The sequence below is a fragment of the Nanorana parkeri genome, unplaced genomic scaffold (genome assembly GCF_000935625.1).
Source record: "Nanorana parkeri isolate BGI_ZX_2015 unplaced genomic scaffold, ASM93562v1 scaffold1477, whole genome shotgun sequence".
In the NCBI taxonomy this organism is placed as follows: domain Eukaryota; kingdom Metazoa; phylum Chordata; class Amphibia; order Anura; family Dicroglossidae; genus Nanorana; species Nanorana parkeri.
The window spans coordinates 208,927-281,015 of NW_017307745.1; the positions used below are offsets into that span (position 1 = coordinate 208,927).

Genomic DNA, 72,089 nt, shown 5'->3' on the forward strand with positions numbered 1-72,089 from the left:
GGATCCACCCCACTGCATGATTGACAGCTGTGCCTGCCCCCTCCCCGTCCATTCCTCCAGTCAGCGCTGGTGAAACTGAGAGGAGAGGGGGGAATCCTAGGGGAATGGAGAGGGGAGGAGGGAACCACCGCTCTCTGCAGGGAGAAGATCAGGAACTGAGTGATCAGCTGTATGTTTTTGCTCACTTTGTGATCAATAGAGTTGACGTGTGACAGCTTCAGTGTCACACGTCGGCTCTAACTATGGGGATGAGTTTATTTCACTCTGCTCATAATTCTGCTTTAAGGAGAACCACTTACCCTATCAGCAATGGTCCTCAGATGGGATGGAAATTGCCCTTTTCACTCGTTTGCCAGACAATCTGTCATGAAGGTGTTGAAATAAAACATCATGTTCAAAATTTAGGACTTTGTGATATTTCTGATTTTTATGTAAAATGGACCCAGCATAGCAGATATATATTTTTATGTTAAGTGCACCCACACTAAGTAAAGTAAGTGTAGTGTTCACAGGTATATATCCCCCCACAGCATAATGCTTTCTTATGCTGTTGTCTGCAAAAGAATGGAGTCTTTGTTTAGGAATTATCCAGAGTCAGCATCTACTTACTGGACTGGGGTGCTGGCATAGACATGACAGTTATGTAAATTCTGATACAAGTGCCATTCATGGCATTAATGTCAGATACAGATCAGCCCCCTGCTGCAGCCTCTCACCTTTTGAATAGCAACAAAGTTACAGAGCTGCCATCTGATCACAGAGGGACGGGAGACTGAGGAAATGTTTGCGCCTCGCAGCAGCAGACTGATGACATTACCTCAGCCTAGGGAAAAGTCACTTGGGCAGAGCTCAAGAACTTCTTTCTAATGATAAAAGGCACAGCACTTTTGAAAAGTTATAGTTTCTGTACAATGTTACATATCAAGAATGCATTAATGAAGGCTTGTAAAGTTAGAGTTAGAGGAAGGCTTGAGAGGTGAACTTTAAATCTGATATAAATCGGTAGGAAAGTACAATCTAGTCCTTCAGTTTAGCTGCCATTAAAACAATGCCAAGCCCAGTTAAAGAATGGCTGTTGAAGGTACAGTAGAATGATATGTTTTATAAATGTTGTCGTATGACTATAATGTATTACATGCAGTATTGTCACAGCTCTTACTAACTGATCTTCATTTAATGCAGGTAATGACTATGAAGGATATCAGCCGCTGTGGTTTGAACGCAAGGTCGACTCTAACACTGGGGATCTAATGTGTGTTTACAAAGGAGGATATTGGGAGTGCAAAGATAAACAAGACTGGTCTAACTGTCCTGATATTTTCTGACTAGGGTTAAAAGAAAGTTACAAATCTCACCACCTCAAGCTGGGCACGCAGAGTGCCTCACAGACCAGGCCATGGCAGCGCTCAAAGGCCGACTTCTTCCAATGACAAAGCGTTGAGGTGAAAACCAAAACACATGCCAAAACACAAAGCATCTGAGCGGGAGGGTACAAAATGGTGGTAGGGCAATCAGGAATCTGAGACATATTTTCTAACAATAAAGAATTTTGTTTTATTACATCAGAATTTCTTTTTATAGCAACTAATAATGGTTGGGAGACGAGATTATTTATTTTATTGCTGTTTAATTTAACATTTGCTATATACACATACATACATGTATATACCTATATATAGTTCTAAGCTTTTCAGTAGAGTTCCCTGAAGTCACTACTTCAAGTACAGATTTTCTAGATTTCGAGGAGAATTTGAAATGAAGGTACTTTTAGGAATTTAATTTATTTATGTACATTATATTCATATGTATATTCTTGTTAACAGTTAATGAATTGTGTTCTATTTATGGGCAGCAGCGAATATCAAATTCCTTTTATGTGGGTGGCCATTTGTACAGTTTCTAGAAACTTTGTACAAGAAAAACAATGGCTCGCTGAATTCAGAAATACATGGAAAAAGATCACTGTGTAATAACATCACTTTGTTTTTGAATTGACTAGTGCACTTTTATTAATTATTTTCCAAAGATTTATGTCCATTTTTTATTAGCCAGTCCTCTGTGAAACTGTATGTAGCGCAGTAGGTGGCCATATCATGGGACAGCAGTGCTCTGTAAACCTGGGCCATTAATAAGTTGGTGTTGAAGGGATCTGTCAGGACAGCTGAGGTTCCCACTCTGCACTGGATGCTGCTGTTACCCACCCTTGGAAGTCATTTTAGTTCTGGGGCAGAGCACACTGGTTCAGCATCACACAGAGTACCATACCTGCCCTGTACCTAGGAGTACTTCTGTTTGCATTCTGCATTAGCGGGTAATAGCCATCCACATTGTTCCCCTTAAAAAAGCAATTCATTAAACGGCATGCTTTCTGTAAGGGAATTATTGCAATCCATAATGTATTTTGTCTCATGAAAAGATGCGGAAATTATATTGTTTAGCAAGTTCAGCTCTAGTTCCATATCTTGCTCCATCCCTCAGACACATTTAGCCTGCATCAGTTACCATGAAGACCCCAGAACAAGTGTGAGACAGTCAGTTTGAAAGACCGAAATGGGCAGAAGGCACTGCAGATATAGAGAGAAAGCTACTGTGCAATGTACATGTACTGTGTGTAAATATATATTACTGTAGCATCTTCCAATCTCAGCAGCAATTCTCTTCCAGGGAATGTGGGGCTGCTGCTGGCAAGCCTGGGGTGAGGAGCACATGGTAACTGGGTAACTATGCTCGCCCATGGTCTATTGGAAGCAAGATATAGCATACAGTGTAAGGTTTCATATTCATTTCCATTATATACAATAAAATATAACTCTGCTTGAACAAATATTATATCAATTTTATAGCTATACTATTTACACATTAAACTTGTAATTTTAAAGGCAGAATCCCCTCCATAAACATATCCCCAACAATGCATTTCTTTTGTCTGCTCCCATAACAATTTATCATGAGGTTGGAAAGTAGAATGGGGTAAGGGCCTGCAGTTTAGTGTTGGGTATAACTGTTGTTACTGTCCTAAATGGCATTACCAGTTTAAGGGTGAAAAGCTTGTTATGAACCTTAATTGCAATGATGGCATGTTATTTCATATACTGTATGTAATGTGTTTCAGGATGTTAAGCTAGAACTTGTTGGTTACTAGTATGGCACCCCAAAAAATTGAGCAGTACACACAATAATGTAGTGAGGCAGCTTTAAGGAGGACCTAAATCCTTTAAAAGAGGTGCTCCCAAGTCCCCACCCCTTCATTACTTTATGTAGCCTGGACATTAGTTATGTTGCCCTATCCCTATACCTTGCTCCATTTACTATAAACCCACTGATGCCTCACAATGGCATGACACATTAAATTACTGGTATTTTCAAAGTGTTAGTGACCGCTTAAGGTCGCATTAACCATTTACAATTTTTTATTGAATTCTGGGGACAGGCATAGTGCATTTCCTGCTTTCTAAGGCCCCTTTCATGCTGCCCGATCAGGAGGGGTTCCGTGCATGGATTCCCTCCTGATTGGAATGGTACGGATTTGATGTCACTGCTGTGACATTAGTGTTTCTCCAGTTTGTTTCCTCCATCTTGCAATAGAGGAAAAATTAAAATGACCGGACCCCATGTCGGTCTATGGGGAATCAGAGGTAAACAGACTTGTGTCCGTTTACATCAGATTACCCCTGATCCGGCATGATCAGGCGGTGAAACGGAAGATGCCATTAAACTTGCATTGGGCCGCCCATCTGAAAGGGGCCTAAGGGTTCCGATCTATTTCTAAAGAAACATCTAGATTTTTATTGTCCCACATCTGCACAGAATGCTTTTCTCAGCAGTTTAAATAGCTTCAATACTGTTTTTTTAAACTTTTCCAAAATATTTTTGGTATCAAAAATGTATGCAATAATTTAGTACCCATACATGCCAGGTTTGTTGAAGAGTACACTATAATGTCTATTGTACTTGCTATAAGCATCCTTCAGTCTTTGGCGAAAGGTTGATGAGAAAAAGCATCACTATGACATAACAAATTATTCAATACATCACTGCAAGGAGAGATGTACAAACTGGAGCCAATCAGATACAAATTTACTGAGGTCTGTTGTAAACTAATTCTGATTGGTTGCTGTGAGGTATTATGCTTTGCATACTGATCTTTAATTGGTTGCTGTGAGTTACTGATTTTTACCATATTGAATAAGCCAGCCAGTATTCACAGCAGAGAATGGGCTACTATTTTCCCCTTACGGTTTAGTAATGGTCAAGTGGTTTTAGCAGCACCTTGTAGAAACAAACTGTGTGCATTGTTAGACATGAGTTTTTAAAATCTACATTTATATATCTAAATAAGAAAATATGCCTTTTTATACAGCACTGGTTATGATTTGATTTTAATGGAATTACTTTTAATTATATCATGTTGGAAAAGCATAGGACTAAAAGCTACCTAGTGTAGTGTAATAAACCTAAGTAGTTTTAGATAAGTAACTAGAAATATCCTTCCTTATATTATTGCAGCTGTATTTTTATATATCAATATATATATCTATCTATATTACAATTTAAAGGACAACTAAACCTGTACATATATGTTGAAATCAGCCAGGGGCTACCCACTGTATATACAACTTGTGCCACATTCTACAGTTGTGTTAAGTGCCTGGGGCTCCTGCAACCTAGCACAGTTTCACACATTGCAGGGCATCCCAGCACTTAATGAAGAAGCAGGATTAACTACTGGATGACAAATGGTATACAATGCCACTGTTCCAATCCAAAGGAAGTGCCTGCTTGATATGGTGTCTCCTACTGCAATGTCTGTTATCTTTAACATCTAAGGCTCCCATCCACTGCTGGGGGCTGCCATTGCCTGATCCTTGGAGATCGGGTTCTAGTTTTAGGGCAGAGCACAGGTTTGAAGCATCATGATCAATGATATTCCTGCCCCACAACTAATAATGATTAGAGAATTCAGGCAACGACAGCTTCTGGCACTGGAGAGAATGCATTGGCTGAACAGGTAACATGATCCCTTTAAAAGAGGTTTCCACTTCCATAATAAAAAGTGAAAAGCTCCATTGGCTGGGGATTAAGATCCATGGCAGTACTATGTGCCCTTTGGTTTTCTACATACTGCTCTCGGAGAACTGTTCTGACTGCCCAGAAAGATTCCCACTTGCCTTATTTTTATGGCGAGCCAGAAACACTGAGCCGTTTTAAGATACACCCCAAGGAAATGACAGTAGCTGAGTGTTACAGCACTGCACTTGTGAATTGGTCCATCTTATTGTGGGATAATGACGGTTTTCCAGTGAATATTGTTCCAGTTTTTGCAGAAGCAGAAAATGTCTTTGGAAAGAGAAAGGCTTGTGGATGTTTATTAATATGTGAGAAACACTATGAACTTCCTTACCCTATTAATAAACTCATTTCACTCATCAGCTCCAGTAAACGTATCTATTCTACATATGTATACAGACCAATATGCAATGTTATCTCTAAATCTTGTAGGTAATTCTTTGTATTTGTTGGTTTATATAAAAGATGTGATAAAATATCACGTATGGCCTATAGTAAACAAGAATGTCACTGATTTTTTTAGTTCCATTTAGGAAACTGAAGCAAACATCTAATTGGTTGTTGTGGTTAGCTCCTCCTTTACTCCACTTCCACCTGTAAAACCCACCAGGTTTGCATAAAGTGCTTTGTTCTTGCCTGCGTTCCATTTGATCTGAGTGCCGTTCACCACAGCTTGAACAAGACACAGATAGCCTTGCAGGCATGTTAATATCCAATTTCAGGGGGAAATGGGGATTTTAGCATATGTAATGCATTTACATTATGTGATGGTGACCTTAGTCTGACTGCTCATTCAATCTGACCAGCAGTGAAGCTGACATGCAGTGTCTGCAGAGCTCAGTCCGAGCCGTGGAAAAAGATCTCTACTTGTGTGGAACAAAGGCATAAACGGAGTGCTTACACTATTCTCAATGCCTCTCATTAGCATTCAATTATTCCTGTCATAAGAGATGTGCCTGTACAGAGGGATGAGTTGGTTTTGGAGCCTCTCTCATGCTGTATGTGCTCTCTGCAATCTCATTGTATTCTTTAAGATGTTGCCGGGATGATTTTCTAGTGCCTGAATCAGCTGCCTTCAAACAACATGCAAGGCCTTTTAATGTATAACTCACAGATGTAAACTCTTAAGACTTTTAAAGGTACTGCAGGTAGTTTAAACCATAATATGTCATGCTGCAAAATCTTACACAGTAAGCCCCCTTTCACACGAGCGTCATCAGTTCAGTCAAGGTTCACGGATACAAACAAATTGATGAAAACTGAATCCGTTTACGCATCCGTTGTCAGTTCAGTTTACATCAGTTTTAGACTTTTTTTTTATCATGGTAAATTCCCATGATTCTTTGCTTTCCCCCCCAACATGCATCGAGCTCGCCATGCTGTATTACGACAGCCCCAAAAAACGGATGTAACCTGAACTGATGTAAACTGAAAATCAGGTTACATCAGTCCCGGTCAGTCAAAACAGGGAGCTGATCCGTCTCAAATTTCTGACCTCAACTGACACTGATGTTTCCTGATGTAAACGAACGGTCATCATTTTTCATCCGCACTGCCATAGAGATGCATTGTTGTCCGTTTTTCATTTGCAAATGGACGGTTGAAAACCTGACAACCTGAACGCTCGTATGAAAGAGGCCTAATACTGCTGTCCATTATTACATTACAAACAATGAAGCTGATGTATAAATTCTAAAGCAAAGGAAGAGGTCTTGTCCATAGCAACCAAGTCAGATACTTGTTCTCATTTTCTAACACACACTAGAAAAAAGATTTGAAGGGTATTTGCGCACAGAAGCTTCAAACAACAAGGTCATATTTACAATGTTTTGGATATACTGTAATCACCACGAGCTAGTAAACTATTTGTCATTATATCCTGAAAAATCATGTGTAGATCTCAGGGTGTAGCAGTTAATAATTATATGAGAGAACTAAATGATGTGAAACGTCTGGTCCCATCACTGTGAAGTCTCAGTAAAAAAAAAATGGGATGGAGAACTTGGGGTCAGAACAAGAATTAACCAAAGGATTAATGTATATGACATTATGAACAGGTCTTAGAGAATTGTACTGGGATTTGTGGATGATGGCAACTGTAAATGACAAGGTTGTATTGTCAGAAATATGGTGGCTATACTGAAATGTGAATAAAAGAGTAAAGCTGTGAAGTTTATCTGCTGTGTTTTTTTATTTCGCTGCTTCATAGTCTCTTAACCACTTCAAGACCAGGTGTTTAGACCCCCTTCCTGGCCAGGCCATTTTTCAGTATTCAGCGCTGCGATACTTAGACTGACGTTTATTCCGTCATGCAACGCTGTACTGAAATGCATTTTACACCATTTTTTGGGGACAGATAGAGCTTTATTTTGGTGGTATTTAATCACCACTGGAAGGTGGGGACTTACAACATTTATTTATTTATTTTTAAATTCTTTTTTATGTGTTACTTAAAAAAAATTTTTGGGGGGGCTTTAATTTTTTTTTTCTTTCACTAAACTTTATTGCTATCACATACGGGGGCTAATAAAACCCCCCTATGTGATAGCAAAATATGTGACAGGTCCTCTTTATGGAGACATCAGGGGTCTCCAAGACCCCTAATGTCACCTAGGACCCCCCAAAAGAAGCTGATGAAGCAGAGATCTGCTCCATCAGCTTCTTTCCAGCTTCTGAAGCTGGAGAGTGACACAAGAATGCGGAAGTGATGTATTATACAACACTTCCGCATTCTTTCAGAGGAGAGGGGACCGGAGGGAGCTCGTGTACCGAGCTCTCTCTGATCCCCTGTGTCACAGGCGACATGCTGATCCCGGGCTCGCACCGGGCACATCGGAGCCCGGGATCAGCGGGACAATGGCGGGGGGGACAGCAGAGGGAGGGGGGGGGCGCACCGATCGTCGCTAAATACAGCCGGCGGATCGCATGTATGTTAACAGGCATCGCTGCCCGTTTTTAAATTGCGGCCATTTCCCGCTCGCGCGCGCCCGGCGGTGCGCGCAAAGGGGCGTGTCTGAGCGGACGTCTAGAGACGCCCGCTCAGATCTAGAGAGCTCCTGGCTGGCCGTTTTTTTACTATGGCCGGCCCGGAGGCAGTTAAGAGGATGATGTTTTAATATTCTGTACCCTTCACCTATGCAGACTGTGATGCACAGAAAAGCTGACGATGGTATAAAAGAACAAAGTCAATTCGGATTCAGACGAAATTCGGTAGCGGTAGTTCGTTAGAACGTTCGTTTTAGTTTCTTATTCGTTTCGTTCATTCGTTTGCAGCAAAGTGACATTTGAGGAGGAAAAATGTTTTTCTCCAACGAACGGAACGAATAAGAAACGAAACGAACGTTCGAACGAACTACCGCTACCGAATTTCGGAAACGGAAATTCGGATTCGTTTGCATTCGTTATATCTGTAATTCGGAAACATCCGAATTTCCGAAAATTCGTCCGAATTTCGATTCGGAACGAAACGAATCGCACATGTCTATAAAAGACCTTTAAGGACGGGTTCTTCTACAGTGAGGGATTCAAAGGTGAGACCCCAACCTACAGGCCCCTGGCATGTTTTGGTACCCAGGGCGCTTGTGCCAAATTGCACCCTAACATGTTTTTTTGCAGGCAGACCTATATGTTTGTGTTTTACATGCTAATTAAAAATCATGGTCGGGGGACCTCTTTGTTAGAGGATGAGATACCCGGAAAACCTAGATCTCCTTCATCTTTAGGCCTAGTCAGAATCTTGAAGCATAACCTGGGCTGTATCCAGTGCCAGATATAGGCACTAATGGTGTGTCTGATCTCAAAGAAGGTTTTGGGCAGAGAGATGTGTATCATCTGCTGCAGAAATAGGACTATATGCAAAACATTCGTTGTATTGATTTTATTCCACCCAACCAGTTAAATGAGACCGCATTTCAGTCATATAAGAACGGGACATAGTCCCCTGAGAAGAATAAATGTTAAGAGTCAGCAAAGGCAATATCCTAGATGTATTAGTGGTAATTGTAAAATCTGAGAGGGCCCCAAAGTCCTGTAAGCCTGAGAAAGTAGGTGATTGGTTTGGTGATATAAAGCAAATTATAATTTGCATAAGCAGAAGAGTCTGTGTTCAATGAAACCTAAATGAACTCCACAAATGTTCTGGTTAAGTCTAATTACTTTATCGTACATCATAGGAATTTTTAACCCCTGGGTTAACCTTTAGGTGATTTGACACTGGCAAACCAATCAAAGATTCAAAACCCTTACCACTCCCAGCCTGCCTCAAATTGTTGTTTTTTTGTCCCTACTTGATGGATGCCTTCTCTCAGCTTTGACACACACTCTTCAAGGAAGTTTACCTAATTCTACTCTAAATCACTGTGACACCTCCAGAAACTGTCTGGATTGTTTTTTCTCTTTAAAAGGGTCTTGGCAGTCCATACCTGGACCTCACTGGAAAGAAAATGCAGGGCTGTCCTGTAATGTTCTTTAGTACTGGACCCTGCATTGGACCCCCTCCTTGGCATGTCTGAAGCCCTCTTTAAGGCCCTTTTTGCACTTGCAGGCCCAGTTATGCAACCTGCTGTTGTCTCTATAGCGGTATGTCAGACTTTATATGTATGGTTCAAGGCTATGGTTAGGGACCCTGGGTTTATCTCAACAAAGCCTGAAGTTCTCAAACACCTGAAACTCTACCTGCTGGCCTTACCTTATTGCGTGGATGGCCCTGGGGGATACTCGCCACCAAACGGGCTTCCGGTTCATTCACGTGGTGAATCCTTTGGCTCAAATGCAGCTCCCTTACAAGAAATGCCTATTTATTAAAATATTTACTTAGTTACAATCAAAATTGTTCAACCCCCATTGCAAATCAGGTTTATTGGCAAAATTTACAGACTTCAGCTATTTCCAGTAAACAAATCAAACAAACGCAATTGAAATAGGTCAACACAATGGATGTTTCAAGTGGTTTCCCCAAATTCTACTTGAAATGCAACTTTTAATGACTTCTGCAGCTTTTGCTGGTATGATCTGCTGCAAATGAGATGCATAGTCAGACACCAGCTTCTGGGAGTGTTCCTTATGGTGCCCACACACCTTACGATAATCGTATGCGATCGTGTTTTCGTCCGATAATCGCAAGGTTGATGGGCAGTGTACAACTGTACAATCGTACGACTTTTGTCTTTCCTGCATGTTCGAAAACTCAGTCGATCGTACGATTTTCGTAAGGTTGGTGGCGTTTCCGTACGTCAAAAGTCGTACGATTAACACTGCTCATGCGCAAACGAAAATACGTGCGGTCGATTAGCGCAATTCGTCCAGGTGCTTTTTTTTTTAACTACCGCTGAGTGAACCTTGTGATAATCGGGGCAGGATGGGGCCGTCTTACGACGGTTCGATCATCGGACGAAAAGTTTCGTTCGATAATCGTATGGTGTATGGGCACCTTTTAGAAATCTTAGCTCATTCCTCATGAGCAATGGCCTCTAATTAAGTAACTCGCCGAGAATCGTATGATTCCCGGCGGGTTTTCCAGCCTGCTTGTTCGACGGAAGACATGCGACCGTACAGTAGAGACGGTCGCACGCCTTCCATACACTTTTCGATTATCGTACGATCGCGGGATTTCCCACGATTCTCGTACAGTGTATGGGCACCTTTAGGGGGCAAGGCATAGGAGGAATCTTTTAGTTTGCCACAGTGTAGCCATCTCCACCAGTATATGCTTCCTGTTCCCACTTTAATTGTGTGTTCAAAGGGAGTAATTGATTGCACTAAGTCAGGAATAGAGTTTGGGGGAGGTTTAGTGTATTTTGCCTTTTGCAAGTAACCTTTAATATTGATTCTTTGTTGCCCATCAGTGTCTCATGTTTAAGAGGATCTAAGACTATAAGGCATTGTTCACACCAAATGCCGAGCAGATCTGCATGAGTTTCTGCACACGCAGTGCAGTGGGTTGTGCAGCGTTTTTGATGCGTTCCGGGCTGTTTTTGGTTTTAAAAAAAACACATTTATTTTTTAGCTTAAAATGGGCTTTCAGTGCGTTCCAGGGCGTTTGCATGCGTTCCAGAGCAGGTAAAATAGGGCCTGCTGCAGTTTTTTTTAACTGCTCTGGAACGGAAAGATGCGATGTGAACTGGAGCTAAAAATACCATTGGAATACATTTGGACGCAGTTTTGCTCTGCACCTGGAGCGCGCTTGGTGTGAACAAGGCCTAAAGATCTTGGTATAGATTTCAAAACCAGCTTTACCCTACAAACAAGCGTGGGGGCAGGGGTTTAGTGTGCCATTGCTGTGCGTTCCAGCAGCTACCGCTCTGGAACGCACCGCAATTGTTGTGAACAAGCCCTTACACACAGGCCCGGATTTCCCACAATGCCACTGAGGCCCAGCCTCGGGGCGGCAGAGCGCGGCAGCGGTGACCTTGTGGGAAGTTGCTGGCGCCGGTGTAAGGTGTCCGGCGGCCGCAAACTACGGAGCCGGTGGGCGGAGCCTCGGGCCGCCCCGTCGTGATTGAAGTCTCCCTGACGTTACTTGTCCTATTCTTGTGTGTGATCAAAGACCCGACAAGCAGTCAGGCCGCTATTCTTCTCATAGGGAGGAGCTCCTCACTGACACCTTCCTCTAATGCCATGCTTGTGGAGTGCCCACCCCTCGCCCCAGTCCCCCTTTATCCCACACGGCCCGCCCTGTTATCTGCATCATGTGTCCCCCCCTCTCCTTCCTCACTCTCAATTTTTCAGTCCGCATCCCTTACGTCATTCCTCCACACGCGCTCAACAATCACAATCTGGCGCTGCTGTACCCTCCTTCTCAAGCGTTTCTAAGCAACCGCAGGAAATCCCAGCCTATCAGCGAAAAAAGGACGGCTTCCAGCATTCTACGGTTTCCACGACAACGGCAGCCGGGACATCCGGCGTTCGCTGGTTGCTAGGAGACCCATATTCGAGTTTCCAGAGCGGCCACTGTACTATTAACTGTAACAATTTTCACTCTACGTTGAAGTGTATGCAGCCCGAACTCCGGAACGGTGAGTGAATGCCATCATTTCATGTGTATTCCAGGGCAGAGCGAGCATAGGATCGGGTGTACTGCTAGGCTTTGCAGGGCTGAAATCTTCCATGGCAGCCTGTACCAGGGCTGATAGGCAGCAGCTGGAACACAATGGGTTAAATCGTTCTCCATTCTGCCCTGTCCATTCTATCTACAATTGTCTGATTAAAGCCGAACTCCAGGAATATACAACAACAACAATGGGGATCAGATATAAAGAGTATAAATAAACAGTGACTCAAACAAATGTCAGTGAAAAAAATCAACTGACATTTTTTTCACTGACATTTGTTTGAGTCACTGTTTATTTATACTCTTTATATCTGATCATTGTTGGAGCTCGGCACATTTACTTATTCATTTTTCACGTATACACACTCACAGTGGGTGTACATTCTAGTGCCTTGTAGCTGTTAGCTTGCTTATTGGCGCAGTTCATTTTCTATATTTAACAATGGGGATCCTCTGCACTGAAAGGGTTAAATTCTCATTTTTGTCCAGAGTACTGTGAAAGCAGAACTCCAGCCAAAACTGTTCTTAACCCGTCTACCCCAGCACTGCAAGGGTTAAGTGCTTTTTTTGGTGCTAAATGATAAGGCCCGTTGCAGACCTCCGTGAACCGGGATCGTGATCGCGTGGTCCTGCACAATGCAGGCTGCGATTGCCACGCGGCCCCATTTATTTCAATGGGGTGACATCCGCGCGGCAATTGCAGAAAAAAGGTACAAGTACCTTTTTTTGTGATACACAACGCACGGCTGTTGTAACCGCAATCGTATTCGGAAGCGCGGGCAGAATCGCCGCGGCAAACCACACGATCCGCCCAGCGCGACTGGGTTGCCATTAGAAAATAATGCCACCCACAGCGTGATCAGTTCACACCTTGGCGACTCCTGACCGCGCGGCAATCGTGCATGATTGCCGCGCAGTGAGGTGTCGCCTAGGTGTGCACCAGCCCTCAAAGTTATACTCACCTGAACTGCAATCCTGGGTTGCTCTTCCACCGCTCCCTCCTGCCCATCCCCTCCTCCGCTCCAGCGATGCGATGTCCCTATTTTTTGTGATATTTGTGATGTGATATTTACATATGAATGGGCGGCGCTATTTACATATGAATAAGCCACGACTCATTCTCCCAAAAAAATGTCCGCGCGTCGCTAGAGTGTTCAGGTTTCGCCTGAAGAAAAGGTGGCAACCCTACCTCTGCCTCTGGGAGTCATGCCTGTGACTGTCAGTCATGCAATGCCTCATGGGACCTGTAGTTCCACAACAGCTGGAGGCCCGGAGTTGCCCACCCCTGCTGTGCTGAGAGAAAGCAGTAAACTGAGGTCCTGGCACTTTACACTCTTGAACCTGGTATTGGCTAAGTGAGGTCTTGTGTACATAAGTGTATTGATACGTGCCTCTGTTATAGTGCATTGTATTGTCCTTGGACAGGGAAGCATATCGGAGATGACAGATATCTGTGCGTTACCTGTAACTGCCGTGCATGTTTCCTTTATAATATGGATATCCTACATGTAGACACAAACTGACTGTCCTCCGGCATTTCTCTCTGCCAGCTCTTCCACATTCACATGTACAGCCAAGCTTGGCTCTTTCCCATCTTGGCTCCTGAGCCTTCCTGTGTGCAGTGTCTTGCCAACCAATAGGACATCTATATTTTGGGGGACAGAGCCAACTGATCTTTTTGACATACAATTTTCACTGAAAATAACATCTGTTTTTGTTTTCTTCTTGTGCAAACCTTCATGTATTCAGGTTTCTGTTGACTTGAAGAAGAACTTTGGCTAAAATTATTATTAACCCTTGCAGTGGGTTAAGTGCTTGTTTTTGTCTAGGGAGGAAAATAACAAAGTTTTGCTCACCCTATCCTTTGAGCTGGCTGGCTGTGACAGAGCTCCCTCCAGCCTGTCTCCTCCTATGCTGCAGTGATGGTATATCCCTTGGTATCCTCGGGGTCCTATACACCATGTATAGAACATGATGACTCTGGTTTCTTCAACCGCTGGAGCAGAGGGGGAGAGAAGCTCCAGGGACTGGTCTATCATCAAGCCGACTCGGAGGGTGAGTTTTACTTTATTTCTTTACCTACCAAAAACAAGCACTTAACCCTTGCAGTGTGGGGGTAGCGCCACTGCAAGGGTTAATAATAATTTTACCCAGAGTTCTGCTTTAAGAAACTCAGCGGTGGACATTCGCTTAAAGGGTTATTAAACCCTTGCATGTTTTTGCATAGATCTATTGCTAGCAAGCAGTAGATATATGCAAAATGATAAAAAAAAACCTTCAAAAGGGTTAATACTTAACTGTGTGTCCGCCGCACGCTTCCGTCCGAACATCTGAACATTTCTCGGGCGGCCGCAAAGGATCTTGGGGCGGGCGCATGCGCAGTTCAGATGTTCGGCCGGGAGACGAGGAGAGACACAAGGTAAGTCTATGGAGCAGCGTGCACCCGCACAGACTCTGTGGGACATGCGAGAAGAGGAGGAAAGAGGAGTCAGCGCTGAAGGGACAGCTAACAACTACAGGAAAAAAGAAGATCGGATTAAGAAACATGATTTAAAGTCCTTAATTTAGCACTGTGTATAGTGTAGGGAAAAGTGTTTTTGATTTTTTTTGACCCGGTTCTGGAGATTTCCTGGTACTTCCTGTCCTGAAGACACAACAGGAACACAAGTATAAGGAAATCTCTCTTAGATGGTCATCACCAGAACAGATATCCCCATTGGGAGGTTTTCCTCACGTCCTGTTCTGTATATTTTTCCATCACTTCCTCTCCTGGTGAGAATGGGCATCTTGATAAATAGAGGTAAATCGGCCCACCGGGACCCAGACAACAATTAAAGCCTGACAGGGCTGCTAACACTTCCCAAACCTAAATCACCTAAACCTAAAAAAAAAAAATCTTGCTATAGGCTATGGATACACTGAAAAGGCCTGATATGCAAAAAGGTTCCCTGATCCCAAAAACACTCATAATCTATTGTAGCGTGACAGTAATATTGGGCCAATTTAAGATGGAGGCCTACCAAGGAGATGATGCAAACTCCATGCAGATAGTATCCTCAGTGGTTACTGAATCTAGGACCACTGTGCTAAAAAGCAAGAGTATATACAGGATTATTCACAAAAGGGTGAAGGGTTTGGAGAAGGCAGGAGAGGGGAACAACCAGTGGCGGAACTACCGCCGGTGCAGGCGGTGCGGGCGCCCGGGGCCTCAGGCTCTCGGGGGGCCCAGCAAGTTGCCGGCCGCCGGATCGTTATCCAGCGCGCGGCGGGCCCCTGGTCTCTCCGCCGGGAGTGTCGGATCATCCGTTCATCCGAAAAGGGAAGTGCTGACATTAACATTGGGGGGAGAGATAACATTTTTTTACTTTAATGTCACTTTAACCGGTGGCCCGCAGAAGTGGTTAAAACAAGAACACGGCTGCTCTTGGTATCGCTTTTAACAGCAGGCGATTGCTGTATGACTTACAACCAATCGCCTGCTGAGGACTACAAATCTCAGCAGTACTTTATACAGAAATGCTATTGTTATATAAAGTATTGCTGGGATGTGTAGTCCTCTATAGCCTGTGCCATTCTGCATTGCTGTAAATATTAGGGCTGCACCATATATTGGCCGAAAATGGCACTTTTGGCATAATGCCGAAAGTGGCATTTTTCTGCTGATACAGCGGTGCATCCGTGCTTTCTTTTCTCCCCGCTGGACGCTGCTCCGTCTCCCAGCGGGGAGGAGAGAAAGTGACAGCCGGCCAAGCGCTGCGGAAGGAGAGCGCTGTGTTTGGGGGGTTTTTTGGGAGGGAGGGGGGGCCCAAAAAAAAAATCTTGCACCAGGGCCCTTTGTTCCTTAGCTCCGCCACTGGGAACAACATAGCTGATTGGGAAACATTCTCCAATTCAGCTCACTTTCCAGGTCAGCTATGTTGTCCTGGATTGTTCAGGTCTCCTGCCTTCTCCAAACCCTTCACCCTTTTGTGAATAACCCCATTAGTGTGCAATCCTGCTATAAAATTGTGTCTTGTAGACACACTTTAGACACAATTGTGTCTTGTAGACAAACACTTTACACACACACTGTGCCTAATCCATAGGCTGTCCAACATTTATTGTTACACACTGCGGTATACACTGCTCGCCTGTCACGTACAGATGTCTCGCATACGTGGCAATGAATATCGGCCTGATTAGTCACACAGGACCTGCCAGCAGTGCTAAGTGATTAATTAGTGTGCGCATTTCAAATCTTTGATGGAAAGCTAATTCATTCTACTAAATTGAAATGTCATATTCTATAAAAGTGTGGCAGGAGTTTCTTGTTTAATTAGATGAGTTTCCTTTTATGATAGAATTTCAGATTTACAGGATTATTCACAAAAGGGTGAAGAGTTTGGAGAAGGCCGGATAAGGGAACAATCTAGGACAACATAGCTGAACTGGAAAGTGAGATGAATTGGAGAATGTTTCCAAATCAGCTATTTTGGCCTAGATTGTTCACTTCTTCTGCCTTCTCCAAACTCTTCACCCTTTCGTGAATAGACCTGTAAGTGTTTTTTTTACTCATTTAGGACTCACTGCAAGAGAGAATTATACTGTACATGCCAAATGACATATATTTATTCTGAACTGATCTTGACCATAGTTATACAGTATAAACCACATGGTTCATCTTTGGTACTGATTTACATACAGTGCTTTGTATAAGAATGCTTGGACGCGTTCTTTGTAGACCATAACATACAGGGGTACAGGTACGCCTAGGAGCAAAATCGCACAGGGACTAAAACACACGCACACACCTGCTCAAACATAAATGCACACACTTTAAAAAAGGATTAACTTTCAAATGAACAACACTTGGAGGATCATTTACTCCATAGATAAAACTACACATTTGTTCTCCAATACACACCCAATCTACCGGACATGGGCTACTTCTTTCCTAGAGACTGTGCCTTAGCAGTTGACATAAGATCTTTCATCTAGTCTGATTACACCGCTGATTTCTGTCACTTAAGATGCCCTAGAGCTAGAATGGTGGTGGCAATCAGATGATTCTCTTCTTAATGATACAACTTGCCAACAAGCTTTTTCTAAAGTGATATCTAATTTCGTAACAAGTGTCTCCTTTTATGAACTTCATGTTATACAATAGGAAGCTATAACAGCCATCCTACAGCACAGCATGAGACTCAAAAAAGAGTATGTCAATGCTGTTAACAGAATTCTCAATAATTTGCAGGCTATAGAAATTGCAGGTACAACCGTCTCTAGAGGCTACAGTACAATGGTCTGCCATCAGAACCAATATCTTTGAAGTTATGTGAACATTTAAGTCCATGCTTCAGAGACGGTCTATTAAGTTGCTATGAGTACAAAATAAAGTACGAAATTCAACAGAGCTTTGTTCTGCTCTAAACAGAGGCTGTGACCTTCATCCCTTCTAATAAAAGCCTGATTGGGAAAATGTTCTCTAGCCCTCAATTTATTTCTGATGCGTTGGAAAACTACAATTGGCTCCTTCCAATATTACAGTCAGCAAGAGATCTATAGACCAGGGTATACTATACTACATTATTACCAAAATGTAACTTTTGGCCCGTCTCTCTAGTCATTGTTAACCCGGCGTTGTATGCTAACCTCATAGCCACTAAACTACAAGGATCATTTGGAATTCATCTACAAAAGATGGACTAAAGATAACTCCAATAAAACTCATTAATTATGCCAAAGGGGCAACAAATCCCAAATTGCCTTTTATTTGTCACTGCAGATAAGGGCTTGTATTGGGTTAATTTGTCTTTTCTAATCGGCACTCTCACTTGCCAGTAAAGTCATGGGTTAGGGTTATAGTCTAAGGCTGTGTTCGGTGGAAGCTGGTGAAGGGAGCAGTTGTACTTAGGCACGTATCTGCTAGCATGTGGCTAGAATTCATACCAAAACACAGCATGGGTGCCCCTGTCCTCCCTTCTTTACATTCTGGCAATTGATTGTTTAGCAACGGCTTTGCACAAAACTTTAATATCTGTGTCATTTTTGTAGGCTCCCAAAAATACAAACTTACTGTTTTCGCATACAGAATTTTGTATTACATTGCCTCAAACTATTTATCTATGCTCTCAATTATCCAAACATGTACATGTGCTATCATATAGCAACATTAAAGCTTAGGAGCTTACAGTAAGCTCCTGAGTCCCCCCCACCGGTTGTTGGGAGAATGTTTTGTTCTGTATATGTCAGGTTCTTGCATATTTTGCAGTTTTCATACCTGCTATCCAATCCCCCAATCCTTATTAACAATATTTTTATAGCAAGGGATGAAAATAATAAAAACATTTTAAATCTCTACCGACCATGGCAATGTGACTTCCTCTTTGATCATTTCAGCTGTAGGTATACCTGGGTTCCTAATTTGGAGCAGTTCTTCTGCCCTATGCAACTTATCAAACCAAATAGACCCCTGCCATTTCTACAACTGGCCTCCCTCCATATTGCTTAAGACACTTCTTGATTCTGTGCCATAAGTAATCTTTCTAGGCCACTCTCCTCCTTCCAGAGAGTTCTGCTGTAGGCTAGTTTGCTCTCGAACAATCCGCACAAGCATTCAGTTTCTCCGTTTTTTAGCTTCTTCCCTTAAGGAGAAAAAAAAGGAACACATTCAGCCTTATAAACGAGGACCTGAGTAGACCTCTGTCTCCTAAAAGGTGAGGAAAGACATTGGTTTGACTTACACAATGTTTATTACATGTAAAGCCCAGGAGAACAATTTCAGTAAGTGCTGTAGGTGTGCTAACAGCCTACAATGATTTATACATTCCCTGTCTGACAATCTTTCAAAGATAGGGGCAGTTTTCCATATGTTGTGGGCTTGGGTGCCGATAAAAATTTGTGGGTACAGTTATGCACCTATATCAGTTGGTTTTAAGGAAATATCCACCAAAACCCCTCTGTGTAACCCCCTGTTCAGGGCTTCCAATTTGTATTTCTAGTGTTAAAAAAAGGAATCTTAAGCTTTCTTAGACCAGTTGTCCCCCCTCGCCACTGTGATTCTCATCATTCCCGCTTCAGAGAACGGGTCACTGAGCTTTATCTTATTATGAGAAAGAAATTTATGGGGGGAGAATAAAACGGGGCACCAGACCAGGAGGAGAAAAGCAGGCAGAGTTTCAGTCAGACTTGGGCTACATGGATTTGCATCTTAGACTCTCAGGAATTTAGGAGTTTTCATCTGACACAATGGGATTCTGACACTGCCCTCCCTCCTTGGACATGGCATTATCCCCTTTTCTCTCTGCCTTTTCTATGCTTTCCACTAATTTAACTGTTTCATTTATCTAAGTTCCTTAAATTACACTAAGCCATATACCTATTGAGAACTTATTATTTTTTATTATATATGGCTGTATTCCTGTTACTTTGGGTCTTGGAAATTTCTTCTATTGTGCTTGTATACGACCTCTCCTTGTTGTAATGCAGAACATTCCTTTGAATAACATTGCTTCTGATTCATATCTAAGATTGCTTTTTTGCTCTCCTGTCCTATTTTTCCTTGTCTGATTCTTTTTTTAAAATAAATTATCAATAAACACAGATGATACAAAAAAACTATATAGTCTCTCAGGAAGAGAATTACAGCACTTCGGGTCACAGTAGCAGAAAGCAAAAACCAGAAAATGAATATTTATTGATGTAAGTGATCTCTGTGTAACCTACTTTGTGATCAGGTCATTTAAATATGGTCAGAGTAGGATGTGTATACATTTAAAAATGTATAATAAAATTGATTATAGAGGACACTTGGTCACCAGTAAAGAGCTCTAAGAAATAATGAGATCTCTTCTTCAAGAGCACGGAACTTTTGATGCAAGGGCATTTTGAACTCCCTGTAAATTATATTGCGACTTTTTGGTAAACCTGGAGAGCTGTACGGTAATCCAGTCTGGCTGATACACAAGCATAGGTGGTTGTTCACTGCCTTGAACCAATAGGATGTCATGAAGAGGACCTATGTTTGTATTTCCCTTGATAATAGCACTATGAGGTGTTAAAATATATAGTGCTACCTCGGTTCACGAACTTAATTCGTTCCACGATTCTGTTCGTGAACCGAATTGGTCGTGAACTGAATCAAACTGTGATCTCAACTAGAGAAAGCCACGACCACGTGTCAGAGCAGGGAAGACGGCTGCGGTTGTGTACGTCACCCGATGCAGAGTTCGGGAGCAGAAGCAACATTTTGTCAAACTTGTTCGCGAACAGAAGCGTTCGTGAACCGCGGTACCACTGTATTACATATCTTTCTGCAGTTTATAAGCAACTAATACAAGTTAATTCCAGATGGCATTAGCAAAGACTGACTTTAACGTGTGCAAAAGGAGAGATACATTTGAATTAAAAAAAAAAAACAGGTAAATTGCCAGAGACAAACCTGCAAAAACCTGTTAGTGCACATGGCTAATATTGTTTTACTTGTCTAGGCACCATGGCATGTACAGTTCAGGAAAAGGACTCTGATTTTGAAGACTCAGCAGAAGAGGATCTTGGGACAAGTAAGATACTTATTAATGACTTTCATGATTTTATATTATTTTTCTGTTTCCATCCATAACTGCTGCAATATACTTTTTGGGGGATCCGGGGAGCAGACAGTTGTTTTAAGTCTCTGTATTCCTGCTCTGTTCATTGATTCTGGATTCATTACAGATATGTTAGTGCCGCTTCTTTCCCCGGAGAAGATGGATGATAGACACAGAGACCATTGTGATTACCTCCTGGACGCTATAGATGAACAACTTGACCAGCTACAGGTAGGAATGTCCTAACATAAAATGTAATTTAATAGGCGAGCGTACGGCAGCATCTGAGATCAGATGGTTATAGATTTGCAATGCGTTAGGTGTGACAGAAACACAGTGACCTGAGAAGAAAGAACTTTGCAGTTGAACAAAGTTCCTAAATCTATTTAGGCTCCGTTCACACATTAGCATAGAAAAACAATACATTCCAACTTGTTCACACCTGTGTGAAGTCAGCGCGGAACGAAAAAGTACAAGCGCGATATTCTGGGTGGATTCCGTGTGTTCTGGCTGTAGTAATAGCCGCAAATGTGTAAAATCCGCACGTATGTTGAAATTTACGCATTTTCATGCCGCGTGGAAAATGCAAATGCCGTGTGTGAATGTAGTCTTATTCCTGGTGACTATTTAGACAGGAGATTGTTTAACCCCTTCATGACTGAGCATGTTTTTAGTCTCTTCATTAATGACGAGTCACTTTTCACTTCCACGGCAGCAATATACTTTCTTGCTAAGTGCACCCACACATATTTTACATTGTTTTTTAGAGGACAGATAGGGCTATATATTTATATCACATATGTGTGCCTAACGCCTCACTTAGGATGGGTAAAATATAAATAAATGAGGACAAAACGTAAAGAAAACACTTTTTCCCCAGTTTCGATTATTATTTTTTTTTAGGAAAATGTCACAGCTAAAAAATAAAATAAAATAAATTCATTTATTTGTCCTTTGTTTGGACACACCGCACATCCCTAGAATCCTAGGATTTCAGAACATTTTCTGTACTTCTTAGCCTAAAACTAAAAGCTAACATTACATTTTCTCTAAGCTAATAGTGGTCACCAGGCATACAATGTCACTGTCACTGAGTGTCACACTTAGTGACAGGGACATACTTTGAACATCGCCGTCATGAAGGGTTTAAATTAAAAGAATGAATCCCTTAGGGTGAAAAAACCAAATCTGCAGCTAAGCTTGTAAGTATAAAAATATATTTTCATATATAATTTATTTGTTTACACTTTATTTTTTTTTACACTTTACACAATTTTTGTAAAAAAAATGTACACTTTTATTTTTCATTATACCAAGCAGTCATTGTGAATGAATCTCACTATGACTGATTGATAATTTAATTAATACATTTTTGGTTATTGTTAGGCTGCTCCAAACTTAGGAACAGCCAATAATAACCTTAGTGACGCTGATCCTTGCATGCTGAGATCTTTCAGGATTTCAGGTTTAGATGTCAGTAAAGGTTTCTGATTGTTCCCCTAACAATCAGAAGGCTGATACAATGTTTCAGCATAGATACATGTAGCTACTGTAAATGTTTCTATGCAGAAACATTGTAGCAAAAAGCCGGTACAGATCGGAATTCCCGATCTGTACCAGCTGTCAAACAGTGACAGCAAGTGCAGTAAATACCGCACTGCTATCACTGTCAGACACCTGATTCCTAAAAGGGATTGAGTGTATGAAAAAGCTTAAAACTCTCATAAATGGATGCCTCAATACTGATTAATCGCTAATTCTCAGTGGTTGCCGGCATTACAGAAACCCGAATAGCTGATCACGTACAGTGTACGTGATCAGTCATTTGGGTACTTAGTGGTGGGGACATACAGTGTATGTCTCCCGTCACAAAAGGGTTAAAGTATGCATGTCAAACTCCAAATAAATGATGGCTTTACTGAGTGGAACAATTGTTGGAAAGGCCATATTATTTCTACTGCAAAGCATACCTACTTAAAGTAGTATTAAGCTCTCTAACTTTTTTCCATTGATGAATCTAGATTAAACAAATATACATTGCCCAGCAAAGTATTTCTTTACATTTTTGCCTAAGCAATTAGTCTTCGTGTTTCCAAACAGCTGGCTCCAACTCTCTCAGCTCGGCTTCCCTGAACTTCCTGTCCAGTACAAGATCACAAAGGACAGTGCAGTTTCCCCACAATTGTCTACTTGTTTGGAGAAGGGAAGAGGGAGGAGGATGGGTGAGGGGAGAGGCTTGACTTGCAGTGTCTGCATATTTGTGGAGACACACACAGCTCACTAGCTCACAAGGTTGGCTTTAAAAGACACCCTAAACAGGATATCAGGGCCGGTGCTAAGGGAACCAGATTGTTCCTACAGGAAACAAAAAATGTAAACATCAAGGAGCAGCACCCTTTGTAAGTGATTTAATCAGCATTTGAAATATCTTTAAAACCTTTTGACTTTATGATCATCAGGGCTTGAAAAATCCACTCGTCCTCTTGTCTGTAACGAGAGTAACCCGGAGCCTGACGAGTAGCTTTCTGTCTGGCCATTGTAATTAAACAGGCGGCCGGGAGACCCCCAATCGCTTGTATTAGCAGCAGCTGTCACTGCCTTTGCCGGTCCAAGATACGCTGTGCCTGGTGCTGCTGGGACCGGCACGGCTGCTTTGTGACAGGAGATCAAAAAGATATTGGTACACGATCTCCCTCTGATCTCCTCTCCAGTACCGAATGCAGGAAGTGATGTATATTACATCACTTCCGCATTCTGCTGTCACTCTCCAGCTTCAGAACCTGGGGAGAAGCTGGTGAAGCAGATCTCTGCTTCATCAGCTTCTCTGGGGGTCCCTAGGTGACATTAGGGGTCTTGGAGACCCCTCATGTTTCCAAAAAGAGGACCTGTCATGTAAATTGGCTATCACATAGGGGGATGCTTAGCCCCCTATGTGATAGCAATAAAGTTAAGTGTAAAAAAATGTAAAAAGACTAATAAAAAAATGAAAGAAGTATAAAAAAACCCTAATATTTTTTACAAAATCCTCCGCCCACCACATACACACGCAAACATGCGTCGGGTGCACCTATGCGCAAAAATGATGATTGTGCCGCCATACCACCATGAACGTTGCAGTGAAAGCAATAATTGTAAGGCAATTAATTGACTGATAACACTTAACTGATGAGCAGTAAAAGCGTTTAAAGCGTCGCCTATGGCCAATTTTCGGTGTGGTCGTTTTCTGCGATTTTGCGGGCGTGCACAATTTTAAGGCTTCACATGTCTGGTGTCCATTTACCCGACGTGACCCCGTCTTTTTTTATTTTACCAAAAATATGGGTAAGAATAAGTGTTTTTTAACGTAACTTAGGGAAAACATTTTTTTTTTACAGAAAATGACGGTACCTTTTTCACTATATAGTAAAAAATAAAAACCCTAGTGGTGATTATATACTGCCAAAAGAAAGGCTATACTCTGGTCATGAGTGACTGGTGAGACACCCTAAAATTTGTCAAGCCCTGATCATGTTAATTCCAGAAAAGATTCTGCACCTTGACAGTCAATATTCCAAAAATAATTACAACTTACAACATTTTATGCGAAAGAAAGGGTCATAAAACCTTTCCTGACATATTCAGCTGCAAAATGATGTAAGGAAATGCATCTTTCATCTAGAGCCTTGGTTCTCAACTGGTGGGTGGTGACCCAAAAGGGGGTCGCGACCCCGTGTTCAGTGGGTCACCGCATGCCTTCCACTTTTGTAGGTGAGAGGCTCCTCAGCCTCCCCCTAGCACAGTACTGTCAGTTCTCACGCCAAGCAGCCATTTAAAATATGCTGCACGCTGTCGAGTGTCAGCTTCAGGTGGGATGGGATGGGGCTATGGCCGTGAGGGAGCTCCATCCATACGTGCATTGCTTACAGCTCCCCCAGGTGTCCTTTAGAGGTGCCTGGACCACAGTGATGTCACATTCTGGCTCCCGTCACCTCTACAGGGCGCATAAGGGAGCTGTACAAGCAATGCACATATGGATGGAGCTCCATCGCAGCACAGCAGCCCACACTGGACCCCAGGCTGAGGATCCACTCCAGTTCTTGTAAGGGGCGGGAGACTGAGTAGATCTTAAAAAAAAGATTCAAATATTTAGTTTTTTTGGAGTGTGTATGTTAGTGTGAGAATATCTGTGAGTGTGTGAGATTATGACTGTGGTTGTGTGTCTTTCAGTGTTTTTGAGGGCCCGTTCACACTAGTACAGTACGTTAAACGCACTGTACCATGCAAAATCGCACCTACCGCAAATTCTGTTGTGGGAGGTGTGTTGCATTGCTATTCATTTGAATGGCACCCCAAACTCACCTCCCACCCACAGTTCGATCGCCCGCAACGGAACGCGCACTACCACAATATCGTGTGTTCCAGTACGGTGCGGCTTGGGTCACGACTGAATGACCAAGGACAAATGTGGGTCCAGAGGTTACGCAGGTTGAGAACCTCTGATCTAGAGAATAGATGGGGCCTCAGTTAAGTTAAATTCTTAAACCAGCTGAGGGCCACAAAGAAGGAGCAAGAGAGCGACATGCAGCACAAAAACGCCAGTTTGACATGCCTGGTTGAAGGTGTTGCGAGTAAGAATTAGGTGTCTGAATTGTATCCTGTGGACAATGAGGAGTCAGTGTAGTCACTGGCAGAGATACATTCTCCTTTGTATTTATAACTTAGTCATATTAAAGTGGACCTTTACCCATATCTTTAAGATAACAACAAACACACCTTTAGAAATGTTTAGTAATGACAATCTACAAACACATACTACTAGGTAATTGCCGGCTTTGTGTTCTTTGCATACCTTATTCCTCTTTTCTTTCCCAATCTTCTGACAGTGGCCATGTTTGCTAAGGGCAGGCTACTAGCTCTCCTATTACTTCCTGGATTTCTGGCACATGTGACTCGGACATGTGACCATGCACATCATTTCAGGGGAGGAAAATGCATTTCCCTGAGATCTCATGAGATTACAGATGAGATCTGAGATGACAAGGCAATCCCAGTGTGCATTGCTTTGCCAAACTAAAGTCATTTTGCCCTTTCAAAGTAGTGAGTGAAGTTTAAGTATTTCAAAGTCGCAGCATTTACACCTGACATGTCTAAGTTATTATTAATCATCATACACAGAGGGATGCATTGGTAGAATTTGATTTTCTAGTGTAAAGGTCCGCTTTAACTTATATTTGCTTAGCTACAGGGGTTGAGAACCTCTTGCGTTAGCCCCGGTCTCTAAGAGAAATGTCAAAATGTTAGGTCTATGTATTTTTGCCCAGTATGTCTGACTTCATCTTGGCCTTAGCTTGTTTTCTTCTCTTCCTTCCAATGAATTCACGTTAACAAGAAACACTCTGTGTTTAACAGCGTGTCAGTTTTGAACCCTATTGCTAGTTGTCTGGCTATCTCTGACCTCAGAAAACAAATTTAGAGTATAGATACACATCTGATCTGCATACTTGTACTGGTACCTGGTAAAAATCATTTTTTCCACTTCCCCCTGGGTTGCCCCTGCTGGAACATAGTTGTCTGCCAAGTATCTGCAACAGTACATTCCATATGAAACCTTTTATTCTTCTTTCTCAAGAATTGTATTATTACATGTCAGTAGCAATACAAAAAGAAGGTCACCTAACATATCAAGTGCATTTGTGATAAGAGTTAGATATACAGCGTATTTGCTCAATGTATGTGTACAAAAACCAAGGCAAAAGTAGAAAAAGCATTGTCAAGAAAGAAAAAAAAAGGGGGGGGGGGGGAATATACAGTATGTCTGACATACAGTAAGTGCCAAAGCATGAGAAATGGCATTGAGGGATCTAATTGTTTATAGTCATGAGTGCAATAAACCTGCTGTTTTAAATAAATAGGATTAGAGACAGGAACAGGACATATGATTCATGGTGATACAATATTAAAACCGTCTTTTAATTTATCCTCTTGTTGCTTGTATAATGTAATGTGTTTTTATATTTTCTGCATCATTTCATGAATTGGTAAATAGTTATAACTTCCTGAAGAGAAATCTCTATACCTGTCCATTTGTTTTTCAGTCACGCTCCAATTTCAAGCCTTCTATGAGAAACAATGCTGACACCAAAGGTACCATTGCAACGGGTGAGACCTTAACTGTGTATATTTCATTTTGGCTAAGGCTTGTGATATCATCAATCTCCACTTACATCTTTAGAATATCATATTTGCTGCAATGCTGGCTCAAACAGAAATGTTATATGTTCAAACTTGACAGTGATGTAACAATCAACCCTATCATTTGGCATTGCTGTGGCTCTGTACCTGAAAGTATAGTACTAAATTGCTACTGCTTTATAGCTTTGAACATTTTTATTATAGCTCAACATGAATTTGTTTTAATTAACTAATTATGAATTGACCTAAAGGAGAAGTATTGGGAGAGTAACATTTACCCTGTACAATATTTAGAGCAGGGGTCACATGCTGACTCTATAGATGCAGAGCTGAGCGATCATGAACTATTAATCGCTTAGCTCGCAATCTTCTCCTTGTAGAGAGTGGTGACTGTCAGTCACCGCCCCCTGCAGGGATTCCCCCCTCCCATCTCCGATACTCCAACGCTCATTGGAGAGACCAACAGGGAGGGGGTGGGCACAGCCGGCTCTGGCTCCAGAGAGGCAGAGCCAGCTGTCAATCAGGCAGTGGGGAGGATCTTGACAATATTGTCACAATCTTTCCCGGCTGCAGCATGGCTCTGCGCTGCCAGCAAATAGTGGGCAGTAGCCCGCTAGATGCTGACTTTGGGTCACGGAGTACATTAGTAAAGGTACTCCTCTGACCCAAAAGAGGGCTAAAGCCAAAAAAAGGTTTGGCGATAGTTTTCTTTTAACTATAACCTATCATATCAAGAGATTTAAAGTGTATCTCCAGCCGAAACCTTTATTTTAGATTTATATTACTACCTGTGTCCAGTTCCCTAGTCTATCCACAACTAAAAAAACAACATTCTGTCTGGAATAAATGAAATATATGTATGTGTGTATATATATATAATTATTATCCTAGCAAATATAATTTCAGTGTTAGAGCATGTGTCCTGGGTATGCGCAGAATGGTTTCATTGTGGATGTATAGAAAACCTAGATTTGTGGATGATAATTGTGATTTTAAATAAAAGGGCTGTTTATAGACATCATGCTGCCTTAGATACACCATAACCACGACTCCCTTTTGTACTGGAGTCTGATAAGAGCAGCATAAAGCTGGTGTTATCACGCAGCCACATTTGCAGGCCTCATATAGTAATAACAAATAATATAGTAATAACAAAGTGAATATTGAACATTGGAAAGATTTTTATTAATGATTCATTAATATTAATGTATTATTAAAGCATTATATTCTACATTTTATTAAACGACTTTTATTATAATGAATTATTATTAATAATAATAATCATGTAAAAGGACTATGTAGAATGCATACACGCAATAGGTTGGACTTGATGGACTCTTTATTCAACCTCAAATACCATGTAAACTATGTATACTATTTTACTATGAGATATTTTCATTTTATTTTTGTTTAGTTGCATTAGTTCTGTCAGTTTCAGACCGATTCACAGCAGGGATGAGCTCAGGTTCAGACTGGACCCGGTCCAAACCTGAGCTCCTTTGAACAAGGAAGTACCATGGGTACTTCCACTCGATCAACTAGGAGCTGGGCGTTTCCCACCCCACGACCTCATGTCAACAAAGGGATGGGGTGATAGTGCTGATGTAATTTACCTAATATGGCCACAGATATAGACATGTAGCCATAGAAGGCCATTGATGTCACTGCATCTTGCCCCTTTGCTTACATCAAGCTGCGGGTGGGGATTTTCCTGCCCGTGGCTGATTTGTCGGCACGGAAGGAGCTCCCATCTGTGTTCAGGCACTGGTGCCATAGGGTGAATATAGCCCTGATAAAAGTATAGAATATCGTCTATTGTTTACAATAAGAACAGGCCTCTGGTACGTAATACGTATTAGTAATTGTATCTTTAAGAAAATGATATTGGTTCAGCCCACAAGTTAGGACAATACTGAAGACAGGTTAACAGTTACTAAGACAGTACTAAAAGATGAATTATACACAGTTCACACATCAGATCTCTCTGGAAGGATCTGACTAAAGACTTCTTCAGCTCAGGACAATGTCCCATTCAGCAATGTCCCTATCATGCATTTTAATAGGGTGATCTTTCTTTGCAGTTAATAATTCTTTATGGAGAATGGATTGCCTGCCATATAACTTGTTTTTCTATGTATTTCCAACTGCTTCATGTCAGTAATACATGACATAGGTCACCTTGTGACAACTGCATCAAGTAATTTATAGATCTTCTTGTCACAACTGCATTATACATTAACATTGGACCTGCAACATCTTCTTTGTATAATAACACTCTCTGGGGGTCTTAAGATATAAAAGTCAAGTGCATTTGGATTTTTCCAACATACTTAGCGGTCTAGTTATAAATGTTTCCACCCAAGTTTTATACAGCTTATACAGCTTTCGCCTAAGATTCACCAAAAGAAATCTGGGTAGAAGTTGTGTAAAAACATGTATAAAAATACCTATGGAGACACCGAGAGACATACCATCGCTGGAGTGGAGGGAGAGAGAGGCCTCAGGGACCGGAGTAGCAGCCAGCTCCACACTACAAGGGCTAAGTGCTCGTTTTAGTCTAGTTATACTCACCTGAGCTTCGAAGCTGACTGGCTGCTACTCTGGTCCCTGAAGCCTCTTTTCCCATCCGCTCCAGCGATGATATGTCTCTCAGTGTCCTTACGTCATATGCACTGTATTGGATGTGATGACTCACAGGACCTTAGACCGCTGCAGCGGAGGTGGAATGCACTTTAAGTTTAAAGCGACAAACAAGTTAAAACCCAACTAACCCTTTAGCAGCTACAGCAACTGTTTTTGTTTTTGTTTTTTTTAAAAGCAACCAAAAAATCAGTACAAAGGAAATCAGATCCAAAGCAAAATAAGGTAAAATAAAGTAAAAAGAGAGGTGTACATACAACCGCTAACAGCGAGCCATCAATCCAACGGCCGCCTTGGAAAAATACATACCACATGTGTAAACAATACAACTAACCCGTATATACGTTACATCACATCCATCCCCCGCATAACAGTATAGCTCAAATACCCCAAACCCGGCCGCAGAGCGCAGTGGTCTATTTGACTCGTTCACCCAAGCGTATCCCGTCCCCGGTATAACAGCCAGTCAGCCCACGTAGCGTTAAACTTCTTCAGGTTACCTCTGTGCCTGCAAGTGACCTGTTCAGACTCCACCATCCTGTCCAATTCACCCAGCCAGAGATCCAGCGTGGGGGGGGGGATATGAAACCCACTTCCGCACCACCAACCTAGACGCAGTAAATAGGGCCCTTTTAATGGCCACCGTCGTGTGGGGGCCACCTCCGGTGCTTCCAATATACCAAGGAGGCAAACCTGAGGAGTATTAACCAATGCGGAGCCAAAGACCACGTTAATGACCTCCAGTACCTTACCCCAATACCTCACTAGTTTGGGGCATCTCCAGAGCAAGTGAATTAGAGAATCCTGGTGATAAATGCGCTTTGGGCAATTGGGACCAGCCCTGTACCCTATAAGGAACAGAAATTCGGGCGTGCGGTAAATTCTGTGGACGATGAACAGTTGCATCAGTCTGTGGGTAGGTGACATGAACACTTGTTCAACTCCCTAAAGAACCTCCTCCCAATCCTCGTCCGATAAAGTGCCCAGGTCAGTCTCCCAACCCTCCCTGCACTTCAAAGGGTTAAGGACATCTGACTTAAGGAGGAGGTGACTGTACAGAAAGGAAATAACTTCCTTAGTGCGCGCAGCCAGAAACACAGCATCCAGAGTCGGAGTAGGAGAAAATTTGGGGGGACCAAGCTTAAACTGTGCCTTAAGAGTGTGCTGGACCTGAAGGAACTGGAATTGACATCTATGGGAAAGCCCAAAGGTAGTGGACAGGTAGTCGAAGGTGCACAGGTCCCCATCTGGGTAGAGCTGGGACACGGACAGCACTCCATTGCGCGTCCAGTCAACAGTGTCAGGGGGAGAAGTTCCGGGAGCCTGCCATTTTGCCACAAAGGCGTATATCTAGTTAAATATTCCAGCCCCCGCGCTTGCTTGGCAGAGTTCCAGACCTGTCCCATTAAACGTACCATTGGGAGTGCAGAGTGTCTTTTAAGATACATGTCACTATCAAGATAACACAGGGGGTCCAGACCTTTAAATAAATGCAGAAGAAGAGAGAAGGATTGCGAAGGATGATCCGATTCCGCCCAGGCTGCAAAAGGTTGCAGCTGGGAGGCTATGAAATATAGCCACGGGTTGGGCAGTGCAAGGCCCCCGTAGGCCTTTGGCCTTTGCAGGACTTCAAGGCGTAACCTGGAGGATTTAATCCTCCAGACCAGGTCACTGAAAATGCCGCTGACTAGACGAAAGGTCTTTTTAGGGATCCACAGGGGGGAGTTATGGATGATATACAATTGTTGGGGTAGCCAGATCATTTTAATCTGGTTCACTCTTCCTGCCACAGATAGCGGCAATTTGGCCCATGAGGTACGTTGAGATCTAAATTTCGCTAGAAGGGGGAGTAAATTCAGGGCAATGTAGTCAAGGGGAGAAGCCGTTATCTGTATACCCAGATAGGTAATAGCCGACTGGACCTGCAGATGAGCCAGCTCAGAAGCCAGAGGCGAGTGGAGGGGGTCCAGAGGAAGCAGGTTGGACTTCTCCCATTTGAAAACCAGGCCCGAAAATTTGGCAAAAGTAGTGATAAGGGACATAGCGTTAGAGAGGGATGACCGTGTATCCGCCAGAAATAGGAGGGTTTCATCTGCATACAACACAATCTTTTCTTCCAGGGCACCTCTCCTAAAACCCACAATGCCTGGAGACTCCCGAATCATGACCGCCAGGGGCTCAATAGCCAGGGCAAACAGTAAAGGGGACAGGGGACAGCCCTGTCTAGTGCCTCGCTGTAACTGGAAGGCAGCAGACAGGGAATCATTAATTTTTATTCTAGCAGAGGGGTGGTGGTACAGTAAACGGACCCATTTACAAAAGTTAGGACCAAAGCCAAAGGCAATCAGGACCGCCCACAGGTACCGCCATTCCACACTGTCAAACGCCTTGGCAATATCCAAAGCCAGATTAGAAAATTAGTGGTTCACCCCCTTTTTTTCATAGCTGCTTCAGGTTTAATGGTTTTTAGATAGCTCCAGGAGCGCAGATTTTTACTTTTACACAATATCCAAAGCCAGCATTGCTCTGTTACCCGTGTTATCAACAGGGAGCTGCATGTTCAAAAATACTCTACGTATATTTATAGCAGTGGATTTATGGGGGATAAATCCATATCGATCTGAATTAGGGTTGCACAGATACTTTTCAAGTACCAGTGCAGATACTTGGCATTTTCATGAGAACTACCAGGGTTGCAGCGGTTGCAGCTGGGACCTGGCTCTGGCACTCCCCCACTGTCCTAAAATCATTAGTCTGTATTGTTTTAGAAAAACTGTCACATGACAATAAACAAAAATGTATCAGTACTCGTACTTGTAAGTACTCGGCAAGTACCAGTACTCGTACTCGCAAAACTGGTATCTGTGCATCCCTTTATTTATATTTATAAAAACAAAATCGTACATTAAAACAGAGATGTACAAATCCCAGGAGCTCCGTGTGCTCCTTACAAATGACAGCTGCCTCCTAACTTTAGAATTTTTCTCTAGTGTAGTCTTGGAGCTCAAAAGTATCGGTACATGTACTCGTACTTGTACCGAGTACTGTACTTGGTATCTGTGCAACCCTAATCTGAATGTACCACCGTAGCAATCTTTTTTGACAACCTAGTAGCGAGAACCTTAGCTAAAATTTTAATGTCGGTATTCAATAGAGAGATAGGCCTGTATGATTCTGGCAGCAGCGGACGTTTCCCCTTTTTTGGCAGAACAATGATGGTGGCCTCATACATATAAGCAGGGAGGATGCCTTCAGTGAAGGCATTGTTAATAGTATCCAGAAGGGTAGGGAGTCCGTCCGGCCCGGGGGCCTTCCCGCTCAGGAAACTAGCCATGGCCAACTCCAGTTCCTCCATAGTAATGGGAGCCTCCAAATCCAATTCAATTCAGCCACCGCAAGGAAAGGTATAGGTATGTTATCTAAATAATCATCCAGATCCGACTCAGGATAGTCCGCCCTCGTCCTATACAGGGAGGCATAAAATGTACTAAAGATGTCCGACATCATCCCCTGATCTGAATGAGTGATCCCCAGTGGGTCAGAAATAGCCCCGATATACAAGGTGGGTTGCTGTGCTCTAGCTACCTGAGCCAGAAGTTTACCTGCCGCATCCCCCTCCGCCCAAAACACCCGCTTAGTGAAAAAAAATTTGTTCTGAGATTGTGCTGTCAACAAAGTAGATAGGGAGTGCTGAGCCGCCTGCCAGACGCCCTCAGTACCCTCACTGGGGCTGCATATAAACGCCTTTTCGCTATCTGCTACCGTCTGATAAGCCAAATCCAGTTCACGTCTAGACCTAGACTTAACAGAGCAGATATTCTTAAGCAATGCACCCCTGACATAGGCTTTCAATGTATCCCAGACCACACCCATGGGCGCAGAAGGGATATTCACCAACAGGAAGAAGGAAATATCGTTCTCCAGTGATGCATCATCTGTAAACAGTGTCAGCCAGTAGGGATGGAGACGCCAGGGAAGCATCGAGCGGGGCCTACCCAGGGAGAGTTGGACAGAAAGCATGGAATGATCCGAGAGACATCTGGAGTGTATCTCAACTCGCGATGTGTAAGGCACCAGCTCTGACGTTCCCAGGGCGTAGTCAATCCACGAAAGAGTGTTATGAGATTTGGAGTAGCAGGTATATTGCAGGTTAGCAGGATTGGACAGTCGCCACAAATCCAGCAGCCCCATTTCCGCACAGAGGTTACTAAACGGAGTGTTCTGGACAGGTACGTTGGGCGAGGTTTGCGGAAACCTGTCCATGCCCGCATTCATAACGTTACTAAAGTTCCCCAACACCAGGACCGGAAATGGCAGCTTATCAGCCAGAAACCGAGCAAGGTCTTTAAGTACATCACTGGAGAACGGTGGCGGAATGTATACAGATGCAACAACACAGTTGAACTCATAAATGCGGCAGTGTAGGAACACATACCTCCCCGCAGCATCCACCCTTACCCGTGTGCAGGAGAACGGCAAGTTTTTTATGAATAAGTATGGAGACCCCCCTCGAGTAGGTGGAGTAACAGGAATGGTAGCCAACCTGGCAGAAACGTCTGTTCAAGGTACCAGAGGTATCAGAGGTTATATGTGTCTCCTGCAAACAGATAATGGAGGGATTACAACGCTGAATATGACTAAAAACAGATCTTCTCTTCACAGTGTCCCCCAGACCTCTCACATTCCAGGAGACCAGATTAATTAGGTGATCCGGCATTTAAAAGACATGTCATGCATTGGAAAACATAGGCATATAAAAACATGCGATCAAAAATTTGTCCAACTGTGGCTGCACGTTGTAGAACACCTCGAGAGAAAAAAAACATACAAAACAAAACAGAAAAAAAAATCCAGCAAACAACTAAAAAAAAGAAAGAAAAAAGTAAATTAAGGAACAACAAACGGAGAAACCTGTAAAAACTGTCCATGCAGGGAAACCTTTGGGGAAAGGTAGCAGCAGCCCTGAACTCCAGGGACAACCCGGTGCTTGTAGACAACAGTGACTCCATCAGGTGAATGGACGTCTAGAAACCTGGGAGGAAATCTCCCCTCCCCACAACATCGGGGGCATGTAGGCCACCTTGCGAAAAAAAACGAATTATATGTTGCTTGTAGGGAACTGGAAGGAGCACCAGAAGAAGAATAGCCTCAGGCAGAGAACAAGGCAGAGATGATCAAGTATCCGGACCTAGGCGGTGAGCAATCTTTTCCAGCCAGGATGAGGCCTGTGCAGAATAATCAAAGAAGTGGGTCTCGTCGCTCGCCACCACACGGAGCCTCGCGGGGTAAATCATGGAATAAGCGAGGTGCAGCTGTTGCAGGTGTTTCTTCACTTCCTGAAACTTGGCTCTGTATAGTTGCACCTCCCAAGAGAAGTCCGGGAACAGCATGACCTTCGAGCCAGCCAGGGATAGTTCGCCCAACTCTCTCGTCTTTCTCAGTATGTGTTCCTTATCTCTGTAGTTGAGAAGCCGGATCAACAGAGGCCTAGGGGGGTTCCCAGGTGGCAGGGGACGGGACGTGACTCTATGAGCCCTCTCAACAGCAAACAGCGAGGATAGATATTCTTTCCCAAAGACCTCGGACAGCCAATTTTCAATGAAATCAGTGGCATTAGCTCCTTCGGTACGTTCGGGGATACCGACAGCGCGTATATTGTTGCGGCGCAGCCGGTTCTCAATATCATGGGACTTCAGGGAGTTTGCATTTATCTTCTGCATCGCTGTCGTGCGTTCGTGCACTTTTTGTAAATCATGGCTTATAAATGAAATATCCGCTGTACCTGCTCCATGAGGGCAGTCAATGCAGTGTTGGAGAGTTGGACAGCAGAATACACATCAGCAATAGTGGGCTCAGCCGCCTTAAGTTTGGCCTTTAGCCAGCCTTAGCTGCATTACTCACAGTCACCACAGGATCATCCGGGCCCTCTGATTCAAACATGTTGGGGTCTCCTATGGACTCTCTCCGGGAGCCGCGATCCCCTGAGTAGGTAAGCCTCTGCTGTTTAGGGGTATCCGGGTGGTGGGCAAAGCGCTCCAGCCGCGCTGCAGGGTCCTTATTCTTATCCCCAGCCACTTTACTCGGGGTCCGGAGCGGAGCCTGTGAACCGCCACCGCCGCCATCTTGGACCGCGAGGCCACCCAGCTTGCCCTTCTCCTTCTTGGACATCTCCGCAGGTCAGTATGCCCTCTTACCACCTCCAAACGGCACCGCAAGGATCAGGGGAACTAATCCTACAAGCCAGCGTGGGACAGGAGAATGGCAAGATAAGCCACAGGATGGAAGACAGGATACCGGAGGAGAGCTCATCTCAGACGCGACTGTCTACATGCGGTTGCTGGCCACGCCCCCGCAACTGGTTTTTTTTAGTTGGAAAAAATGTTTAAAACATATTCTTTAAAAAAAAAAGACTGAGCAATCTAAAGCACCCCCATCAACTTTATAATTTGCCCCAACCCCTGGAACCATCACTTTGGGTCATCATTGTTTGGTCTGCATGTAAATGTGAAGAAAGATTATACATGATGGCATGTGAAATAAGAAAAGGAATTCCTATAGTGAATGTTATCATCAGGGGTAGTAACCACGTACATACAATATTTCTCCCTATATAGAAAAATGACATTGCTAAAGATTTATGTCACCAACCGGTAAAAAAAATGTGTCTTTTGAAATGGACACTTTTACCTTTTACCCATTTTTCAGCCTGTGCGAGGTTTTACACTGTCCCCATTGTTGGTAAACGGCTTACTACAAGCTTGGTGTAAGCCTCTCAGCTCCCTTGAAAGGATTACACACATCAGCTGTAATGTGCTTTGAAAAGGATTTCTTTTTCATCATTTTATTAGAACATATTTGCATTCATTTTCCACGATCTTCACATGTACAGTATGTCAGTGACGTGCAGTACCTTCCGTGCTGGGTGAAGCATTCCCCGTCAGACGAAGCCCCACCCCCAGCTAGATGAAGCCATACCCCAAACCTAGTGGTCACCAAGCTATTGTGAAGGAGGAAGGGAGGAGTCTCCCTGTCCCTCACTTGCTCGTCACTAGTGAGGCATCGAGATCGTGTTTTGTTTTTTTTCTTTTTATTGATTGGAGAGCTTGGGCCAATGGCGCTTTGCCATTGTTCCAAACCATCCACAGAGCTCAAGCCTCTAACACAGAGTAGAGGCTGTTGCAGCTCTTGCCTCACTAGTTAGGTTACACAAGCAGTGTGGAAGCCCGCTGCTGTGTAGCCTAACATAGCATAGATGCAGCGCCTCCTGTAATTAACAGGCAGCGCTCCGTCCATGACAGGTTACACTGCAGGGAGGATTTCACCCCCTGACCTGTTACATCGCTCTGAATGGGGAAAAAGCTGTCAGCTTCAGACTTGAAGCTGACAGCTTTTTCCTCCATAATACCAGGAAAGTCTCTGCCTCACCTGCTTCCCCTGACCGCACGTCCCTGCAATATGTGAATATGTTAGATTTTTGTAATTGTATGAGTAAAGTGGACCTTTTAGCTCAAACGACACAATGCTCCATTCCAATCCCCCCTCCTCATTATTTCTCTGTGCTTGTAGTTTCCTCTTTCTTGTGTTATCTTTGGTTTGTATCTGCACCCTTTTTTAGTTCTCGCCTAGGCAAGGTTGACGTGGCAGCTTACTTCTGCGGCCTTCAGGGATACTCACATCACATATCCTAGGAGGCAGCAGATTCAGTACAGGACGCAAGTCTCGCTATAACTCACACCTGACAATCACACTGATGTTGTTGACAATGCCAACGTGTAAACTAAACGTTCCAGCGTTAGTTCTCACTCTGCGTGAGGCCAGGTTTAAGAGCCAGGAAGAGACAGCCGGCTGCAAATGGCGTAAGAAAGGAAGATGGCGGCACGGGACAGGGTGTGCAGCAACAGAAAGGCAGATTACAAGACGACAACATGGGATACACTGGGTGTGTAAGCATGTTTATTGAGGATTTCACGGCAAAAAAGGTCAAGGGGAATTCACCAAGATTTCATCAAAGGAGGTGAAAGGTCCACTTTAGAGAACTGCAGTATATGTTAATTGTCACAAGAAGAACAGTTTAATCACAATACAACCTATTACATGTAAGCCCTCATGGGCATGGCCCTCCTTACCATCTGGTCTTGATTTGTATTGTCATTGTAATGTCTTCCTTATATTGTAAAGCGCTGCGCAAACTGCTGGCGCTATATAAATCCTGTATAAAAATAATAATAATGTTATCTGCTACAGTCTATAAAAGTTGGGGAAGAAAGTAGTGGTGTTAGGAATGTGGCTGGGATGCACATGATTAGTCATCCTCTAATACAGGGGTAGACAACTTTGTCACTCCAGCTGTGGTGAAACTGCAAATCCCATCATGTCTGTGGGAGACTGTCAGAGTCTTGCAATGCCTCATGGGACTTGTAGTTCCACAACAGCTGGCGTGCCAAGGTTTCCCACCCCTGGTCTAATAAAACCATTGTTTCTGCAAATGATTTGACTGGGACCAGTGGTAATGTGGTCATCTCTGCTCTCTACTGCCATCTAGTGTTTTTTTAATAAATATTTCAGCACAATATTTTCACATACATGCTACCAGAAAAAGATACCTTATTTCAGGGAATGTCTATATTTTAACCTTAAATGTGTTTTTTTTGTTTTTGTTTCAAATAACACATTCTGCTGGCTTAGGGACAAAGATGTACAAAGCAGCTATATACAGCTTTACATACAGGAGGCGTTTAAATACACACTGGCTTATTTAATAGAGTAGTGCAAGGAGTGAAGTGCAGTAACACAAAGTAACCAATTATTTTTTATTTTGTTGTAGTCAGATTGCTGAAATATGAATTCTTAATGATCACTAAAGGCTTTTACACTCTCATCTTTTCTCTACCATATTAAATAAGCCTGATGGTATAGCGCACATAGCGCACAGAATTAACGTATAAGGGTGAGAATCTTACATTGCATGATCCTTACGTAAAGGACACATTTTTATTTTATGCCCTGTCCATTTCTTGTACAGATATGGAGCAACGGCATGAAGTCAGCAATTTAGATTAATAATGTCCTGGATTAGTCTGACCCTAGTTCATTTTAATATTTATTAAAATCTGTAGTATGTGTATTTTTGAAATGCTGCAGGTGGCCCACGTGCAGTAGAGCCTTCTCGGCCAATCCTCTTACTTCTAAGTAAGTCAAGTCATTGGAGATCTCAGAAGTTGGAACTTTTGATAGAACTTCGATAGAGCTTTTCTCCTCCTGATTAAGGATGGGTTCGGGCGTGTTCGCAGCTCCATGTGCCGAGCCCGCCAGGAAGCTGACAGCGCCACAGCGCCAATCACAGGTACTGAGACATTCTCCCAGTACGAAACTATTCGCACTGACCGCCAATGTAACGAGAGTGTTCACAATGACCGCCAATGTAACAAATGTATACACCATACACATGCTTAAACTTACCTTGTTCTTACAGTCTTCAGGCAGTTTTTTCTTCCTTAGCCGGGGAGGGGTGATGGCATTGATTTGTATATGAATTAGTTGCGATATTTACGTATGAATGGTTCGCAGCTTATTGATATGCAAATCATCGCTGCCCATTCATATGTAAATATCTCGGCTGGGACAGGAACAGCACCAGCAAGCTCCGGAGAGAGCACAGAGTAGAGAGAGCTGGGTGAGGAGGTGTTTTTCTGGCCTCCCCCACCAGCGCCCTCTAGTGTCTACTGTGTGGTAGTGCCGGCTCTGCTCAGAGCCGGCCATCGGGCATAGCAGACCGGCCCGAACACAATCAGGTTGATTGTGTTCGGCCCGGCACACCGGGCAAGTGCCCGGTTTGCCCTATGGCCAGTCCGGCCCTGTCTATGAGTACCTTTTGATTGGTTGGAAAATATAACTCGCTCATACAATGGCTTAGAGCAGGGGTGCCCACAATTGTTTGTGTTAAGATCTACTTTTCAAATGACGAGCTACATGAAATCTACCAACGAAAAAAAAAACCTCCCTCGCCTCTCTCCTGGCTGTCTCTCCTCGCTCTCATGGTTGTCTCTCCTTGCTCATCCTCCTGGCGGTCTTTCCTCGCTCTCTGTCTCCTGGCTGTCATTCTTCGTTTTCTCTCCTGGCTGTCTCTCTTTGCTCTCTTGGCTGTCTCTCCTTGCTCTCTCCCCTGGCTGTCTCTCCTCTCTCTCTTTCCTGGCTGTCTCTCCTGGCTCTCTTTCCTGTCTGTCTCTCCCCACTCTCTCTCCTGGCTCACCTTGCTGTATTTTGCAAACAGTGCAGTGCAACAGGCTGTGTAAACTAATATTCTTTGATGTAATACATAGCACTTCAACCACCAGTATCCACCAGAAAGGTGTCAGGGAGCTTGGCTCAGCCGACTCAGGCTAATAGGTAATCATGTGTGCACAGCTAAATAAATATACTAAAATGGAATAAAGGGCCCGCCATTCACACCAGCATCAGCTTTGAGAGCTACTGGTAGATCACGATCTACCTAATGGGCACCCAGGGCTTAGAGGATGGGTGATTTGTATGATTGTATGACTATGTATGTATGGAGCAACATTAGATCAGAGTTATCCTGGATTGTCCAGATATCAGGATTTCTCCTGGCTCTTGATTACATAAATCAGGCCTTTCATAACAGTGCAATATGACTGGATGAATGATATCTCATTGTAGTGATAAAATACCACCAACTTCATTTATGTAGCAGTTCCATTTCATGTTTGCAAAAGAAATGTAACATATTCTTTAAAGGATGCCCAAAATGTCAAATCTCTGAAGACTTCTGGTTATTATGTACCAAGCTTGGTTTGGTTGACATCACAGAATTAACGTATAAGGGTGAGAATCTTACATTGCATGATCCTTACGTAAAGGACACATTTTTATTTTATGCCCTGTCCATTTCTTGTACAGATATGGAGCAACGGCATGAAGTCAGCTCACAGGAGTCCAAAGAAGCCTTTACGCATAAATCTGGTGAGCAGAGGAGAGAAACCGAGACTAAGAAAGATGAGTACAAATGGAGATTAGCACAGCTCCTAGGCTCCGAACAGGCAGACAATCAGGAGTATCAGAGTGATACCAACTCTGCAGAGAGTGTGTGCACAGAGGACTTTGCAGTAAAGTTTAAGCAAGGAATGGTTGAACCAATTGCATGTGGTGGTGACAAGGAAGGTGAGCAATACAGCAATGGACAACACTTGGAAGATGGCTCTGAAAATGTGGCTCTCTTCCTTCCATTATGTGAAGACACTGTGGACCATTTTACCCTGAATACAGCAAGAAGAGAAGATATCTTGCAGCAGTTCAAGGAGGAGCTAGAGGATGACTTGCAAGCTGCTCTTACATTCAGTGCAGAGGATACAGTTACACTTGACCACAGGAATAGGAGGGACAGCATAGAGTCTCTGGGGGGACAGATCTCAAGACTTAGCCAAGTACATACTTCTGAGCCTTCCAGTATCCACAGTTTGGAGAAGAGGAATTCTGTTGTCAGCCGCCTGTCTTCAAACAGTGACTATCAGGCTGTCAGAGAAGATCAGGTGACTGAAAAAAGGTTGGATAAATATCCAGAGCAAAGGGACCGAGTTCCCAATGTATCTTTATATGATACACCTTCCTGTTTTCCTCACGATAGTATGGACTCAAAGGATGTCAATCGTACACAAGACTTGTCCTCTCAGATGGACACATTTGATGGAGCCTGGACCGTAAAATCTGAAGACAACAAAACATTCTACACAGAAGTTGTCACGAAAAAAGAAGGTCATCTACAATCAGATGGCTCCAATGCTTGTCCAAGTTATAGCAGGAACACAGAAGAAGTACTAGGAAATCCAATATCTGGTGAAAAGACATTTTACAGTGGAAGGGAAATGCTACAATCCAGAGAAGAGAGCAAACATGATTACTTACAGCTAGATACAAGTGGTACATTCAGTTTAAGTAAGTCTTGGAATTTAAAGTCAAAGCTTGTGAGTGTGTAATGTGTTTAGCAGTACATGTGAAAGACTGACTTGAAAGTGTAACTAGAACTTTTGGAAAAATACTGGGGCATGAATCAATCAACAAATATAGGTGGTCATTCCTGGAGAACTGGGCTGACTTTGCAGTCGGCTATCGGCTCTTCAGCCGAGACGGGCTGCATCTTAATATTTTGGAATGATTTGCATGGCTTAGCCCACTATAGTAAAATTAGGAATAAGTCCTTTATTTTTTTGAACCTGTGGTAGAAGTGAGACCTCCAAAGACATTTTGTTTTAAAAAGAGTCTACTGTATTTCTCACGAATTAAATGGGGTGGGGAGGGGGGGCGCTTTGGTTCCCTCGCTATAATGTAAAGAATGTGAAGCTTTTTATTAGAAACTACAGTATATCTGTATCTAACTTGCAGGAGATGTCCTGCTTTTCTATGCCCTAGACCAGTAATTCTCAGCCTGTGTAACCTCAGGACCCACTTTTGTTCTAGGTCATTAAGTCGCGACCCAAGTCGCACTGCAATGGTATGCACGGCATTTGGGTACTGTGTGTTCCAGTACGGATGTATGAACTGTGGGTGGGAGGTGCGTTTGGGGTACCATTCAAGCGAATGACAATGCAACACACCTCCCACATCAGACTGCATGTTAGGTGTGATTGCATTGTACAATTTAACGCACTGTACTAGTATGAACGGGCCCTCAAAAACACTGACATACATACACAGCCAAGGACACAATCTCACACACTCACAAACATTCTCACACACACATACAAACTCCAACAATTTTTCAATGTCCACCCAGTCTCCCTAACTTATGAGAACTGAAGTGGATCCTCAGCTTGGGGTCCAGTGTGAGCTGCGGTGCTGTGTAGGAGCTCCATCCATATGAGCTTTGCTTGTACAGCTCTCTTGCTTGTAGAGGTGGCGGGAGCCAGAATGTAATGTCACTTTGGTCCAGGCACCTCTATAGGACACGCGAGGGAGCTGTAAGCAATGCACGTAAGGATGGAGCTCCCTTTGCGGCCATACCCCCAGCCCACCCCACCTCAAGCTGCATTGGATAATTTCAGCTCTGTGTGACAATATGTTTGCCGCTAGTATTTCTGTGATCATTTTTATAACATAGTATTTATCTTTAATAGTAATAATAGTACTAATCTTTACTCTGTAGTAGTATGATTTACATTTGAGGAAAATCTGTAGTTAATCTATAGGTGTATGGCCAGCTTTAGGATATGTTGCAGTCTGCCCAAATGCCTGCTCCAAAGAAACATCTAGAAAGCTAAGAAATATCCTTTTTTAATTATTTTTAGGTATGCTGTGTGAACAGAAACACAGAAACATATAGCGTGGGTTTCTCAAACTTCAATGTAACATTGGAAATATACTTTAGGGCTCGCATTGAGGATAAATGTCAGGTTATAGGGTTAGGTTAAGTTTATGTTTAGGGTTAGGTTTAGGGTTATGCTGAAGAGTCAGTGAATGACTCACTTTCTTTAAGAAGTGCATACTTTTTATGATAAAAGGTGTTTGTGACAGAAATTTGTGTTCTAAAATTTTGGGTGATGAAATTCTGGTGCTCAAATAAACACGTCAGTTTTCTGAAGCGGACGACTTTAGGCAGCACATAGCAACAGGGTGTCTTTGGGATTCCCAAAACGAAGCAGGAGAGAAAAGGGTTAATTTACTAAAGTAGTAGAGCACATTTACTTTGTAGAGTAAATGTTTAATTTGTAAATTGAATTTTCACCTAGCTCAGCAAATGAGCTTACGCTGAGTAAATATCCACTTTGCAAGAAATTCGCTTAAAAAAAAATATGTTTCTGTCCCACAAGCTTACTCCCTTTGCCTAGTCCTTTAATGAAGGACAGAAGACAGTTTTTTTTTTTTGTCTCAACAATCACCTAAAGCTCACTCACTAATGAATATTATGTCCCTGCTCTTTCTATCACAATCACCAACCATAACCCCCAATAGGAGTACGTGCTGGAAGCCTGGTTTCAAGCACATTTCTGAATGCAGTCATTTCTAAAGGTGCCCACACACCTTACAATTTATCTGCAGATTTTCTGTGGTCAGATGGAAAAAGTGCAACGGATTGGCCCAGGTTGAGATTCCTCCATCCACACAGTTTAGTGTAGATGGAGGAATCTGTTGCACTTTTTCCATCTGACCACAGAAAATCTGCAGATAAATCGTAAGTTGTGTGGGTACCTTTTAATCAGTTTCCCTGAAATTTCTTTGCTCATCCCCATTGATAATCATATGTAGGATAATATATAGTTTTGTATTATGCACATCCAGACAGACCATGACAAGGCTATTAGGGGTGGCTTCCACTCGCCTGTTGTAAAAGCTGGATGCTGTAACAGTTTACGCCATTTACACACATACGTTGCCATAACGCACGGTAACGCATGATATAATGAGCCCCAATACACTTGTACTGAAGCTGCCAACACACCTGCAGTACAGCGCAGCACAATGCACAAAGCATGAGTTGCGGTGCGCTGTATATCCGAAAATACTGCAACTACATTTTTTTCTGTGTGCACTGCCATCCCATTGAAAATGAATGTGCTATCGTAATGCAGTACACGCAGTACATAATGAGTCTGGACCCTACATCTGCTGCTACTAGGGAGAGCTAAATTCTTTTTAGATTAGGCCCATTGTGAAAGTCTATACACAATAGCTTGTGAGTGGCAAAGGAAAGAAAACCTGAAATGGGAAGTTTTACATTGGAAACGAAAGGCTAAAATGTCAGTGCACAAATGTAGCATCTCAGCACTAAACTGTAAGTCCATAGAGAGTGATGACCTTGGTATGCAAAGCCCCTACTCTTTACATGGTGGTGTGGTCTTCTGGCTACACTACCGTTTAAGGGGCGCATGCCATGCCATAACACGGAAATGAATGTATGCAAGAGAACACTTTAATGGTAACGTTTCTAGGGAAATACTATTTTTAAGCATTAAACAAATAGCCCGTAGCTATAAAAGTCCTACTTAAAAAAAAAACTTTTTCCTAACCCTTGCAGTGGGGCTACCCCCGCACTGCAAGGTTTAAGTGTTTGTTTTTCTCTAAAGTGCAAAAATAACAAAGTTATACTCACCTGATCCATGTGACTCATTTCAAAGTTATACTCACCTACAGTCACAGAGCTCCCTGAAGCCTGTCTCCTCCTCCACTGAGGCCGTTGTATGTCCCTTGAAATCCTCACCTCCAATATACTGTGTTTTGGACGTGATGACTCAAGGATCCTTAGACCGCTGCAGCGGAGGAGTAGAGAGGCTCCAGGCACCGGACTAACAGCCAGCCGTCTCCAAGGATCAGGTGAGTATAACTTTGTTATTTTTGCACCTAAACAAAAACAAGCTTTTAACCCTCGCAGTGCAGGGGTAGCCCCAAGGTAAGGGTTAAAGGAGAACTATGAGGTGAGTGCTTTTCACTCACCTCATAGTTCTAGCCGACCTGTGACAATGAGACTGTCACAGGTCGGCTCAGTAGATCGGGAGGTGACCGAACACATACCGGCGTTCGCTCACCTCTCGATCCTGTCACGGCTCTCTGCCGTGACAGGGGAGGGGCTGGATTCCCCCCTCCCCCCCCCCATCCCCCCGCGCTGACCGGGTGGTCGGACGGGGGAGGGGGCGGGTACAGCTGGCTCTGCCTCTAGATAGGCAGAGCCAGCTGTCAGTCACGCAGCTGGTCGGGATCCGCTTCGGCTGCGGCGTCTCAGTATACTGCGAGTATAAAGCTTGCGGTATACTGAGCCTAGGGTGACGGTAGGACGCTAGTTTGTGTCCTCCCGTTACCCTAAGGAGAACTATGGGGAAAAGCCTTAACCCCATAGTTCTCCTTTAGGAAAAAGGGTCAAGAAAAGAGTTCTTCTTTACAGATAACTTTTATGACTTATCAAATATGAAATATTACAAAGTTGAATTATAGATTTATAGCTGATCTGTGTGTTGTACATCATATTTAATCTTTTTCACAGGTGTAAATGAAGAAGTCCAGGATCGGATCCATGTAGACTCTACCCTGAAGGAAGATAATTTAGATTCTACAGTATGCAAACATGTGGCCGGTATGTGTATACATGTTTCCATTGTGATACTCTAATATCTGTAGATTATAGCTGGAGTGTTATTCTAATTAAAACTGTTCTACCTTGCATATGTTAAACAAAGGTTTTGTAAACTTTATATGGACTTTATTATGAACAATTCACTGGGCCATACCTGTGAACGTTCGTTTGGGCAAATATTTGCAAAAACAAATGCATTTTCTTCTCAGGTCAAATGTATTATGATGGAGCTGAGGAGCAAAGTAAATACTGTTAAGCAATACCCACTTTATTGGTCACGCCAGGTGCGTAGGGGGCATCGTGCTACTTGCACTGCATTTTTCTTTATGATCACTTCAAGCCACCCCTCTTATTTTCAAATGATGCCAACTATGCCAAAGATAGCATCTCTGCGCTCCTGCACATCAAGCACATTGATATGCGAAGTTTAGTCTCTCCACATTCCATTGGCCAATTATGCTTCCACAACCAGCCAGTTACATTTACACTATTGAAGGGTGTGCAGAGCATTATGGGTGACTGCAAAATTCACATTGGGGTGAAATTAGAATCTCATTCCTAACTATAGATTCTTAACATTTCTAAATAGCAGTTGACTACATCTAGTCATGTGCTCCTAAAGTCCAGCTCCAGTGAAAACTTTTTTTTTAGCATTGCTGTGTGCAGTGGTGTATTTACGTTTCCTGCTGCCCTAGGCAAAACGAAACTCGGCACCCCCCCCCATCTAACAAGACATTTTGCGTATTCTTTCAAGCCGCTGGATACAGCGTCTGACAGATTGCGCTATTAGGCCTCATGCACACTGCTAAGAGTCGGCCCGTACAGATCCGTGGGAGGTGCACGGCCATATCGGGCCGTTCCCGGGAAGGACAGGTGATGCGTGTGAAGAACAGCAGCCTGTTCTTCTCTATGGGAGGACGCAGCTGTACGCTCACCTGAACTGCACGTCCATGTGGATGTCCGTTCTCGTACACAGACAGGATGGATCCTATCTGCGTCCGAGCATGGACACCCACACCAGCACGGATGTTTATGGGCCAACTCTGAAGGCTGTGACACACTGCACGCAAAGCCGTGCAGAGCGAAGCAAAGCTGTCGGGCACGGAGCTTTGCATGCTGTGTGTGAGCTGAGTGCAGGCACATGATTGACTGCACCTTCAGCCAATCGGCTCCTGCATAACAACCAGCCAGACGTCGCATCGCAACGCGCCGGTTTATACCCGCAGGCCGATTGGCTGAAGATGAAATATTTCATCTCGGCACGCTCAGCTATGCGAGCTCTCGCAAGCTGAGGTGCCGAGGACAAAATTACATGACACTGCTCGCGAAGGCAGCGCGCCACCGCTCCACGCTGCTTCGCGTGCAGTGTGTCACAGCCTTAAGCAGTGTGAATGAGGCCTTAGTGTTGCAGGGAAGCCGGGGTCTCAAGTGGCTGTAAAGGATCTCTGGTGGGCACTGCAGGATGTCAGGCTGAGACCACCATAGACTTTGCAGTGCCCATCTGAGTTCCTGCAAACCCCACTAGAGACCCCCCAGAGCCCACCATAGACCTTGCACAGAGACTTTAAGGTGGGCTGTGCATGATCTATTATGGACTGTGGAGGGTCCCTTTCCCTGCACACATGCTGCTCTTCTTACCTGCAGCTCCCCAGCCTGCTTCCATTCTGCATCTTGCTTCCAGTCTGCATTTTACTTGAGCCGCCCGCAGCTTCCGCCGACTGGGGCCGTGTCTATCTCGGTCCCATCCCTTCTGCAGCCGCGATGCTTCTTGGAGCCGCCATCCCATCTGCAGCCTCCACCGGCCCAGGTCCGCGTCTTTCTGCAGCTGCCGAATCTTCTTGGAGCGGAACCGCAGCCTCCGACGGCCAGGCCGCTTCTCCCTCGGCCCCGGCCACGCCTCCTCATACACCCGCCAGCTCACTGCCAGGCCCCGTTAACAGCCACCTTTTAAGGCAGCCGACGCTGCTTGATCTTGTGCGCCCGGCGCCTTGTTCGTCCCCAGCTTTCCTCTTTGCAGGGGGGCGAAAAATGCCGCTCCCCTGCAAAGTGCCGCTCCAGGCAAATGCCTTGTTTGCCTCGCGGTAAATACGCCCCTGGCTGTGTGTGTGATTTTTCCTCACTTCCTGTCTTGATCAGAGTTTCACAATGACAAGTGAGAGAAAATCTCTCCAAAGTGACACAGATATCAGCAGAAACCTTAGAACCTCCATCAAGTTTTTATTGCCTTTTAGGCATCCTTTAGGGATGCACCGATACCAATGCTAGTATCGGTATCGGTGCCAATACCGAGTATTTGGGTGAGTACTCGTACTCACCCAAATGCTCTGATACTTACCACTGATACCGGAAATTCCGGTCAGAGGGAGCAAGTGCAGAGGGGGCAGGGTGCCGGCTTCCTTTCCAATCAGGAAGCTGGGTGGTGGATTATGACCCGCCTCCCGGCTTTCTGATTGGCTAGGAAGCCGACTTCACTTGTTGCTAGGCAGCCTGGCTTCCTAATCAATCAGGAAGCCGGGAGGCACATCATGACTCGCATCCCGGCTTCCGCTCCCGATTGGTCAGGAAGCCACGCCACCTAGCAACAAGTGATGTCGGCTTCCTAGCCAATCAGGAAGCGGGTCATGACCTGCCGCCCGGTTTCCTGGGTGGCTAGGAAGCCGGATTCACTTGTTGTTAGGCATCCTGGCTTCCTGACCAATCAGGAAGCCGGATGGCAGCTCATGACTCGCCGCTGGGTTTCCTGATTGGTCAGAAAGCCAGTCAGCCTCGGCAAGTGAAGCCGGCGTTCTTTTGCTAGAACACAGGCAATCAGGAAGCCGGGCGAGGGGTCATGATCCGCTGCCCGACTTCCTGATAGTCTGGGCACACGGCACCGGCACTCGGTATCGGCGAGTACCGGGAAAAAAAATATCGGCACTCGTACTCCATACCGGAAAAACGGTATCGGTGCATCCCTTATTGCCATCTGTATCTTCCTGTTTTGGAGATACCTATTTCTCCCATTACCGTCTCCTGGTGTCACAGGGACAGGAAGTGAGAGGTAATTTCTTCAGTGTGGTTACATATTAGACTAGTGAAATTAGTGAAAAGGCAGAGTAGCAATGTGTTTGTGGCCATTTGAATTTGTGTTAGGTGACCTGGATCCGGGCAGTGGATGCCACACCCCTGAGGAACAATTGTCATAAAAAGAAAAGCTGGGGTTTTTTGGGCATCTGAATGACGACTTCCAAACCAAGAAATTGTTTTTGATAAAAATATATATTTATTCGTAATTAATTAATAAAGTATGAATTGATGTAATAAAAAAATGACAACATGATTGTTTGTGTCTCCCTAGAAGCTCACTCCTATACTGTTCTATCCTTCATAAATAACATGATTGATTGGATTTACAGTGCATAAGACCCTCAATCCCAATTAGAGCAGCATGTACTGAGAGGTGTCAAAGATGACCTTAGAAAAATAGATACAGGACATAGTTATAGTCTCATCATCATCATCTTGATCATCTTGATGAGACTATAACTATGTCCTGTATCTATTTTTCTAAGGTCATCTTTGACACCTCTCGGTACATGCTGCTCTAATTGGGATTGAGGGTTTCAGCCTCCTTCCCCTCACCTGCTCCGACCAATGTGATCCAGGTGTTGTGTTGGGATGGGGCGGTAGAGCTACGCACACAGTGATCCATTCCAATGGTAGGTGAAACACTTATATGATAAATACACTATATAGTGAGTTAGGATTATGTATTGTAGAAGATGATGATTACATATATACTTTCTTTTGAAATATGCAGACAACCTCCCTCTCCTGAAGAAACGTTGCTTAACGCGAAACGTTGAGAGAAAACAATGCTCCTCCACTGTTAAACATCCTATGCTGTATCATGTAATATGTTTTTTGTACTCTATCATTCAATCATGTTCATTATTAGCTTTTAATATTATGCACTGTAAATCCAATCAATCATGTTATTTATGAAGGATAGAACAGTATAGGAGTGAGCTTCTAGGGAGACACAAACAATCATGTTGTCATTTTTTTATTACATCAATTCATACTTTAATTAATTACGAATAAATATATATTTTTATCAAAAACTATTTCTTGGTTTGGAAGTCGTCATTCAGATGCCCAAAAAACCCAGCTTTTCTTTTTATGACAATTGTGGCCATTTGAATGTGAATGCTAAACTATATAACACAGTCACTTACTGTATATTTTTGGAGCAGGTATGTGGTAATGGAGTATGTATTCATTTTGAAAAGCATTGCTGTTTTGTTTTTTCACTAGGGGTCCCTGTGAAGAGTTTTGATGCAGTCACAGTTGACAGTGATTTGGACTCGGTGACAACAGAGAGGGTGCGAGATCACATCCGCAAAGCCCTAGGCAGCAACAAGAGAGGTGACAAACTGTGCACAATTCCTGCGCTTATATTGAATGGAATTCAATTCGTATAAAAGAACAGGAATAGATTTTGTTCAACCGCATGGAGTTTTGTAGCTTTTTGAACTTTGAATCATCCAAATAAAAGTAAATAAACGCAGGATGTTCTGAACTCAGTATAAAATTTACATAACTCTGGGCTGCTAGGGTGGCTGATATATTTAAAGCTAACCCCCAGGCAACAGCTATACATGCACGCTTTTCTGCTTGCAATAGGATTTGTATTTCTGTCCAATCAGTACTGAGATTTTCACAGAATTGCAGACGGCACAACCTGGCTGCAGACCTCACTTCTCACTTCAGCAGTAAAACAATACAGCTACTGCGTTCTTTTTCCTTTTTCACACTTTGTTTTCTTTATTTTTACCTGGTGATCCTCCAAATAACTTCCTGTAAAACGGTAGCCACTGTATTTATGGAACAAGCCTTGGCTTTCACCTAGACTGAACTTCAAACATATCTTCTTTGTTTCATCTCTATTACATGGTGGGTGATGGGATTAATAGTTAACAAAAGAAAGTTAACTTTGTTTCTGATTTCAGCTTACTTTACAGGAAGTGATGAGAACACGACATTTCTGGCAAGATCAGCAGGCTTTTTCTGTTCTTGCTGAAAATGTTCTTAGCCTGGGGAAAAAAGAAAACGAATGCAGTCACCACATCTAACGGCTGGTAAGCTGTAATATATCACATTTTTGTGTTGGGTTTAGTTATACTTTATTAATTGACCTAATTAACGAGTGCTAGCAAGACAATAAGGTATATGACAAGGCAGCAGTGCTAACCACTCAATCAATGCTGTTTTATTGGATTTAAGATTTGTATTTATCGCTGGGAGCCCTTTAATATTATTATTACCTATTTATGTAGTACCAATTTATGAACTACTGATTTATGTAGTACCAATTTCTTTTCTGTGGTGCTATACAGAGTAAGACATACAAAAATGTTCCTAATGATAAGTACATAACATTGTATGGAAAATATAGTATACGACAATAACAAAATACGGTTCCCTTACCTGTGAGAGCTTGCAGTATAGAAATACACTGTACATTTTACATTGCATGGAGAGGAAATGTGGATTGCCATGTAGATTTTATTGAGGAGAAAATGCTTTCAGGATTTGAACAAGGATTGGGAATGTGCGTAGATATACATTTCCAGACTCAACAAAAGAAACTCACATACACCTCTGTCACACACAGATCCTGGCCACAGCAACAGAAGGAGTCATCGTGGCAGGGATGATTGTGGAAGGTAAGTTCAATTGGAGCAATTTCTGCTTTTGTGTTTGTTTTAATCCACCGTGGCATTGGCTTACACTGCCACAATATATTTATAGCTATATATATATATATAGTATATATAGTGAGATCAATGCAAGTAATCTTATCAATAAGTAATAATGTTTTAACAGAAACTTTGTTTTTACATAGTTTGTGTGTGCGTGGGAGCAGCCATATATGCTTTATGTATACCAGGGGTGGCCACAATTTTTGTGTTAAGATCTACTTTTCGAACGACGAGCTACATGAGATCTACCAACGGAAAAAAAAAACTCTCCTCGCTCTCCTGGCTGTCTCTCCTTGCTCATACTCCTGGCTGCTTTTCCTCACTCTCTCTTTCCTGGCTGTCATTCCTTCTTTTTCTCCTGGCTGTCTCTCCTCGCTCTCTCTCCCCTGGCTGTCTTTCCTCTCTTTCCTAGCTGTCTCTCATCTCTCTCTCTCTCTCTTTCCTGGCTGTCTTTCCTCTCTCTCCTGTCTGTCTCTCCCCGCTCTCTCTCCTGGCTCACCTTGCTGTATTTTGTAACAGGCTGTGTAAACTAATATTCTTTGATACAATACATACGGTAGCACTTCAACCACTAGTATCCACCAGACTCAGGCTAATAGGTAATCATGTGTGCACAGCTAAATAAATATACCAAAATGGAATAAATGGGCCACCATTCACACCCTTCGTGATCTACCAGCATGAGCTTTGAGAGCTACTAGTAGATCACGATCTACCTAATGGGCACCCCTGATGTATACAGTATTTAGAAACTTATTTTTGCTTAGGATTACTACTTTTTTGGTGCAGGTCTATGGATAAGGTATAACCTGATTAAAAACAATAGATTGTCTATAAGGTTAAAAAAGCTTACCTTAGATACCCTCAAAGGAAATCTGTGCTTAGAGAAATACGTAGGCTACTATTGCTGACTTCTCCTGACAGTCCTAGTTGCTGGGCTTATTCAGTCCCTTCAATACTTTTGGAGCTATTGACCCAGATCAGACAGGAAAGCTAGCTCTGAGGAAGGGAGGATTTCCCCCGAAACACATCAGCCCTGCAGCTTTTTCCTGGGTGTGTGTATATATCAGGGGCTGACTGGCAACTTTTAGCCCAGGGGGCAAGTACAACACAGAGGCCCATGATGCAGCGACTTGGCCCCCCTCCCACTCTGCCTCTTCCCCCGCCATGGCAATCCATGAGCCGGGAACCCGATCGGTACACGGGCATCAAAGAATTCTTCTCCTCCTGTAAAAACGGCCCCCGCCGGAGCCGGTGCAGCGGCAATCACTTCTTGTATCTCTCCACTTTCGGCCACTGCAGCAGAACGGCCGGGAGGGGAGAGAAAAAGGAAGAGTGATTAGCGTTGCGGCGGCGCCAGCGGGGGCCGTTTCTAAAGGCATCAGAGAGGCCCGGGGGGCAATTGAACCCTGCCCCCCGGCCCAGTCCGCCCCTGGTATATATACATTGCTCTTTTCCACTTTGTACATGTGATTAGTTTTATCACATTTCAATTTTGAATTGCTAATAAACATTTTTACACAAGGAGGAGGCACTGTCTTCTGTGTTTTTGTCTTTGCATAACATAAAAAAGAGTCATATGCATGTCAAATAACATAATAAAATAATGCATTTTATTAATATTCCAACTCCTACCTCCAACCAAGTGCTTCTATCTAAAACATTCCCAAATGTGTGATGTGGTGAAAAAGGGGAGCAGCACAAAGTCTGCATTGGAACGTATCGTCCTGTTGCTAGATGGCTGAGCATGCGCAGTGAGGCACCGACACAGCAACACAGGAGACCTAGCTTGCACATATGTGGCCTCTGCCCGCACCATAGTAACCAGTAATGCTGGATCAGAGAGGCAGATTCAGCTGTCACTGCACATAAGCATAGGTTGTGGAGAGAGGATGGAGTGTAGGAAAAAGCGCTAAGCGTCATGGAGGGGAGGGGGCACAAGAAGCATAAATAAAAGTGAACTGTGTGCGACTAGAGTGCCAATAATGTGCGTGTAAAATTGGGGAAGAAAACACTGAAAAGCAGAGAGAATAAAGGGGAAATAAGGAGAAGAGTATGCACAAAGGGAACAGAAAAATAGGGGATAAAATGCAGTAAGGCATTACCAGTGTAATGCTATCAAAAACATTGCAGAGGACCCACTGTAGTACACAACTGGGTAAAAAAAAATGCAATGATCGCTGCATGGGTGCAAGGGTAGGGGGAAACAAAATGGGGGGTGGTGGAAGGAGGGTGTGACCCAGAAGAAGTACACAGGTTAGTTTAAGGGGCTATTCACACTTGTCTATTTTCATCCTGCAAAACTCATGAAGATGCATTGCACATAGAAATCACATTATTTCTGGTATACATCTATGAGATACAGTTTAGTGTGAAAGAGAAAGGTAAACTATATGGGCCTGTTCCCACCTACGCATTGTGCGTTAATGCTGCATTCACTGAACAGTGTGAATCTTGACTTAGTTACTCATTGGTACTAGGTCCCACTCTGACTGAGGTCCGATAGGGGAGTATCTTTACTCAGGGCCTTTAACCACCAATATAGATTTGTACTGAGTACCCCTTTGATTAAAGGCTGATAGGACAGATTCTCCACTCAGGGCCAACGACCACCAACCTTTATACTGGCCTGGGGAGCAAATACCTTCCAGTCCTCTCCTGTTGTAATAGCACTGGGTACCTATGTCACATTTCACCACACAATTACACTTTCATACTGGAGGAAGGAGAGGGAGTCATATACCTCCCATACCCAGAAGTATTTCTCTTTGTTCCGGTTGGTGGACCAGAATAGCAAGGGAGTAGGGGGAAGATAGTATGGGCAGCTGTGAAGGTGGCAGTTAAGCATGGACACAGCACAGGTTCACTTAAATGAGATGTCTCCACATACATGGTTAGGCTACTGTATAAAAATAGGGGCATACCTCTAGAAAAACTAGGAAATGAGTGTAAGGTTGAGTGTTAGTGAAATGAAGACAAATATTGTTGTCATGTTTAGAAGATATATGGCATATACTACTATAGCATTTGAATAGATTTCCCCTTCAAGTCATTGTATTTTATTTCAGATACACTGGCTCTAGCAAAGTGTCCACAGATGATGAAGATGAAGCGGACTTTGACAGAACTTTCACCTCGAGAGAATGGAGGAGTGGAAGCCCAAAACGATGGAGCTCAAGTCCACTTAAATCAACTGAATCATGCAAGAATCGCAAAGCTACGGGTCCTCCTAGTGATTTCTTGGTACAGCAAATATAATATTTTCTATTACCGTGTAGTAGCCGTATTGCAATGCATGTGTGTTGTTATTGTTAATTAACAGAAATATGTTCCATCTACACACGGTTTTCTCTTACATGCAAGTTGATTTTCTAAAGAAAGATCATGCTAAGTCTGATGTACGCTCCAAAATAATGTATGAAAAACGACTGCAAAAACCTACTGGGGGGAATTTATCAAAACTGGAGCAGACAAAATCTGGAGCAGCTGTGCATGGCAACCAATCAGCTTCTCTCTTCAGTTTGTTCAGTTAAGATTTGAAAATGAAAGAGAGAGTCTGATTGGTTGCCGTGCACAGGAGCTGCACCAGATTTTGTCTGCTCCAGTTTTGATGAATTTCCCTGAATGTTTATTATATATCCTATGTAAATGGTGCATTGCAATGTTTAGTTACCAGATATTCTAGAGGTGCGCCGAAATAAAAATTTCAAAAACGAAACCGAAATGAAAAAAAATGTCAGAGCGAAACCAAAAATTGTATTTATATTTTTTATAAACGTTTTAATTTTTTTTTCATTTATTTATTTTTATAAAATGTTTTTTTTTTTACTTTACTGTCAGGGGCTTTGGGTTAATATTAGGGCTCTAAACAGACCCCTGATATTTCGCTTTTAAAATAGAAAAAGGGATTGAGAACACAGAGCCCTCAAATTTTTTTTCTGCAGGCCCAGCTATAAATGAACAGGAATCCTCTATACTGAGTGTTCATTTTTAAACTTGTGGAGATAGTATGTTTACCATGTCCACAATCATGAATGAACAGGAAGTGATGTAGATCACTTCCCATTCATTCATAATTGGGGACACAGTAAACATACTATGTCCTCAATTATTTGCAAACAATCACTGAGTGCTTGTACTGCTCTCTATCCTGACAGCTGCCACAGGAGGCTGAGCGAGCGGTGCGGGGAGGAGAGCTCAATCTCCTCTGACAGATCAGCAGAGCGGCGATGTGGGGGCGGAGGCAGATGTCAGCTGTCCCACACTGCCGCTCTCCTAGTCTGTGACTGGAGGCTAAGCAGTGCAGGAGGAGAGACGCCAGCCGCTCACTGCGCTCTTGTGATGATTCTTCTCGGCGCCGGGCAGCCTCGGTCCTGCCGGCTTCCATGTCGGGTGTTTCGCGTTCCACTGTGGAACGCGGAAGTCGCTCGACTTCCTGGTTCTGACGCGAGCGGCTTGCGTTCCACGGTGGAACACGGAAGTCACTCGTTCCGGCCGCCGTCTCCTCCCACATCCTGGGGCTATTTAAAGCCCCAGCTGTGGCAGCATGGCGTTCAATAATCGGATCTGAACGCCTGCTGACTACTGAACCCTACCGAACCACACTGTGTCTCCTGACTCAACCCTAAGACTCTGCCAGCAGGACCCAACCCCTGCACCTCGCTGCTCTGCCGCCTCTCAAACAGCAAGTATTCGCTCCACTGGGAGCCTGTTACATACTGTCAGCTGCTGAACTATACACTATTGTGCTACTGATATCTATGAGACTGTTGTGGGGAGATTCTATTTGACGTTGAGGAGATCTGTGTAAACATACTGCTTCACCAACAAGATTATACACCATTTAACCCTATACTATACCTTTGCTGGTGCTATGAGGAAATAGCCCATTGACGAAATTCCTGTTTAAAATTATTTGGCTATGATGCAAGAGTCTCAAACTCCCCCTTAAGACTGGGAGTGAAGCCTGAGACTCACGCCTGAGAAGCCAAAATCCCTTACACGCCATCACTCCCTTCCGCAGTTGCGCTCCAGTGCGACCGTTTACAGTAGACGTAACAGCTCTCTTCCCCCTCACCGCTCGGCCTCATGTGACAGTGACTCTCCTCCCCACTGGAACACAGAGCAGCGCCCAGCGGGGAGGAGAGAAACCAGGGATGCACCTCTAAAAGTGCCATTTTTGTCCGATATATTTCGGCGGCCAAAATTTCGGTGCATCCCTAATATAAACATTTATCAAAAGTGTCAGTTGAGATATTCAGACCCACCTTTCCTTAACTGCTAATACAAGACTAGGTCTACTAAACTATATGTGACCATTCAGTGCCAATTCAAGGTCTTACCGATAGAGTCCTTGAAAGATATAAGAAACTGTAAGACTGTTTAACTCTACCAATAAACAAAATATCACTTATGTGTGGACTGACCCTTTAAAGTTGTATAAACAGCAGTATCACTAAGAGTGTAAACAGCTCTTTTACTGGCAGGGGACATGCAAACGATGCTTTTATGAAGGACTTTGTGATTTAGAGCCACTAAAGGAATAACATTTCTTGTTCTAATAAGCAATCAGATTCTCTTCGTCATTTTTCTAATGCAGCAGTATAAATGGGAGTATTTGATTGCTATGGCCAATAAGAGCTGTTAATTATTAAACACTTGTATCATAAGTATGGCCATGTACTCCCAACATGTACTATAGACAGCCGATTGCCTCTAAACAGCCATAGTCCGCTTAATGTCGTTGTTCATAGCTTGGTTTTTCCGACATACTGAAATACAGGGAGAATTTACACCAGACATGTTTCATAAAGATACATAAAGTTAGCTTTAACACCGCAAGGGTTTAGGTACATAAGGATTAGCCTCAGGGTTCAGTCAATTCTTCAAGGTGCTCTCAGTGACAAATGGCTGCCAATTGAGCTTCTGTTAAGATGCTTTTGACTTTCTTTGCTATGCACAAAACAGCCTTTAGAATCTTCCAAAGTGCATCACAAATGATGTCCGAAGCAAAATACACTACTTTTTAGTACAATGGGAAAGGTTTAAACCTTTGTGAGGTTTATATTGCTGTCTGTCCTAATATCCCAGTGACACATATTTCTCTATATTTTTTGTCTTTGGCTAATAATTGTATAATAAGTTTGTAATTATATTGTAATTCTTCCCCACTCTGTCCAAAAAGAAAGTTTGACTGGAGCTGGACTTTATTAGGCTTTGCTTGTTTCTTTTATTTTTCAGTGTTCCCCTGAACAGGTACAGAACAAGAGAATCACAGAAAAGCTTTTAGCTGAGAGGGAAATTCTGGAAGGAACTGTTGCCAAACTTCGCCGGGTAAGAAAGAAAGTATAGGGTAATCAACAACCCACCACAAATAGTACAATACACGAGCAACCATTCCTCTATAGCTGGCTATGCAACAGTAGAATTTCCTTTTGAAAAAAATCATTTTTGGAACGTTCGCTCGGTCTTCTAATAGGTAACGTAGTTAAATCAACAATTGATTTCTACCGTAGTGATGAAAAAATCAAAGGAGCAGGATGGAAAATTTTTCTTGAACAATTTCTAATAGTGAATGTGGTGTTTGAGAAACTCCATTGATTCCAAAATCGAATGTTAAAATAAAACAAAATTTGGAATGAGACTCTGCAAGTCTCTGAAGGCATTATTGAATGTTCTGATGAGATTTGTTTGTATAAAAATCTACCAGTGTATACCCAGCTTAAGAAACATATAAATAAAAGCATGTACATCGATATCTGCAGTTATAGATATCTCCAAAGAGGTGGTAGTCCAATTAGTTATTAATCGTGAGGTATGGAATTGCAGGGCGACATTGATTTTGCAGGAGGTTATGTACAAAATACCCATGCCCATTAGACTCTTTAGACTGTGGCCAGATAACCATTTGTAATCCCTAATTTGCACACAAGTGATCTGATTTGCTGGGTTCTAATCCACAAATCCACCAAAAGTTTCCATTATTTTTTTTTCAACTTAAAGGTCATAGTCTTCCCTCCTTAGATAATAGCCTAGCACAATAGATATAGGAGACCCACTCTTCCTAAAATTTATAGACCACATCTGACTTAATAGAAAACTGAGCAAGCTGAAAACATGGTGGGCGAATGTCCCTACTAGACCACCCTAGCAAGTGGGAAAAGTTATTATAATTAACCTTTGGAATAGTAGGAAGGTGATTTCACATATGCAAATCTAAATCAGCCACTTTGACTATGTTACTGCTATCCACACTCACTTGACTGTATCACACATGCTATATTTATATAACAAAAGTCATATCATAATGAATTGCTATATATCTACCAAATTCTGTGTGCTTGAATGTATTATTGTAGATATAACTCCCAGATGACAGAAATGGTACAGACATTATGTTCATTTATAAAAGTTCCACCCGGGAATGCATTTAGCATGGCACCGACGAGTATAGGAATTTCACATCAGTGCTATATAGGGATTTCCTATACTTGTCAGTTCTGTTTAGGGGCGCTAGTGCCGTGCAAGCGGTATGCGCTGGGTGGAACTTTTAAAAATGAAGCCCTATGTCTTGTGTGAGTGATTTCTCTCGCTCTCTGAAGCCTACACAGTTGCATAGATTTATATTTCTCTCTCCTGTTTCCTACCATTCACAGGAAGTAACATTTGAAGAAGAGAGACTATCCCAGCGGAAAGTTCAGTACAGAGAAGCTGACCAACATTTCAATGATGTCCTGCAACAAAAAAAGGTGTAAAATCTACATTTATAACATCTCAGCAAGATATAAGTAAAATATTTCTATAGTTAAAGAAATTAAAATAGCTAATTATAACTAGTCTAACGCTGAATATAATGCTAATACAGATGTGTAGCATCCTGCTGACCTCTAGGACCGTGTGGGGGACTTTAGAGGCGATGGGCTGACATTTCACCTCAGGGATTAGTCCTAAGCCGGTTTGTGGGATTTGAAAGTAAAGTTGGGCGCCAGTCACTTTAGGGATTTTCTAATGTTTTATTCCATCAGCGACAAATATGGGAGAAGAGGATAAAGGGCTTCAGACATCTAGGACAGTGCAGAACTCCAGCATCACCGACCAGCTTCACAGTGCAGAGGACCTTTAAACTGATTGCAGTAATACTGTTTATTGCAGAGCATTTGCTGCTCAGTAAACATGGCACAGAATTCCCTATGTGAGACACCAGACTTCCTTTGAGGTCCAAGCCTGGCTTCTCTGGCATCTCCAGCAGATTACGTTCCTCCCTGGTTCTCCATCCCAGGAACAGATTCAGACCCCGAATGGGTCCATACCTGACCACCTGCAGGCATCAAGCCTGGTCAAACAGCAAGACATATCATGCACCCTCCCCCAGACAAGAGACCGGGGGGGGGAATGGACAAGGTCATCCCCGAATATTTATATCCTCCCCCAGTATGCCCCATGGGCTATGAACCTCCAAGTGATTGGCTAGGTAGATACACCTATTCATAACACCACATTATTGGGTGCTCCACTATGTGGCAAGGTCACACCCAGCAACAGGTAGGTACAAACAATAACAGAGTGCTTATTAGAAATCAAATGAGCACAGACTATCAAATTAGATAAACTGGATATATAGTCCAGCAGAACTAAATTTAAGGAGTCACCCCGCTTAGGGCAAGGTGGCTACAGATGGCAGGATCTGACTACTTCATGATTAATGAACAGAATGAGCATAACCTAAACATTAACAGTTATTTCAGCTATGTGCACATTTTATGTATTGAGTAGAAATCCCTAGCACCAATCCCATTTCAGGGGAACAACAGCTATGGACTGATAAATCCATATAAAACTATATATTCTTTCCCCTGAGACGAGTTGGCCAAGGCGTGTGTGCACAGGTTGCATACTGGCAGTATACATGCAACTGTTTATTGGTGCAGTCATAATTGGGCAGATCAGGTGATACTTAGAGCTGCCATTGCTGATCTTGATCTTAAAAATGCTGGTTGCCTTGCTGTCATGATGACTCACTGGCTTCAATACTTTCTGAGTCACTCATCCGGAACAAGTATCCAGGAAAGTCAGAAGTCGTTATCTGAGAACTTGTATTGAAGTAAGTTAGGTTGGCATGATAGTCAGGCATCTAGCATTTTAAAAAGAAAAGGCCAGTAATGGCAGCCTTCATTTTTCTCTCATAACACATTTCCTTTAACATACACAAGGTCATATGATAATGTAAAATGAATACCATATAGATGTGAAACATAACATTTATTCAATGACCATCTAATTAAGAAAACACCAATTTAATGAATTGAATGTTGTCCTGCAATATCCAGTTACCAAGATGGCCACCTCCATACAGAGACACAGAAGACAGAAATGGTGAATGCAGGTGAACCACAGACAATACTAGTGGCTAGTCCTTTGCCCTCTGCCTGCTTTTTTGGCTACAGCTTCCAAAGTGTAGTTTCTTTTTAAGAATAAAAGAAAAAAAATTAAGTTCTTACAATGAAGTTCATAATATTGGTATAGAAATATAAGTGAACTACAGATCGTTTAATGGTATGAAATGTACTGTAGTCGTTATGTGAAACTTCTCTGCATAACACAAACTGTCAGTAAATTGTTGTGGTTGGTGATGTGACTGTAAACATTACAAAACGTTGTTTTCATTGTTAGGGCCCATTCACACTATTGTGCTGGAGTAAGGCACAGTATTGGTGTGATGTGGTGATTTTCTTACTGGCGAAAGTACATTTCAGTTCGCTGCCAACAATGGTACATGCACCTTTTTTGGTGCATTCTGGTACGTCAGGCAGCCCATTCATCCAAAGCAAAAAAAGAGGTTTTAGCTGGATTTTCAATTTTTTTCAGATTGTTTTCTCTATTATGACACGCAGAACCTAAATTCTAACTATGTATCCTGTTTGTGATAGGAAGCGTATAATGAGCTGGAATCCCTGCGAGATTTGCTAGAAAAAACTCAGAAAGAAGTTGTGAAATTGGAGACACGGCTGAGGGAAAGTCAAATTACAGAAGAGGACTTTAGGTAATAAAACAATGAATGCAATACAAGATATATTGTCTCTTTTCTCCATCGCTCACCATACTCAGCTTGTTCCAGCACATACAACTGATTCTCCTCATCACCAGGTGCCAAGGACACATGTTGATGGTGTTTAGGAGAGTGGAATAAGCAGTGGATCAGTGGATAAGAAGTTTTTTACTTGGAGATGCTACCAGTAACAGCACTGTTTGAATTGCACACATTAGTCCGTTTTGCTTGTGGCACAAGAATACCTGTGCTGAAAGAAATACAAAAGCTGCCATCAGGGCCGGCCTTAGGCCTTTAGGCGCCCTGTGCGAGAAAGCTTTACAGCGCCCCTCAGTGACCACACCCCTCAGTGGCCACACCCTTTAGTGGCCACACCCCCAGTAACCACACCCATTTATTACCCATATTTTTGGTAAAATATAAAAAGCGGGGTCACGTCGGGTAAATAGACACCAAACATGTCATGCTTTAAAATTGCACATTAATGAACTGCCTTATGAAAACACTGGCTGCACAGCTGACTCTAGCTAAGTTGCTAGGCCGGAACATAAATACACTAAGTGTATTCCGGGTGATTTTAGAATTCCTAATCTGCATACTTTTTCCAGGAGAGTGGCTCAGAATATATTGATGCTGTTGGATCAGCAAAACAGTTAGGCAACTGGCTATTTTAGAAAGAGACTTTACAAGTGGCAACCCCTATATTTGTCTTAGTGTAGGTAAAACTTTAATGTGAAGTATGTAGTTTCCAGCACAGATGCACTGCAACCACTTCTTGTCTGTTTTTCCACTAAAAATGATTTACCCGCACAGTGTATCATGAATGCCACTGAAATATTAATCTATGCCTTGCATAGCGTGATTACCATTTTATCTTCTGGTCGTCTTTATCAGTTCTTTACTGACTTCTCATTATCCCGAGGAAAAAAAATTACATTACTTTGCCTTCAAAACACTTTACACTTAATTATTTATTTCAAAGATAGTTGTGCTGTGTACCAGCTCCTCCAGCAATCACATCATAGATCATAGAAAGCTCAATTTAGATATCTTGCCCTTCTCTTTACAATTGAAGACTTCCCGTTCCTCTGATCACATGTCCTCTCTGTCTTCTCAAGCTGGCTCTTTGTGTTTCTCCACCTCTCCCTGTTCCAGGGGTTCCATTACTCTGTTACCATCAAGTTGAGCATGGAGGGAGTATAGAGCTTTGTTTATGTTAAAAGTCAGTAATTATAGAACAAAAAGACAGCCACAGCCTCAGTTAAAGCTTAGCTCAACATGTATTGTTCTTCTGGGCTTCTTCAGGACCACACTCTGATGTTTGATGATACAATTAATGTCCCAACTGTATTTCTAACCTCACCTACAAACAGTTTCCAATGCACCCACTCCACTTCTACACTGACCTTCTAATGCCTTTCTTACTTGTCACATGTGTGACTGCAAGAATACATTGCATAGCTCACCATACCCACTTCTTCAGAAGCTCCTATCCATCTTCTTTTCTCCTCTAAGCATTCATTAGCAGATAACTAGCTCTCATCACCTTCAGGCAGTTCCCCTTCACCTCCTCTGTCATGTTTTAGTATGTTTAGTTTGCAGTCTGTAATTAACATCCCTTTGCAAATGTTCTGTACTGCATCATATATTTGCTCTTTTATCTATAAAGGATAATAATATAACATTTCATTTGCTTCTCTACAGGAGAGAGTTGGTGATCCTGGAATACAAACGTGGTGAATACATGAAAGAACTCCAAGAACTAGAGCTGGAACTAGAATCTGTACAGCAGCAATGTTCCAGCACACACAGCAATCAGATAACAAGCTTTCAGTACGAGGTAAGATCTTTGTTCATAATAGCTTTATATTAGGGATGCACCAATATATCAGCCGCTGAAACATATCGGCCGAAAATTGCCCTTTTGGCTAAATGCCAAAAGTGCCATTTTCCTGCCGAAACATTGGCGCATCCGTGATTTCTCCCCGCTGGGCGCTGCTCTGTGTCCCAGCGGGGAGGAGAGAAAGTGACAGCTGGCCGAGCGCTGCGGGAGGAGAGCGCTGTGAGCGGCCGGTGTCTCTCTTCCCACACCGCTCAGCCTCCTATCACAGTCCGGCAGAGCGGTGTGTGGGCGGTGACAGCCCGCGCTGTCACAGGAGGCTGAGCTCTCCTCCCTGCTCCGCTCGCTCAGCCTCTTGTGACAGCGTGTCAGAGAGGAGAGCAAGTGGAAACACTCAGCGATCAGTGATCGCTGAGTGTTTGTAGATTGAGGACATGGTATGTTGACTATATCCTCAATTATGAATGAATGGGAAGTGATCTACATCATCTCCTGTTCATTCATAGTTGTGGTTATAGTAAACATATTCTGTCCTCAATGAATGTAATCAATGAACAGGAACACTCATTATAGAGGATTCCTGTTCATTGATAACTGGGGCTGCAGAAAAAGAGATTGAGGACTTGCGTCCTCAATCTCTTTTTCTATTTTAAAAGGGAAATATCAGGGGTCTATTTAGACCACTAATATTTTCCCGAAGCCCCTAAAAGTAAAGTAAAAAATAAAAATATTTAATAAAAAAATGAATTAATAAATAAAATATTAAACAAATTAAAAAGTTTATTAATAAAAATAGTTAAACAATTTAAAAAAATAAAAATAAAAAACATTTTCGGTTTCAGTCTGACATTTTTTTTGTTTCGGTTTTGAAATTTCCCTTTCGGTGCACCTCTACTTTATATAGTATGAATTAAGTCTTCCTGATACTAATTCCAAATTGTTATTGCATTTATTTCAACAAGATCTCATCCTTAACGACGGAACGGGAGGAGTTGAAAGCTCGCATTAGACACATGGAGGGCAGCATTTCATTTATGGAGCGTCAGGAACTGGAACGGCAACTCAGCAACACTAAATCAGAACTGTTCTCTGAGCAGAGGATAGCCAGAGCCAAGATAGAGAAACTTCAAGAGGTGAGATCATGGAAACAGCAGACAGACTTCAGAAAGGGCATTCATAAAGATCCTGACATTGTTTTTATGAGCAGACTGTACATACTAAGGGACATTGCTCTTGTAACATACACTCTAATTTCATACATTTTTATATACATATAGTTTATACTAGCTCAGCACTGACACTGTTAGGTTGCTAATATGTATTTGGTGTATGCTATGCTTATTAATATATTGATATGAAATTGCCATTGAACAGAAAAAAACACTTCTCTCATAAAAGTAATACTATCGTTGCTGATGAGCTGTTACTGTTACCTTTAAATAAACAGTAATCATGTTTAGTGCTTGGTTGTAGAGCCTTCACCCTAGCCATGACCTAAGGCAGCACTGTGGGTTGGCGTAAGCTACAGTCTAGCCCGGAGAGTTTCAGTGGGCATCAGAATACGCATTGGGAACATTTGCCTTCACATGAAATTATACTTCTTGGAGTTTGTGAGGCTTTATATACCTAACCTGTCTCATATTCTTTGTGGTGTGCATAATACAGTTCCAGGAATCCTGTTCTGACACTCATTTTTCTGATCTCAATTGGTTTGCAGAATTTGGAAGAGTCACAGTGTAGACTGGAGGAAACAAGGACAGCATGTGCAGAAAAGCAGGAAAAGAATAAGCAGTTAAAGTCCCAACTCCGTGAACTGGAAAATAAGTTTGAGACTCAGGTCCAGGTGAGACCATAGGAGGCATTCTGATATTGTACATTTTGTATCAGTGCATTTGGGAGCTGTGGTTGCTTATTCTGTAACTGGCAATTTATGGGCTTATAAGAATTAGCAAAGTGAAGAAATTCATAGTAACCATGAGGGCTTCAATGTATTGTTGTCTATTAAATTAAGATATAATTTCTGATTGCTTGCTCTACACATTACCCCTGCTTAAAGGAGAACTATGGGGTCAGGGCTTTTCCCCATAGTTCTCCTTAGGGTAACGGGAGGACACAAACTAGCGTCCTCCTGTCACCCTAAGCTCAGTATACCGCGAGCTATACTGAGACGCCGCAGCCGGAGTGGATCCCCACATCGATGCCGAGATCCGCCCAGCTGCGTGAGTGATAGCTGGCTCTGCCTATCTAGAGGCAGAGCCAGCTGTACCCTCCCCCGTCCGTTCCGCCAGTCAGCGCTGGCGGATCGGAGCGGGGAGGGGGGAATCCATCCCCTCCCCTGTCATGGCAGAGAGCCGTGACAGGATCGAGAAGTGAGCGAACCCGGTATATGTTCGCTCCCCTCCCGATCTACTGAGCCGACCTGTGACAGTCTCATTGTCACAGGCCGGCTAGAACTATGAGGTGAGTGAAAAGCACTCACCTCATAGTTCTCCTTTAATAAGGCTGTTGGTGGACCCAAATCAGTTCCATCTAGATGACTTTAACAAACCACACTAAATAGCACTCAGAATGCTGCCAGTTAGTAGCTTTTGTGCACATTCATTATATTGCAGCTATATTTTACAATATATCTTTTTATTAATTTTACATTTTAACAACACTAAACATAAAAAACAAAACAAAACGCTTTTGCATCAATAATGCTCACATTAAATCCCGAGATACACATTTTACAATATCTGTTCATTTTCTTTTACGAACTACAGTGAAATCCTGCAATTTTTTCTCTACTGCTTCTACTATTGCGTGAATTAAAACAAATAACAGCCTATTGAAAAGTATGTATCAAAGAGGGAGAAACTAAAATTCAGTGGCATATATTGTCGATCGAAGGTGTCCAAACCTTTCTGAGTTCATCAACTGTATCATTGGGGATTGCTAAAAGGTTTTCATTAATCAAATACCACCATAGCCTATTTTTTACTTGTTGGACTGTCGGGTTCCCAGCTCTCCAGGACTTTATCTGAATATAACAGCAATTCATTTCAATTGTGAGGCTGTACCACCCCTGGGTTTCAATAAGCCAATACGTTCAATAAAGGTTGCCATGACTTTTTCCTAAGACTTCTACCCAAAATCGTCTAACTTTGGGCAGTCTGACAGCACATGTCAGAGGGTACCTAGCATCAAACATCCATGAGTAAATTTTGCTGTTCTCTGTAGGTCCATGTACCATTGCATAAGCACTTTATAATTTGCCTTTACTGCTGACACATTGGTGGAACAATGGGCAATAGTTATATTTTAAGTAGAGAAAGAAACCCGTTGATCCTGCCAGAAATCCAATGTGCTCCTAAATTCATGTTTGAGCTGAGAACATGCTTCCTCTGCTGCATGAAAAGCCCAAGGTAGCCCTTTCCAGTTCTCTTCTGCTGGACAATCGTGTGCTTCCAACTTTGTTTCAGTTTGATGAAGGTCATTTTATGTTCTAGCATGACTGTGTCCCTTTACACAAAGCCAGGAGTTGGGTGTGGAAGAACTTGAGTGACCTGACCTCAACCAAATTAACCACCTTTGACATGATTTGTAACGCCAATTGCGAGCCAGGTGTTCTCATCCTACATCAGTATCTGACAACACAATTTCCCATGGACAAACTCCAAAATCTTGTGAAAAGCCTTACTAGAAGAATCAAGACTGGTATGGCCACAAAAGGGAGAGCCAACTTCATGTTATGCTCATGGTTTTGAAATGGGATGTCCAGCAAGCTCTTACAGGTGTGATGGTCAGGTGGCCACAAATGTTTGGCCAAATAGTGTATTACATGAAACAGATATTTGTGATAATGCTATTCATGCTGCAACATATTTCAACTGTACAGATTCAGGAGGAAGAAACCAACAAACAGCTAGATGCCTTCACTAAACAGGTTGCTGACCTGAGTAGCCAGGTCAAAGAACAGAGCACAAGAATAGCTTCTCTTGAAAAGATTCTCTCTGAAAAGGAACTGGATCTGCTGAAGCAGAGAGATGTCATATCATCCATGAAGGCTGAGAAAGAATCCCAGGCATTGGCTACTGAAACACTAAAGGAGGAGCATGTCAAGCATCTGGCTGAACTGCAGATCCAGCATCTACAGGATAGGGTAATGCTTAGCTCTTAATGAAAAACTAGTGTTTGCAAGGAAGGGGTCAACAATGTTTTTAATTGTATATGTTTTTAAATCTTTGTTTAAAAAAAAAACATATAATGCAGGGTGCACTCATAACAATAGATTTACAGACCACTGGGGGTTTTCTGAAGAGAGAGACCTGAACATGCTGTTTACCCTTCAGACTCTCTTGAAATTAAATTTCCCATGACCTGTTTCTACAACATAGGCAATGAGAGGGAGAGTAAAGCTGGCCATACACTTATAGATTTTTGTACAACGTTCATACAAAAAACTTGATAATGGCATCAGACACTCAACGAATGTCATTTGAAATTTTGTTTTATCATACGATATTCAAAATTAATAGATTTTCTCAAATGAAAATCACAGTCACTTCTAGAATTTCTTTTGATCAAGAACAATTTTTCATCCTGCTCCTTTCAATCCTTTTTTTTTTTTTTTTTTCTGCCACTATGTCAAAGACAGTTGTCAATTTGACCCCATTAAAGTGACACTAAACTCAATAGTAAAATCTTAAAATGCATTTGTGTACCCTAACTAGATATCCAAATCATCTCTGAATTCATACTGACACTGTCCTTCCTTCTGGAGGGTGCGTGCTTTTGTTCCCCATGGTCCCTGTGTGTGTTGTAAAGTAGCCACCTCTCCAAGCTCACTCCCGTGATAGACTATAACTTCAATACAAATTAGTACACTAAATGTTAGATTGTAATCCATCACAGGAGTGAGCTTGGAGCGGTGGCAACTCACACAGGGACCATGGGGAACAAAAGTAGCCCCCCTCCAGAAGGAAGGACGGTGTCAGCACCAATTCAGAGATGATTTGAGGATCTACAGCCAAGTGATATACATATAAGATACATTTTTGTTAATAGTTATGGTATTTGAATGCATTTTTAAGATTTACTTCCTGAGTTTAGTGTCACTATAACTATGAAAAAAATTGAGTGAACGTTCCAAGAACAATTTTTTACTGAACTGAATTCTACTACTATATGGGCAGTTTAAGGGATAGGTCACTCCTCTGAGTTATTCAGTTTTGAGTAAATCTCAATTTCAGCAACTAAGCTTCATAAAAAAAAGCTGTTTTTCAGCAAAGCATGTCTTGTAAACATCTGAAAAGGATCCTAGAGCTGGCTAAATATATGCAAAACATAATCTGCAATATTACATATTAGCCTAACTAAAAAAAAACGTTTTTCTTTTTACATTTATTGTGTGTCCAGCCAAAAAAATAGTTTAGACTAGGGAAGGCTAGCTCCCCGTCAGCTTTTTTTTTTAAATTGATGTCTGTGTTCCTCTTGCAGATTTTCACTCACTTCCTGTCTAGTGAATCTGTTTGCGCCGCAACAGTAAGTGAGGAAAAATCTCTACTGGGGCAGATGGCAGTAAAAACAATAGGGGTTCTAATACTTTACCACTGTATCCCAAAAAAAAACAACCTTTAAATGTTCAGGCTGCACACTTCTGCCTTTTTTTAGTTAAATTGCAATAAGCTTTATCGACACCAAACAAGGTCAATGAGCTATGTCGTTACATGGCAGACATGGTTCCACCACTGATGCGTTTCACCAGCAATATGGGTTTAGTCATAAAAACATTTGAACTTTAATTTTGATCCTGAACATAACAAATATAAAAAACATATACAATACTATACTCACAATAAAGAAGAACATGGTAGGGAAGCAGATCTTCTATGTAAGGCAGTGGATGACACACAGTATGATCAGCAAAAAGAGATCAAGTCAAGTGCTTGTTGTCAGAAGTCAGACAGCAAGAGGACTAATATTTTCACAACTTTTTCACTATTTGAGGTTTTCTTTAATTTGTCATATGTTGTTGTTTTGGCTATACCACATGCTAAAGAACAACATACATTGTTCCTTTCTACATGCAATGCTGTGTTGTTAGAATGTAGTTTACAGCAGAAAGTAAGTGTATTTACCATGTACACAAATAAACTGAAATAGTATAACTGGCTTGCTTTAATCATTTTATGGCATTTCATAGTACACAGAAGAATTTAAAATAAAGTTTCTTTTTTTTCATATATTTAGGAGGTACACATTGCAAAACTGAAGGAGGAAATGCAAAATCAAAAACAGAAAGAGCTCCAACAGGTAAGTCACTGGTTTATAATATTTCTTCTTCCAGTTACAGTGGTAACCGTATATCAGCATTTGTGTACATCAAACATGCATGAAAGAGGCAGGATGAGATTGGGGTGTAAATATGAATCATGGGGCCCCATAGCAACATTTTTAAGGGGTCCCCCAGTGACTTCTCTGTGTCGCACCTGGCAGTGTCAAATGTGACAAGATGTGTCATTGATGTTAACATAAAATATGCCTATAAGAAGAATTGTAGTACCAACAATAATAATAACCATCAAACCATTTTTTCTTGTAATTTTTTTTTCTTGTAATATAAATGCACAGTGGTGTAGAAGTTATTGCTTCTGCCTTGCAGCTCTAAGGGACACTGGTTCAAATCCCGGTCAGGACACTATATGCAAGGAGTTTGCATGTTCTCACCGTGCTTGTGGGTTTCATCCAGGTACTCTGGTTTACTTCCACACTCCAAAGACATGCTGGTAGGTTAATTGGCTCCCATCTAAATCGGCCTTGTAAGTATGCATGTAAGATAGAGACCTTAGATTGTAAGCTCCTTGAGAACAGGGACTGATGTGAATGTGCAACTATGTAAAACACTGCATAAATTGTCAGCGCTATGTAAATACCTGCAATACATAAATAATAATGATCCTGCACACAATTACTCCCCAGTGAAAATTTCTTTCAACTTTAGCTTTTTTGCAGAACCACACACCTCAGCTGTCTTATCAGGTTTTAGTTCAGGAAACCCTCATGGATTTATGATTGCTTTGGGCATGCATGTTAATTTCAGCGTGGGTGGGCTGTAGTAGAGATTCTGAGGGCAATAAATCTACAATGCTGGGACAGCTAAACAAATGCTCCATACAGCAAAGTGTGGGATCTGTCTGACTATATATCTGAAAGTTATGTCTGTCACCTTGATAAATGGGATCTCCCTATTCCCAAAATGTCAGTTGGACACTGTTTTTCCTTATATATGTTTTAATATTATACGTTAGAGTCCTGTATGCCTTGCTATGTTCAGTACGGCAATGTGTAAATTAATTATAACAATAATCATTTTATTTTATCTATGGAGCATAAATTTTATGCTGTTCTTTCTCCTTGTAAAGGAGTGTTTCTGGGGCTGCAAACTATGGTGCCATGTCATACTTTTGCTGCTGAAAAAATATCAGTTCTCCCTGTTCTTGACTTCTACTCATCTGCTTCCACTCACTATATACTGCGTTTTTTTAAATAAATGTATATAAAAAAAGTCCTCACTTCCCAGAACAGAACTCAGGAACTGGAAGCATACAGGCAGCAGCGGAACAGTGGGGGAGCTGAGATTTTGCAGCAGTGGATCTAGCAAAGGACGCCAGTGAGGTTAAACAGTTTCTATATCCAAAACCTTTTTTTATTTTGTATAGTATGGGCAAAGGTTAGAACCCCGGTCAGGTTTTACTGCTATCCATGGCTCAGAGAGAGAGATTTCCCCTCACTATCTGTTCTGGGTACAACCTTTTACCAGACAGGATGTTAGCGAAAACAGGAAAACAAGCAACAATAAAATGCTGATATAGGTTCTAGCATAACCTGCTTACCCTGAGAAAAACATATATAACTTCTGTCTGTGTTGTGCTTAATGGGATTTGCCCACATTTCCTGTCCTCTGGACAACCTTTTTACCAGACAGGAAGTGAAGGAATCTCTACAATAGAGCCTCAGAAGGCAGTAAAACAGGAGTTCTATTTCTTGCCTACTCTATTGAGAACTAAAAAAAAAAAAAAGTTTTGGCTATATATACGCTTTAAGTATTACTTCAAGTTTTTGCACTGAAGTTATCCAAAGCAGCAGATTGCTGGGTTTTTCTTCTAACAAGTGATTCTTCCTAAAACTGAATAGTTTCATCCTAAAAAGCATATTTCGTGCTTATCTGACGGAAAAGTCTTTTTTGCTGTAAGGCAACACACAGGATTTGTTTAATCTGCGATTGTGGATTTGACCCCATATTCTTTTGTATTGTCCAATTTCAGTTTGCAGAAGGTATGGAGCAAGTGAAAGCAAAAGCTCTTCAGGATCAGGCAGAATCCCTGAAAAAGGAGATGGATAAAGTAGTGAATTCTCTGGAGGTAATACACGAAAATAAATTGAATGGTGTCATAGGGAAAAACTAGGACATGCTTTGTGTCTATTTCACCCCTGGCCTCTTATTCACCAGCAGGAACAAAATATACTCATTAGATTAGGGTTGAATGATCCTACCTGACAAGCTCCTGCACCCTTTGGTCTATATAGAACAAGTCATAAATGAGCTATAAACTGTGTCACCAGTTTTAACTTTACTTTTCTTTGGTGAACAATAAGGAAACAGACAAAGCGTCCAACTCAACAAACTTTTTCTTCTGACTGGTGTGGTTCCTCAAACATTGTCCATCTATAGTGACAATGCTAGACCTTGCCTGTGCATGGTGTGTCAGCGTGAACGCTTGGAGTCCCAAAAAAAGGCCAAATGAGACAGGAGCACAACTGGGGGACAAATGTCACCTTATAACAGGGAGTGCCAGGAAAAAGACCTTCTTGACAGGTATTATTTTTATGAAACCTGCCGATTTAAAC

At 42.6% G+C, this 72,089-nt stretch overlaps 1 protein-coding gene across 1 annotated transcript in view; it reads left to right on the plus strand.

The window, feature by feature from the left end:
* Nucleotides 1–1,673, plus strand: part of LOC108798451 (oxysterol-binding protein 2-like) — a 199,984-nt gene extending 198,311 nt beyond the window's left edge. Inside the window, exon 15 of the mRNA XM_018570208.1 lies at nt 1,183–1,673. Coding sequence (XP_018425710.1) covers nt 1,183–1,325 — 143 coding nt within the window. The 3' untranslated portion in view covers nt 1,326–1,673. The remainder of the gene's footprint in view (nt 1–1,182) is intronic.
* Nucleotides 1,674–72,089: the final 70,416 nt, after the last annotated feature.